The following is a 71,340-nucleotide window of genomic DNA, read 5'->3' on the forward strand; positions in this document are numbered from 1 at the left end:
TATTTATTTTTTCCTAACTTATTTTTGCAGAATTGTTTTATTTTGAGCACACTGTTGGGCTAGATGGCATCTGGGTCATCTAGCATATGTTTTTCCTGCAATACATGTTTTATTAGAGTGTTTACATGTTTTGCTATGAACATAATAAAAGAAAGGGATCAATGCTTCTTGTAAGCTCGCAGCAAGTGGGCAAGTATTTTATGATCTGCACCTAAAGATTGTCTGTTGAGCATCAAGAATTATATGTGCAGTTCACAAATACATACATGAATTTTTATTTTGTACAATCCTGTGGAGTAATTAAGTTTCATGTTTACAGTCACATAACTATATATATTGGTTGTTCCTTTACTAGTTAATAAATCTATACATAAGTGTTTTCTATTACCTTATACATAACCATATTGTTTATTATCTTATTGCTGAATTTTGTGCATATATACAGTCCAGGTATTTTGTATTCATCAGTTAAGTAAGCATTGGTAATTCAATATATGCAAGGATTAACTAGGTTATGTATTATATCCGCTGCAGAATTGTAATAAGTTTAACAATTCAAATTGAGAACATGATCTAGTAGATATGATCATAGTTTTCAAGGTGTCAGATAACACAAATCCTTCTGCATCTTGGGAGTTATGATCAATAAAGCATGTTCTCAGATCATAAGAAGGTAATTCTGCATTCTTTAGGTGGTTGTTGGTTCTCTTAAGAGAGGAAAAGCCATCTGAGCACTTAAAGTGCAGAATTGACATGTCACAGCCTGACTATGAGGCCAGTTTCTTCTTTTGGGTATAATTTCTACTAAACAAATTGCAGAAAGCATATTCAAAACAAGGGCACTCATAGCAGATTGGGGACATGATTCATTGCATTCATCTTTTCTACATGAACACAACAAATTCGATTCATGTAGAGAATATTCAGTTTTTGGTTTTTACTAAATAAGGGTTTTTCTCCCAAATCAGACCATTCGTTCTTTTCCATGTTACTTAAATTATGTATACATGTATATCTGCAAATTTTTTCATGAGGTTATGTGTTAATAAATTTTTCACTCCGCTGCATATATTATATATCTGATACGTAACCTTATTAGGTTGTTTACTTATTGAGTAAATCCTATATTGTACAAAATGGTAATTCAGAACATGCAATAATCAATAAGGTTATGTACTTACATATATATAATCCACTACAGAATTGACGTTAAACCTATGATAAGTTTCTTGGGTTTTGTTTATAGTTCTCATTATGTCAGAAATAACAAATCCTTCTGCATAATGAGTGTTGTAATCCAGCTAACAGTACTTGACATCATATAGATTGAAAGTCTGAAATTTTAGGTGTTTGTTAGCTCTCTTTAAAGGGATAATTAAAGCCGTCTGAATGCTTAAAATACAGAATTCACATATTGTTTCCTGCTTATAAAATCAGTTTTCCTATGTAGTTGGAAATTCTGCTGAACAAATTGCAGAAAGACCATCTAGAAGAAGGGATCTTATAATGGAATATGATACATAGTCTTAACTACATGAACAGAACAAATATGTTTCATGTGGTCAAGGACACCTGCAGATTGGGGTACATATGAATATATTTTCAATGCAGATATGAAAACATATTCTTTTAAGCATATTTAATCAAATTTAAGTGTTATTTGGTTCTAACTGCAGCATCCATGAGTTTTTATAATCCAACATTGAACCTCTTAATGGTCACAATTTCAAGAAGTGGAAGCAAGACGTTGAAATTGTGTTAGGCCTCAATTTAGCTTTAAGAGAGGATATTGAGGGATATTGAACAAAAGGGATTGAGACTTTTTCAGAATAAGGGTCTCAAATCCGATTTTGAAAACCAATCCTAATAGATGATTTTTTCAATCTGGGTTTTTGATATTTAACTTTGCTACAAATTGAGTTGATTGGGCTTTTTGGCTAAAGAGATCGATCTTGTTTTCATTTTGATTATAATGGTAGCCGTATGGAAACAAGTTTACTTGTATTTTTTAATTTTCAGCGTTGCATTGATATCTGCAATTAAATTTCAAACAGCTTTGTTCATTGAACCTATTTTTACTTATTTGTATTCTTTTAGCTGGCAATATATTTCATGTGCATTTTTGTACAATTTTTGTTTGAGCTTGTTATATTTCTTGCCCAAAGGAGTGATATAACAACGCATGAAGTAACAGTTTCAATAACAATATTCAGTCAAGTTTGTTCTTGTCTAATTATGTTAATTAAACTTATATGACTAATGAGTTTTTGTTTACATCATTAGTTGTTAAATTTATATGAATCTTTTTATAAGTGGATTATTTGATTCATGAATAACATCAAGTTTTAATAGATTCAATACAAGGTAAGGATTTTAGATTTTGGTTCCAATTCAGTTTTAGATTAATACTTTTAACTGTATGACAAATTCATTAAAGTTTTATTACATGGCTTGGTTGATTTGTCGTGCTCTATGTTTTAAATATCAATTATGACTTGTTTCTGTTATTGGTTTGGTTCTTACCACATAATAAATCAAACTAATTTAATGGATCAAATTCTTTAGTGCAAATCAAATATATATTAGAAAATTGGCAAACAAGAGTTTATGGCTATTTTGGTTTCGGCAGATTTATTTATTTAATTTCGATTTTTTTGATGGTTCATTGTTGTGTATAATATGTATAAGTTTTGTTATACATATATATTTATTTATTTTTCGGCTGTCACATAATACCTTTTGTGTCCAGTGGTTATGCATATGTGATTACTGCCAAGTCTTACCCTATATGACTTTCATGGCTATTGTTTTAGTTCTTAATTTGTGTCTCTTTTAAGTATGTTTAATGTTATTACTAGTTACATATTATATGGTACAGATAAAGTAATCATTTGGTGAATCCTTTTAATGCCATGAATTTTTCCATAATGTTAAAATCAGTGTCTTAGAAATACAATGGTCATGCTGTAGAATCCTTTTTGGTACTTCATATCTCTTTTTGCATGACTATTATGTTGTGTGATTTCTAAGTCACTGGGGGGAAGATTTAACAGTATTGAGTGCAGTTGTGACATTTTCAGTATACAATTTTTCAGTGTATCAGTCTAGAGATAGTAGCACTTTAAGAAGGTTTAATGTATGGTTTTCGGTTAATGGACAATTTTTTTGATTATGTGATAGTGTTCTAAAATTTTTGTTCACATAAGAAATTTAAAGTTTTTTCCCGGTAACTCACTTAAGTAATTTTTTGCTACATGGAGAAACATTCATGATCAGTTTCTTAGTTTTGCATATTTTAGGTGAATTCAAAATACTTTATTTACTATTTTGAGTATGCAATAAAGGACATTTAGTAGCATATTATGTTTCTTGTCCGAAAGTGTAACATAATCATGCATGTAGTCTCTTTGAACATAGAAATTGTGTTCGTTAAATTTCTACTTTATAAGTGGCTTTTATGAGACCCCTTTTTGATTAGTGGGAGCTAAAATATTTGTAAACTTAAGGGTTAATGCTCACTTATATGTGGATGCTTCACTTTTAGATGCTTCAGTTCAGTGGGAGCTTTAGAAATAGTGGGAGCTTCAGTTTTGTCAATACTATTGATTTTCTGCATTTTAGTTGTTAAGGCAGACAATAAGTGCCATACATTCAGTTTCGGTTATTTGAATTTTTTCAGTTATATTAAAATTGAACTAGACTTATCATGATTTCAGTTTGTCAACTCAATTCTAATATATATGGTTTTTCAGTTTAAATTTTAAAGTATATATATACATACATTGTGGTATTCACATGTGTACCTATATAGATTGTGACATTGTCATTAAGATAATGCAGACCGTAATTAAGGCATAATGTCTGTGCATGTGTATAGAGATCTTGCTAATAAGATTTGGTGATCTTGCATTTGGAGAAGGCAAAATCATTAAGAAGGACCGAGTTTACAAGTTTAATACTGTGTAAGACACAGCTACTTTGTAAACCAATTTTCATTTTCATGCCTTGTAAATGACTTATGTGGGATATGGTATTGGCATCAATGACTATGAGTGGGTTAAGCAGTTTAATAACTTAATTGCTTCTCATAATCTGGTGTTCAATATAATATCTAGACAAAGTTGAGCTAAGTCTTGTTAAATAATAAAACCAATGCAAATTTAGATTACTTGCAGTATTGTGTAAATGTGATGATTAAGAACAATGATTGTCCAAGTGGGAGAATGTAAGAATTAAATGGACTAATACATTGTTCTACTCGGAGTCAATATTACACTAATACTTAAGATACAAGTAATAGGTTTATTAATAAGACATAAATCAGCAAGTCCATCTTAAATAGATTACTTATCTGAGTTGGACTAGGAAGACTTAGTTACCTAAAGGCCTTATGTTATAAACAAGGCAATGATCCAGCAAAGTCTTTATAGAGTCCTATTAGGATTGGATTCTGGAGTCCTTGATGGGAGGAACTAGGAATCTATGAGTACTCTATATAAGCACAGGTCCCTGGTCACACAGCTAATACTTAGAACCAATAAGCTCTGCCCCATTGTATGAGAGGTTCATTCATTGCTGTAATGGCTAGAAGACTTGAGCATCTTGAGTGGAGGTATTTAATTGCCAGTAATATGTCTTCATCATGTTAGTAGTTAATTATATATTAAGGTTATATGCTTATCAATAGAATCATATTAATGTCGAGTTAAACTTGTGTCTATTGATTTGTGTATGCTACATAATTTATGTTTCAGTTCTTACACTTAATCCATGTGCAGGCCCCTTAGCATGGTGGTTGGTGCTTGGGGTGTAGAAAAATATGATAGTTGAGTATAAGGTAGGAGGAAGCAGTTGGTCCAAAAAAGAGAGGGTGAGAATTTTGTGCTGATGGGGAGTTGGAGATGCTGGTTTAATGACCTTTCTTGAAGTGATTTCTACGAGTGAATGGGGTACAGCTACTGAACCCATATTGTCTAATTGGATATATACTAGACTTCTGTACGTAGGTGCTTACAACTCTATGAAATTTTGAGGAAGCTTAAAACTGAAACTTCTGTAGGTTTTAGGGTTTAGGAGGAAGCAAAAATCATCATCACCATTTAAGGAAGTAGTAGGTCTGAGAAAAGGAGAGCTTAATTGGAGATTCATAGAAAAGCAGATCGAGATGGGGACGATGGTTTAATTAATAATGGTCTTTTGATCTTGTTTGATTTTGTCTTCTTTTTTTTTTTAAAGTGTCTAACTAGGGAAAGCCACAGTTGCATTTGCCTTTTTTTTTTTTTTTTAATAAATGATATTGGAGGAGGATTTCAATTCGGAATATTGGATGTAGTAGTGTAGTACTGACAAATGTTCTTAATTAATTACTTGAACTGATATCTGGCGTTTTTGTCTCATTCTTAATTAGACTAATCTTGCACGAAACATATTTGACCCAACTTAAATGATTTCGAGATGCACTCAACAATGATCAAAGTTTGTCAAAATAAACAGTTGGACGTGATGTTTCTCTCTCAACCTCTCATGATAATTGAATGACTTTTTTGGGTTAGAAATGATAGATAACATATTTGCTTACTTCTTAAATATTTATTTTGTATGATAAATACATATAAATATTCAAATTATAAAAAATTAGAGTTTTCTAACATTTCTTATTTAGAAAAAAATGTTATGGATTTTATTTTTTTTCAAATAAAGCTCTTTAACCATTGTCTTGTCAAATAAATATGTTATTATTTTTTACTTTTTAAGGGTATAAGGTATGAGTTCACATCATAACTTCTTAGGGTATAGAATGAGGTTTGTGGAGGCCTCTCAAAATGTCAGAGTTAAAATCTAATATAAAGTCGACAAACAGGAAAAAATAAAAATGCATTGCCAAACATTCGAAAAATAACCTCCGAACACTCGGCGCCTGGTATGTATAAAAAAAATATAAACTAATTGACCAATATTATAAAACATGGAATAGTTACAATATTATTAGACTTTAATTAGTTAGAATTTTAAAAGTTATAAGACTTTAGTTAGTAAATTGTAAAATTAAATGACCTAAATGGAAGTCTTCCTTTTATAGCTAATTACATTTAAATAAATAAAACATTTTAATATTACATAATGATCAATATATGTCGATTTTCTTGTCTTATATAGGTCAATGAATTTTTAAATTTTATCTCATTTTAGTTACTAAACTCAATCCACTTGTTAATGTCATATATATTGATGTGTTGAAAATTAAATACTTATAGGCGTTAGTATAGACATCGAATAAAAGCCAATGTCTATCAGATATATCAACATCAAAAATTACAAAATACTAATATCAAAGTTCTCAAACACATCAGTTTGCTACTATTTTCGATATCTCATACCATTTCATCTTATATTCTCTTTTAAACATCGTGTTTATTGTTTAACTAGATAAGTTTTTTCTTAATTTTTTCTAAATGCAATTATATAGAAGTATTATTACTACCATATTGCAGGGCTAGGTCCTACCTACTTACATGATGAGTGAAGGTAGAGATTACCCCAGGAAAGATCGACAGACTATGTTAATTATTAAAGATATTCGAATCCTCTGCTAGTTGTTTTTCTTGACTTTTAATTTTAGTCGTTTAATATAAATCCAAAAGTTGGTGAGAAAACTTGGTCTACTTTTCTATTAAACCTCCAGTTAAGCTCTTTTTTTCAACACCAAGTACTGCTTCTCCTCTAAGGCTCCAAAGAGTAGACCAAACAGTATGGTGAGGATTTTGCTCCCAAAGTTTCAGAGAGTTGCAAGCACCTACAGAAGTCTGTATCCAATTAGACAATATGGGTTCAGTAGTTGTATCCATTCACTTGTAGAAATCACCTCAAGAAAGGTCATTAAACCAGCATCTCCAACTCCTCATCACCAAAGAATTCTCACTCTCTCTCTTTTGGACCAACTGTTTCCTCCTACCTTATACTCTTCCATCCTATTTTTCTACACCCCAAGCTCCCACCACAATGCCACTACTGATTTTGCTTCCAAAGCTTCAGAGAGTTGCAAGCGCTTACAAGACTCTCTATCCAAAACTTTGGTCCACTTCTATCCATTGGCTGGCCGACTCAAAGGTCCTGCCTCCATTGACTGCAATGATGAAGGGGCTTATTTTGTCGAAGCCCGAGTTAACTGTCAGCTCTCGGACTTTCTCAAACAACCCCAACCCAACTTACTCAACCACTTTAACCCCCAATATGATCCGAAAACGGCCCAGTTAACCTTGGGTTCAGTTATTTTGCTTGTTCAAATCAGTGTTTTTAACTGTGGAGGAATTGGTATTGCGGTTTCCCCTTTACACAAGATTGCAGATGCAACCTCACTCTACACCTTTGTACGAACATGGGCAGCCATAAATCGTGATCAACATGATGGTTTTGAGCTACCGGAATTTAATGGAGCGTCTCTGTTGCCACCTAGAGAGTTGTCCATGCCCACCAATAACACCTCGGACATCAAGACTCAAAGTTTAACGACGAAAAGGTTCGTGTTTAACGTGTCAAATATGGCAAGTCTCAAGGCCAAGGTTGGGGGTATAGTCCAAGAGTTCAGTCCCACAAACATACAACTAGTTTTGGCGATCATCTTACGATGTGCTATTGCTGCTTCTGGTCATGATCATAAATCAAGGCCGACGGTACTATTCCAAATGGTGAACCTGCGCCGGAGAATGGTCCCGGAAATACCCGAAAATGCAGTGGGGAATTGGTTTTGGTCAGTTCCTTTGGTATTCAAAGAAACCCAGACAGAACTACACGAGTTGGTGTGTACTATGAGGAAAGGATTAAGAAGATTTTGTAGTGACAAGGCAAACAGGTTTAAAGGTGATGATGGATTCTTGGTGTTCTCTGAGTGTCAGAGAGAGAGAGGTGATCTCTTTAAGAACACCAAGGGCGGCATCAATCTTTATTGGACCACAAGTTTGTGCAAGCTCCCTATATATGAAATGGATTTTGGGTGGGGGAAACCTGTATGGGCCACTAGCCAGCGAAACGACTACAAGAACCTAATTTTGTTGGTGGATACAAAAAAAGGAGATGGTATTGAAGCTTGGGTTACGCTCGAAGAAAAAGAAATGGCCAAATTTGAGTGTGATGAGGAGCTACTTGCATTTGGTTCTGTCAACCCCAGCACAATTGGTAATGATCACTCTAACTTGGACCCCCATTCAAAGCAAGTTTGATATTTTATGTTTCTTAATAAAGTCAGATCGATCCAGGTGAAAGTTAAAGCCCAAATAATTTAAACAAAAGGGTATGCATAGCCTTGGTGTTTATGAGAGGTGCAATGGCCAATTCTCGTACCAGCTACTCTTGGACATTAAATTATTATACTAAATAATGCTCTATTTACAACCTTATGCCACAAGAATAATCAGCTGTGTCATTCAATTTAAATTATATATATATACAGATCATATGCATGCAAATTAACATGATATGATGATATCATACCAAAAAAAAAAACATCATGATATGATATATGATATCAATGGCACGCATATAAAATTTTAAACATAATTAGTATAATGCGTAGTTAAGAATGATTGTTGCATAACAGCTAAAAAAAAGAAGAAAAGAATGATTGTTGGATTGAATATTTGCCCATAAACTACAAGAAAATGGTCAATAAGAACGGTCATTCTTGAGACCAATACACCACCATCACAGTAAGCAACTCGAAGAATCACCAATAATAGAAAGGTTTTAACAAAATTTCGTTTAAATTTGCTAACAAAAAGGTTTTTTCCCAACCAAAAACAATTTAAACAAACTCTAAAGTTATAAATTTTGAACATTACCATGATTGAGAGCTCAATTGCTAGATCACTATATATAAGTCTGTAACACATTAATAATAACTTTACTTGAGGGATCATCGAGTAGCACCCTAGGAGACAATGAGCAAAATGCGATGGATACTCAATACGGGAAATGGAGCTCGAGCACTACTCGAGAGGATGGTTGATATTCACAAAATTCATGCCGGAAATCGACCCCAACTTCAATAGAACATGCAACCTCCACCAATACCAACTTTATCTACCATATATCAACCTCCTCACAAGCCACATACTATCTTCATTCAATTCAAACAATCAAGCTAGGAAAAAAAAACAAAAATCATCTCAACGCTAGAAATTTTTTTGAAAACTTTACAAGTGGTTCTATGCGCGTGACAAACTATACTCACAACTATGTGGATAGATCTGTGCACGCGAGATGGTAGGCATGTCCTCACGGTGACTTGGTGGTTTGACGGGCCTATGCTCACAACTTAGCTAGTGAGGTTGTTATGCTTGTAGTTAGTGAAGTGGCCGGGTCGTGGCGACCTGGTGGTTCGGCGAGTGGGATGTCATCGATAGTTTGAGTCGTAGCATATGTGACTCGATGAAATTGTGAGACAAGAAGTTGGAGGGGTTTGGTTGTTTGTAGAGGGGAGAGTCAAACAAGTTTGAAAAGTTTGAAAAAATTTGTTTTATTTAGAGACATTTAACTTTTTGTTTTAAAAAACAATAATTTTATAAATATAACCATGTCAAGCAATGCTTGAGGGGTATTTTAGCAGTACTCATGGTATGCTCGAGCAAGTACTCGAGGGCTATATTTCTAAAACTCTAAAAAAAAGGCTAAAATATCTTTGAATTTTGACTAGTTTTTCAAATTTCCCCTTCATTCAGTCTTATCAGGAGTTTTGAATTGTTGATTCACAAGGAGTGGACCTGCTCTATACATCATATGTTTAGAAAAGGAAGAGGACTTCTGATGGGCTTATCCTTGATTTGGGTTGTACGGAAGATCTCTGGGGGATCAATAGGCCCAGATTAGCCCCTGATAGTTTCTACTTTTTTTGGGTTTCGGCCCACCCCTAATACTGGAGCCCACACAGCAATCAACACCCGCCTTTCCGTTTGATTTGAAACACATTCTGATTTTTTAAAAAATAAAAAGGAAAAAATCCTGATTAGCAAAAGCCGTAACGCACCGATTCTCCTAAACCCACTCTCTCTGGATTCTGAACCCACCGCTTTCTTCACTTTGCTCAGCCCGAAAGATCCTAATTCTCTCCCTCACTCAAGCCTCTAAGCCATGGACGACAAAGACCCAGTAAGCCTCTTCCTGAGCCTCCAACAATGGCAACATCCCCCAACAATCGACCCAGATGACTTTCCTCTACCTTCCCAAGACTCACAGCCTGTATCTTCTTCCTCTGAGACATACATGCTCGGCTTCATAATCGCCAACATAGTCGGAATTCAATACTATTCGGGCACTATCAGTGGCCGAGAAATGGTGGGTCTTGTCCGCGAACCTCTCAATCCCTACGACTCCAACGCCATCAAAGTGCTCAATACCAGAACAATTCAAGTGGGTCACATCGAACGCTCCGTGGCTGCCGCTCTAGCCCCGTTGATTGATTCGAATTTGGTTACCGTGGAAGGCATTGTGCCCAATACGCGTGGTAAGGGCAATAGGTTCAAGATTCCTTGCCAAGTTCACATTTTTGCAGGAATTGATGCCTTCCCATATGTGAAAGCGGCGATTTCTCGAGCTGAGTTGCAGTTGATTTCGGATTCGGACGCCTCGTTCACGCTGTCGGAGGCAATGGTGGTCAAGGAGAAGAAGGCTGAGAGAGGGTACAAGAGCGTGGATGAGATCTTCAAGTTGGTGGATGAGAATACGAGCAAAAATGGTGCTTTGGAAGCATGGGAGCCTCCCAAGGAAGTGATCAAATCGGAGCTGTTTGTCCACCAAAAAGAAGGTTTGGGGTGGTTGGTGCATAGAGAGAATTCCGATGACTTGCCTCCGTTTTGGGAAGAGAAAGATGGGTCTTTTGTGAATGTGTTGACCAATTATCATACAGATAAGCGACCTGAGCCTCTACGAGGAGGCATTTTCGCTGACGATATGGGGTTGGGTAAAACTCTAACTTTGCTTTCTTTGATTGCTTTCGATAAATATGGTAGTGCTCTTCCTGCTTCAGTTGGTAGTGGTAGTGTGGATGTAAGCATACTAGATGATAATGAAATGGGTGAGGGTGAGGGTGAGGAGTTGTCTGTTTCAGTTAGTAAGAAGGGTAAGAGGGGTAGACCAAGTAAAAAGGACACGGGTTCACGAAAAAAACGCAAAACTGAGGATACCAATGTGGAAGGAAATTCTCTGAGTGTAAATGATAAGTCTTCTGCTGATTCCATTAGCAAGACAACGTTAATTGTGTGCCCTCCTTCTGTATTTTCAACTTGGGTAACACAGCTAGGAGAACACACTAGGCCAGGCAGATTGAAGGTGTATATGTATTATGGGGATCGGACTCGCAATGCTGAAGAGCTTAAGAACTATGATATAGTGTTGACTACATATAGTATTCTGGCTACTGAACATTCTTGGACAAGCTCCCCTGTTAAAGAGATTGAGTGGTGGCGGGTGATTTTGGATGAGGCACACATGATAAAGAATGTCAATGCTCAACAAAGTCAAGCTGTAACTAATTTGAAGGCTAAGCAAAGGTGGGTTGTTACAGGAACACCAATCCAGAATGGCTCATTTGATTTGTTTTCTTTGATGGCATTCTTGCGGTTTGAGCCTTTTTCAATTAAGAGCTACTGGCAAAGCTTGGTGCAGCGCCCGCTTGCTCAAGGTAACAAGAAGGGGCTCTCACGTCTGCAGGTAATAATGTGCTCCCATTTTTGTTTTTGTTTTCTTTCTTTTTTTTCAATTATTATTATTTTTTTGTATAAACAGATTTGGATCTATGCAACGGAAGTATGCATCACATGCAATTTTCTCCTCTTATACTCTGTTTATTTGCATGGTTAGGTGCTCTCATATCATTGTTTTTCTATATTACACAACAATTGCTTGTTTTGGAAAAAAATTCGAACATAATAGATTAGATTCTTTGACAATTTCGAAATCATTCTTATGCTGTTTATGTTGCCCTTTCCACTTGCAATAGATTAATCGACATGGATCGAAGTGAAGGAGTGTAACATGAAATCGTTCCTTTTGAGTCTTTGGCACATGATCTTTAGTATCTCAATTTCTCATGAAACCAAACTTTACTAGACCACTCAACCCCCCTTTCTTCCTTCACTCTAAATAGGGTCTGGAGGAGAGCAAATTGCTTTTCTCCGAAATAATTATTTAGATGACAGGTTAGAGATGATTGAAGACATGGTTGATTGATGACTTACAACCAGGACTGTCTTTTCCTTTTTTTTTTTTCTTTTTTTTTTGTATTTATAAGCGTAATCAAAGGCCTTAAAAGTCCTTGAATATTTTTTATGCATACTTTTTTGTGTTTTATTTCAATATTTTGTATTTCTGCTTTCTTTTCCAGTTATCCTAAAAATTAAGTATACAGAATCATGTCTATCTGTTTTCTTTTTCCAAAATTCAAGTTGTGCCTAATGCGTATTGCTAATGCTTCAGGTTCTAATGGCAACACTTTCTTTGCGAAGAACAAAAGACAAGGGACTGATTGGATTGCCACCTAAAACTCTAGAGACTTGTTATGTGGAACTCTCTGGTGAAGAACGTGAACTGTATGATCAGATGGAAGCTGAAGCAAAGAGTGTTGTGAGGAATTACATGGATTCTGGTAGTTTAATGCGCAACTATTCCACCATACTTAGCATAATCTTACGACTTCGCCAGATCTGTACTGATTTGGCGTTGTGCCCTTCTGATCTCAAATCACTTTTCCCTTCTAGCAATATTGAAGGTATTGGAAAGACTGTTATGTTGGTGCATCTTTTGTTTTTATTTCATGTAATTCAACTTCACTTTACGTGCATGCTAACTAGGTTCCATGAAACTGTTAAACTACTATTTTAGTATACAGTTCTCTCCGGTTTAAATTTTTATCTTTCATCAGTTAACTTAATTGGCCAAGCTTGTCTGGATTTTTGTTCTATTCAATTACGCTCTCAACTTCTCATGCTGTTCAGTGCTTATATACTCCGGCTGCCCCATATTGGTGGTCATGTCATTTGGGATGCTGCACAATGTTGTCCACTTTACAATTTTATTGACGGAAGATTTTCTTAATATGCTCACTAGTCACTACTTCATTTTAGTTAAAGAAAAGATTACAGCATGTCCTTGGTTTGGAAATCCCATCTGAATGGATCATGTCCTTGGTTTCATTACATGTTTTTTTAAGCCCCTTAGTGCGGGCCTTAATCCATGTGCATTGTGAATTCTGATCATCATGTTTCCAGAATTACTGTTCCTTTCACCTGCATCATAGGTTTGACTTAAGTCTTTCCTGTGTACTGATTGCATGGACATCTGAGACCTAACTATGGTCCTAAGTTTGATCACCTCATGTACTGTACCTGGCAGCATTATACATATGCACTTTGCTTATATGATATATATATATGTATATCAGAAATGTACTCGTCTGTCATTCTTACACTGTAACATGCTAGAATTTGGCAAGAGAACACCCTACATATATGTTTGTTGTGTGTGTATATCTGTATGTTTTCAGGTGATTTGCTATATCTCTAGGTTTTATACAGTGTAGATTTTTATATTATGGGTACTGTGATTATCTCACATAAATTGTAAAATGTTTTTTGCTACAATTGTTTTCGCATCGTAACTGTATTCTGTACTCATAAAGTTTATGCTAAGCAGATGTATCCAAGAACCCAGAGCTGCTGAAAAAGGTAGTTGAGGTGCTGCAAGATGGTGAAGATTTTGACTGTCCGATTTGCATTTCTCCACCAACTGATATTGTTATTACTTGTTGTGCTCACATCTTTTGCCAAGCTTGTATTCTGAAAACCCTTCAGCGCACAAAACCCTGCTGCCCCCTTTGCCGCCGTCCTTTATCACAATCTGATCTGTTCTCAGCACCTCAAATATCTTCTGACAATGACAACACAGTACCATCAAAAACAACTATGTCTTCAAAAGTATCTGCTCTCTTAAAACTTCTGGTTGCATCAAGGGATCAAAACCCACTTACGAACTCAGTAGTGTTTTCACAATTTAGAAAGATGCTGGTATATCTTGAAGAGCCACTGAAAGCAGCTGGTTTCAAGACTTTGCGCTTAGATGGGTCTATGAACGCAAATAAAAGGGCACAAGTAATCAAAGAATTTGGGGTCCCGGGACAAGATGGGCCCACGATTTTGCTTGCAAGTCTTAAGGCTTCAGGAACAGGTATAAACCTAACAGCTGCTAGTAGAGTCTACCTGTTGGAGCCATGGTGGAACCCAGCAGTTGAGGAACAGGCAATGGACCGTGTTCATCGGATTGGGCAGAAGAACAATGTGAAGATTGTCAGGTTGATCGCTCGAAATAGCATTGAAGAGAGGATATTAGAGTTGCAGGAGAAAAAGAAGAAACTTGCAAAGGAAGCTTTTGGAAAGAGGGTGACAAAGGATCGGAGGAGAGATGTGGGAGTAGATGATCTTCTTGGCCTCATGTGCTTGTAAATGCTACATCTTGTCATTGCACATATTTTGTCAATTGTCATTGGACATGTACATGTTTTTGTTTCATGAATGGTGTAGATGACCTCCATGCCCTCCTTTTAAGAAACTAGTGGCTTTTTTTTTGTGCACATAAAGACATGTCTTTTTTGCTATTGTTACGTAAATTATAGAGGTGAGATTGTTCTATAACTTATTAACATCATCCACCTATTTAAGTCAGTTGTAGAACTTTGCCTTGTTAGTGGCAACCTCCATTCTCTGGTTTTTCTTGAAACAAAGGCAGCAACATTGCTAACATTTTCATTTCCAATTATAAGCCTTAATTTTCAATTTTTCATATTACTTAATCCTCCATTTTGTGATTGTTTCATTTTCAACCAACCTTATAATATACAGTTCACATGTCTCTGTTTTCGTTGTCTATTCATATTTACTTTTCTAAAGCACAGTCAATTACCTGATAAATTTGGTCCTTTGCTTTTTACCAAGTAGTTTGATGCTCTGGTGGGCAAAATCCTCCTGTTTCAATAATGTATAAAATCGCTATTAAAAAAATGTATAAAATGGAAAAATCAAATTACATGAACCCATTAGAAATTGAAAATATTGACAAAAATTGGAAACACTCTAATAACAATTATTTTGTGTAATTTGTCTTAATTGTTAACAATCTGACGACTATTGACCAGGTAATCAATCTTCGAGATATTTGAGACTTGTTTTTTGTTTGTTTCTTTTAATTTTCACGGTAGATACTTTCTAGAAAAAATTACAGTTTAGTCCTTATAACATTTCTTATATGAAAAAAACCTTATGACTTTTTTTTTTTTTTTTTCAAATAAAGCCCTTATTTTTTTTAAATAAAGTCCTTTGATCATTACCTTGTCAAAGAAATATGTTATTATTTTTTTATTTTTTGAGGATATAGGATACAGGTTAACCTCATACCTTTCTAGGGTATAGAATGCGGTTTGTGAATGTTGCATATTAGGGTACGGGTTAACCTCATTTTTTTTTATTGATTTTGTATAAGGGCGAGTATGGGCTTATATAGGCATATGAGCATCACTAACAAATGAGGCAAATGAGTATGACAAAATTGTACTTTACTTACCTATGTGGCAATTTGACATACCATTTTGCTACTTCAAAAATTTGTCACTCTAATGGATTGAGGTAAATCATTTGAACTAAATATTATTTTATTATTTATCTTTTATTTTTATTACTTTTAAAAATTAAAAAATATAATAAACTTTTGAAATTACAAATAATGACTTTAAATCTTGGGGATTCATGTTGAAGTCCATTAAAAAAAATGAGAAGATAAAGATATGAAATTAGAACTTAAAAAATGGAGACAATAAAGTCAGATGAAGATGAAGATATAAAAAAAAAGAGTAGATGAAGATATGAAATTTAGAACTTTAAAAATAGAGAAGAGGAAGCTACTTACAAAAATTGAGGTGCAATACTGGTATATATAGGAAATTTAGAGGTATACATTGTATTTATTCAAATGCTATATTATTTTCAATTGAATGGTCCCCTGCTGTCAAGTGGAGTCATAAAAAGTGGGGTCAGAAGGCAGCTCATTCTTTTAAAAAGGTATGTGAAATATTATTAAAAAATGTATGGGGCCCAATTTGTTGTCTTAACATTGGGTTAAATTTGCCTTATTTTTCTCCCGGGTCAAATTTGACATTTGATTTGCCCCATTTATTTAGAGGGCTGCTATTTGCACACCCCTAATTACTTAATTAGTGATTTTACACATTTGTCCCATTGTAAAAATACCCTAAAGCCCTCATCCAACACACCTCATTTCTCTCCTCCCTCCCCTCCCAACCTGCCTTACCGAGCTCTCATCTCTCCGACTTCTTTCTCCCCTCTCCGGCTCCTCTCTCCTCCCAGCTTGTCATCTGCAGCACCACCCTCCCAGTTTGCCGTCCTCCTCGCAACACCACCCTCCCAGCTCGCCGACCTCCTCACAGCACCACCCTCTTCACACACCATCATCCCAGCTCATCGAGCTCCCCGCAGCACCACCCTCCCCACAACACCACCCTCCTAGCTTGCCAAGCTCCTCGCAGCACCACCCCCCCCCCCGCAACAACATCCTCTCAGCTCGCCGACCTCCCCGCAGGCCACAGCACCACCCTCCCAACGCAACACCGACCCTCATCTCTCTTTCTCTCTCTCTCTCTCTCTCTTCTCCCTGCAGCACCAATTTTTTTTTTTTTTAAAGTTACAGGTTCGGCGGATCAGTGCCGAACCTAGCTGTTTCGTTCGACAGACATCCACCGAATAGAAGAGGATTGTTCGGCGGGTATCTGCCGAACGAAACAGCCAGATTCGGCACTGGTTTGCCGAACTTGCATTTTTTTTTTTTTAAGTTGGTGTTGCAGGGAGAAGGTGGTGCTGCGAGGAGGAGAGAGAAAGAAGAGGGTCGGTGCTACGGGGAGGAGAAAGAGAGGGAGGTGGTCGGGTGAGGGAAGGAGAGTGGGAGAGAGGTGGTCGGTGAGGGAAGGGAAGGGAGGGAGAGAGGTTGTTGGGGTGAGGGAGGGGGAGGGGCTGGGATGGCAAAGGCTTGCGGGTGGTTGGTTTCAGCATTTTTTTTTTTGTTCTTTGTTTTTTTTTTAATTTAAAAATTCATATTTTGGGTGGGGTGTGTAGTGAAAAATTTGATGAGATTAATAAGGTTAGGGTATTTTAATAATGAGAAGAGTGTGTAAAAGAGAAATTTTAAATTTTAAATTTTAAAAAATAATAGGAGGTGTGTAGGAAAAAATGGTATGCAAAAAGAAAAAAAAAAGTGTGTGCAAATACCAACTCATCTTTATTTATTTGAGCTTCAAAATCTGACATGTCACCACAGATAAACTTTGCCCGCATCTGTTGTGATTCTCAAGTGAAGTAAGATATTTGAAACTGCAACAAAACCTTAATGGTGCATTTGGATGAAGTAGTTTGAAACTACTTAGGAATTCACAAATGACGGAATTTAAAATGACGTTATTTAAAATTCTAAAATTTGTAAATTCTCTTGTTTGGATAAATGTAATCATAATGAAATTTAAATACGGAATTTATAGTAGTTTTATAAAAGAGTGATGGTGATGCATGGTGGCAACAATAAAAATAATGCTTGTGGTCAGTTGACGATGGTAGTAGGGGTAATGGTCCACGAACGGTGGAAGAAATGGTGACGGCGAAAATTGGAGTATTCTAGGTGGCGGCAACAGCGGCATTGGCGGTGGTGGCGGTGGTGTTAGTGTCGGTAGTGGTGGTGGTGGTGGCGGTGTCAGTTGTGGTGATCGTGGCGGCGGCGGCGGTAGTGGCGGCATAGGTGGTGGCGGCAGAGGTGGTGTTGGTGGTTGTGGTGGTGGTAGCAGTGGTGGTGGCGGTGGTGATGGCGGTGGCGGTGGCGACTGCGGTGGTGGTTGTGGTAGTGGCGACAGTGGTGGTGGTAGTGGTGGCAGAGGTGGTGGTAGTGGCGGCAGAGGTGGTGGTGGCGACAGTGGTGGTGGCAGTAGAGGTGGTGGTAGCGGCGGCATGGTGGTAGTGGTGGTGGTATTGTGATTAATTGGCAAGGTGATGGGTGAACACGACTTTTTTTTTTTTATAAAAACTGGAATTTTGAAAATGACACCAATTTAGGTGGAATTTAAACTTGGAATTTACAGTCTTCAAATCCCAAGTTTTTTTCCACATAGAATTTGCAAAATTTTGTATTTATGTACCCAAACAAGAAAATTAGAGTATATAATTTTTTAAATGCTGAATTTTATTTAAATTCTAAGTTTTTTTTCTCCGTCCAAACACACCATTAAAAGAAGTGCAAACCCAACAGTCAACAACGCCATATTTCTTTTCTGCAGTGTTTTTGCCGATTCAAACAAACACAGAAGAACAATTGCCAAAAAAAGAAAAAAAAAAAACAGAGAAGAAGATCCTATGCTAAGACACCAGACGAGCGATAGAGAGAGAAAGAGAGAGAGAGAGAGCGAGAGACAGAGACAGAGACAGAGAGACAAGATAGAGAAGACTCAAATTCACAAAGCTCACAGCTGCTGATTGAAGGTTTCTGCTCAAGGTTTGGATGCCGAAACTCTCATAAATTGGTGCAATTTATAGAGAGTTTTAGTTTGGGGTTGAATGGTAGATGGGTATGGAAAATTAGGGTTTCTTTGGCTTAATTATCATCCTTCCAATTGTTGCTTCATTAGGGTTTCTTTGGCTTAACTATCGGTATCGACTAGTCTAAAATCCGACATTGCGGAATGTCGGCCGAATTTCCTCATCAGGTTTTTTCAAATTGAAAAAATGATATCCAGACCCACCTGATAGAAGCCCTTCCCAAACCCTAAATTTCCTCTTCTTCTTTTCTCTGTTGAATGCACCTCCCAGTTCGCCGCCATCACCAAGACAGCAGCTCTTCTTCTTAGCTCTTTGTTTTAATTTTGGTCTCTCTGTTTTAACTTGTCAGTAGCTCCCAGTATAATGTGTTTTAATTTTGAGCCTCCCAAAGTGTCTAATGATTGCTACCATGTCATCTAATCTTATATTTTTTAATTTCAATAATTTGAAAACATTGAACATTAGCTAAATAGGCATTGTTTGACTATTATTTTGAAATTTAATCTTCTGCAATAGTTGTCTATCGAAATGAGCCAAAGCACATTGTTTATTAAGAAAAAAAACTTTCTTTTGTATTTATTGGTCCATTAACGTCTTGGCTTTTTGAATTTCTTCTCTTGCTTGCTTGTTGATGCTTAGGTTTTGCTATTTGCTTTGTGTCCCCCTTATTTGTTCAACATTGTTAACTGGTTGCATACATATTTAATTTCTCTTATAGTGTGCAGGATGACCTTAATAGACGTTGTGGATTTATCTAGTGAGGATGAACTTGGAGAGATGGATGTGAAACCTGTTAAGTTGGAGCTGGATCTCGTTGGAAGACAACTGCAACAAAAAGAGAACATTAAAGCACAATTAGTGAAGCATCGAATATCAAAAACCCCTACAATACGAGATTCTGAAGAAAATAGGAGCTCAAATGCTTTAAGTACCGGTCACAGTAGCTCTAGTATATTAGACCAAGGGCAGTCTCCAGTGGATGATACAGGCCTCTCTTCTACGTCGCCTATTGTTCCAGCACCTCTTTGTCGGCAGTTTTGGAAAGCTGGGAGCTATGATGATGGCACTGCTTCTAAAGTCACATTTCAAAGTATTCTACTATCTACTGTTATATTTAGAACTTGAGGAGAGTGCATGTGGAATTTTACTAATATTGGTGGTTAAAATATATGTTGTCATATGATTAGTAGGCCCACTAATTCCATTGAAGTCCTTTCATGAGTTTTCTGGTTTTATTGTCTTCCCAACCCAGGCTTTCATGATTGTGATTCTTCAAGTGCAATACTTACAATCTCTTGCATGTTCTTGTACATGGTATGTTCTCTGATATTCCTCTTTCTGGATGACAGATGGCAAAAACTATCTACATGTCCACCCCATGTTCCTTCACTCGAATGCCACTTCACATAAATGGGCCTTTGGTGGTATGTTCAGTGTTACTTCATCTCTTTTTTTTCTGTGTATAATTAATGAATTCAAGTTACTGCATTTTAAATGTTCTGCCATTTTTCATTCTGAGATAGATACTACATTCTCCTTTTAATTCTTGTTTTCAGCAATAGCAGAACTACTTGACAATGCAGTTGATGAGGTAATTTCTGAATCTTATATTTTAGTTTTTTCTTTTTTTCTTTTTAATTTCCCTGTAGTGGTGGAGAGTAATAACTAAGCTGCTTGGTGTTGCAGTTGAACTGAATAAGAACTTCTGTGGAAAATGTGTTAGGATAGAGATTTATATTTCAGTAGGATATTTTTTAGTTCTGAAAGTTTCAGGAGTAGATAACAACTTCCTTTTTTCATGATATATTCACACCTTTGTTTCTGTTTATCTTTGTTGTAATAAAAGAAGAGCCAAGTTGGTAAGTCGCTGGAAACTAGTAATCTATTGAAGGCATTTTATATCCATTAAAGGCAGTGAATTTGAGGCTGTGGATAATTAAGAAAATTAACTAAGCTACTTGTAGAGATGTAAGAACCTGGATGCATATTGCGTTGGAGCCTTGGAGGCTGTTTGCCTGAGGTTTTCATTGGCCAAATAAATATATGTACATATATGTATATATATATGTATTTGAGTGGAAGAATATGTGTTATTTATGAACTTAAAAATAACTATTGTTTCATTCAGGAAAAAAGGTTATTGGATCTGTGTCTTTTCAGTAATTGCTTTCGTTATAGCATTTTCTCTGGCGTTGTCGTGTTTTTGCTTGGTTTTGACCTATCATATTATGTTTCGCATTTCACTTTCTTTTTCATTTTTAATTTGGATAGATCCAAAATGGGGCCACTTTTGTGATTGTAGATAAAATCTCAAATCCAAGGGATGGGAGTGCATCATTGTTAATTCAAGGTATGGTGTATCTGTTGCTTCATATGCCTTAAAAGTATGGATCTATGTTGATTTGGAAGTCCTCGTTGTAAGATATGTACATGATTTTTTTAAAATCTATTATGCAGGAATGTATTTACCTAACTTGTGTTTCCACAATTTGATACTTTGTATAAAAACTCTCTAATCTAGGATTGTCTTTACCTGACTTGCGTTTTCAAAATTTGATACTTTGTATCTAGATAATGGTGGTGGAATGGACCCTGACGCTATGCGGCGTTGTATGAGTTTCGGGTTTTCAGATAAGAAATCGAAATCAGCCATTGGACAATGTATGAATTTTAGCATTTGTTCTGAAATCTATTTTATATCTCCTTTGGTATTTATTGGTTGACTTGTAGCCTTCCAGATGGAAATGGCTTCAAGACCAGTACTATGAGACTTGGCGCTGATGTTATTGTCTTCAGTCGTCACCAGGATAAGAGGTTTGATTCCAATACTTACATTTATTGCGTTTTGAGTTTCTTTGTTCACTAGTTATTAATTGGGAGTTTTTTATAAAATCAATATGTGACTATTTTTAGTGTCTACGAACAAGATTTTTATTTGGATTTGGCAGTTTTTGGAAATTGTCTTATGTGTTATTCATTGTCTATTATAACATAGAATTGTTACTGGAAATTTGCACCACCATTGATTCTCTCTCTCTCTTTTTTTTTTTTTGGGGGGGGGGGGGATGAGAGAGCAAGGCATGGAGCATCGACAAACTGACTGATCTAGGAATGTTTCTAGTCCCTTGGGCTCCATTTGATTCTCTGAAGAATGCAAGAAATGAAAGGGAATTCTTGTGAAATTTTTCCTTGCCTAAGACCTTCTGTCCTCCTCCCTCTGCCCTCTCTCTCTTTCAATCTTTTCTTTTTTCTTTTTGCCCCCTTGAGAATTAATGGATCTTACATTTTGAGAGTTCTACAAATTAATGCCATCCTGCTTTAGTGTTGATACTTGGAATGTTCATTTATTTTTTCACCAGGACATTGACTCAATCCATTGGTCTTCTCTCTTATACATTCTTGGCACGAACAGGCCATGACAGAATAGTAGTACCAATGGTGAGCTTCGTTCCTCAAGCTCTTAGTTGTGTCATTTATGCTCCTATTAATTCCTGTTCCCTTATCTGTATGATAAAATTAATAGTGGGTAAGCAATATGTGGTAGTATATGTGTGACCAGGACATTTAATGTGCCATTGAAATGCTGTATTTATACTAGATTGAGGTTCTGGCCTTTAGGTTTAAATTTCAAGCTGATAAAATTATTGCAATATGTAATTGCAACATCAACCATGATATCAAGATGGACGGGAATATGAACCACTATGTTTGGCAGATCTCAATTGTCTTGTTGTCTTTGGTTGGGCTGTTGAAATGCTGCATATCATTTTACTCTCGTTCTCAATTGATTGAAGTTTACATTTAGTATCCAGTATTAACAGCTTATGTCAATTGCAGGTGGATTATGAATTCAACACCTCAACTGAGACATTAGAAATATTGCATGGCAGGGAACATTTTATGACTAATCTTTCCATGATGTTGCAATGGTCTCCATATTCAACAGAGGCTGAGCTTCTGAAGCAAGTAAGTTCCTACTCTCTTATTTGATAACCTTCTCTTTCATTCATTCATGAGAGACAGAGAGAGAACTATTTAGATTTTAATCATATATAGTTGATTTATTTGGTTAGTTCATCTACTTACTCTGGGACATGGTGAACTCTATACAACATGCACCAATGCCACACAATGCCACCTATTTCAATACCATACTTCACAATTTTTGGCAGGAATTTTTCCTTTTTATTTAAAACTATATATTTGATAGACGTTGTTGCATCATATCTCTTTAGTTTGAGAAGGGAAATATTACCTATTTTTGGGTCAAAAGAATGGAAATATCACCTGAAGAACATTATTTCCCTTGTCCATTAAATTTGGATAGGTATGGTCTGAATGTGTCAGCTTCTGTGAAGGTTAGTTTATGTATAAGTTTAGGTTACTCTATTTTTTGACAAATTGATCACTGAGCAATTTTATCTGCTCTAGGTGAGCATCTTGTAACACTAAGAAATTCAATTTATTTATCATGCTATATTGATGACTTTCATAGTTCTCATTTTCAAGCTTTGCTGATCTGTATGTTCAATCTGGTGATTGTTTGATTATTTCCCATTTTTGCTCCTGGGATGACAGTTTAACGACATCGGAGCTCATGGCACAAAAGTTATTATCTACAACTTATGGTTCAACGATGATGGGAACGCAGAGCTAGACTTTGATACAGATCCTGAGGTGAACAATTTCTTTCAATTTTGTTTTCTCTTCTATTTGAATTTCTTTTGAAATGTTATGTGCCATCATTCCAATGAGGCGGCTTCTTGTGACTTGGTGGTTGCAGGATATTCGTATTAATGGGGATACCAAAAAAATCGACAGTTGGTGGAAGGAAGTAAACAAACAGCAAATTGCCAACCGTTTTCATTATTCTCTCCGTGTGAGCCTAGTGTAGCATATGTATACTTGAATTACACATACAAGTGTTGAAATTCTCTAAGTGTAGTTTCTCTATGCTCCACAGGTATACTTGTCCATCTTGTACTTGCGGATACCAGAAACCTTTCAAATAATACTTCGTGGAAGAGTTGTTGAGCATCATAACATTGCCGATGATCTAAAATTTCCAGAATTTATCTTGTATAAACCTCAAACTGGAGGTTCTGTGGAGGTTCTACTGATTTCTAAGCATTTGTTCTAATTTTGGTTTATACTAAATGAATATTTTCCATCAGTCAAGATTAAGTTGTTATCATTTGAACTACTGCTCTCTGCTTTAACAATTTAGTGCCTTAACCATGCAGGGTCAAGCTGTTACGACTATTGGATTTCTTAAAGAAGCTCCACAAGTCAGTATCCACGGCTTCAATGTGTATCACAAGAATCGTCTAATATTGGTATCTTATCCTTGCTGAATTTGACTTTCTGCTGTGGTGTTGGCTATCAATGTAATTTGGAGATTTTATTATCAGTTACCCCATATTATGATCTTCACTCTACTTGTGATTGCCAGACAAGCACAAGTAACATTCCTAAAAGCACACGCACAAGACGCGTACATACACACACTGTAGGTCTGTGTGTATCACGAAAAATCATCTGATACTGATATCTTGTGGAATTTAACATTCTGCTGGCGATGTTGGCTCTCGATGTAATTTTGAGGCACTCTTTGCAGTTAAATTTCCCAAGATCTTTACTCTCTCTCTCTCTCTCTCTCTCTCTCTCTCTCTCTCTCCCTTTAAAAATTTCTAGTGAGTCATATGTAGGGCCATTATACTTGTAACTTACGGCTGGTGAATGAACAAATTTTTCTATGGCAAGATAAAGTCAGCCTTAAGAATATTGTCTGTGGCCCGAGGGGCTTGGTTTGTGTTTTAGTATAATTTTCTGTAATGGGAATGAGGTGTGGCATAGCAAATTATTGTCTGTTAATTGTTTGGAATGGCAAATTGGTCTGGTGCTGACATTTAAATTAGATATCAAGCGTAAAAGGCCTCTACTTTCTATTGAATAATTTCGTTTTCTATTTTTTCTTTTTCCTTAATGCAGAACAAAACATAATATTGCTTTGCATAATATCTGTTAAATTTGAAGTGGCAATGTCGCACTTTATAATATTTTTCTATTTTCTTCTCCTTTGCAGCCATATTGGCAGGTTGTGAGCTATTTGGACAGTAGGGGTCGGGGAGTTGTTGGTAAAAACCTGCTAAACACTCTTCTTATTGAGCTCTATTTTTCTTTTTGAGGGTGTTGTAATTATAGACCAATGTTTCATTGGCTATTTCTTTAGGTATTTTGGAAGCAAATTTTGTTGAGCCAAGTCATAACAAACAAGATTTCGAGAGAACTTCTCTCTTTCAGAAACTTGAAACTCGCTTGAAGGAGATGACATGGGAATACTGGTAATCTATTTGCTAACCCTAATGGTCTTGTACTTCTTTAATAATAGCAAAATTCTTTATTTTTCCTCCCTTCTCTCAATCTTGCAATGACTATCAAATTTGTTTTCTCTGTATACAAATGGGGAACGTTTGGAGAACCAATGAATTTAATTAATTTCATTTAATTTTATGAAGCATTTGGATGAACTTCGTATATTATTTCAATTGATTTATACTGTTGAAAAATTTGTTTGGCCATTTGTATTATTAATAGAAAAACCAAGTTGGGTCGCGTCACAACTCACATCGACCCTTCTATTTAGCCTGCTGAATCCATGTCATAGAACATGACACTGGTAATGGTATGGCCACACACTCCAAATACATGGAAAATGTCAACATAGCATCGACACTAGGACATTTATTTGCACCTAGCATTCATACCCAAGTCCGTTTCCCTACAAAGTGCCTTTTGGAAAAAGGAAAAATGGTGGTGACTATGTACCTGGTATGTTGTTTTGAACTTTGGCAGGGATTATCATTGTGGACTAATTGGGTATCAGGTAAAGAGAAAGCTTAAACCAGTGATCCCACAGGTCTCATCTGATCATACACCACGTAGTGGTGTTCAACAGCCTGTCACATTGGGTCAAAGTTCCCCTGCTGTTGGCAATAGAAAAGGAGCTCTTGGAAGATCTGAGCAACCAATAACCAACTCACAAAGCATATCTGAACAAGGTAGCTGCTCGAGTTAAGATCATTGTTTCTCATTATAATCTTACTGATTGGTAATGATGGCTTGTGTTGGTGTGGTAGGAAGGATGAAGAGGAAGAGACATGGTGATATTCTACCAGCCAAAAATGTGATCAGTACTGGAAAGAGTGTACAGGTTAGTAGGCAACTTGTTTGAATTACCAAATTTTCCATCCCTGTTACAAATAAATGCATTTCAGTGTATATAGGAGATGTCACCTTATGTAATTTGAGTTTCAATTGGCCATAGAAAAACTAGAAATAAATGTAAAATTCATCGAGACTACCATGTTGAGTTGATTGTGTATGTTTTACCCAGAGTTTTGCAATGTCGGGATAATGTACCCATACTGACATGAGGCAATCTAAGTCTGTTTTAGATATGTGTACGCACGTGTTATTTAAATTATGGACACTTCTTTTTGCTCTAACACCAGAAAGAATGTTTTAGAAGGAAATAACATGACTCTTGATATGTTTGTTCTTTTATGCATTTTATTTTGGTAGCTGGTGAATCCTACTGGAAATCAGCCGAAAGATCAAGAGGCTGTAAATTTGATGCAAGAGAACAACAAGCTCCGGGCTAAGTGAGTACATGATTACCTGCATATTTATTTGACCCCAATTCCATTGTGTGAAGAATCAGTTGATTGCATATTATGGAGATTTACTTTCTCAGTATTTAGGCCTTTAACTATTTGTTCTACATTGTCAGATGCTTGGAATATGAGAAGAGAGAGGAAGAACTAAATCTCAAGGTACTTCAAATGGCACAAAATAATTACTTTTACTAAAAAGATTTGGACGTTAACAGTTTTTTGTGAACCGTATAGTGAAAATTATTGTTGTTTGTGCAGGTGACGCAGCTTAGAAGTGAAATGAAAGGGGTTGATGACGAATACAACCGAATGTTGGCCGAACTAGAATCCTTAGAGACTGTCAAGAAAGAAAACGGCGTATAAATGTACATAGTGAGCTGTGTTGTATTAATAATTCTTTCATTTGTAAAACCATGTTGTATGCATAACTCGGTGTAGCCTTCAGTTTTAACTCCTTAGTCATAGTAGGCAGATGTGATCTTTGCAGCTGAAAGCTGGGGTCCTGAGCTCTTCCTCTATTTTTTGTTTTTGTTTTTTAATTTCCTTCCCCTCCTTTCCCTTGTCCTTTCCCTTTCACCAGCTGTTGTAAGTAAGTTTCATTAACAAATTCCCGCTAATTTCAAATTTTTAATGCAAGTAGCTTTTCTATAAAACAATATTTTCCAAGTTGCTCGACTGCCAAATGTCTTTGCATTTTGGGATGGTTCTCTTTTGTAGGATGATTATGCTCATTTATGGATTAATATACACTATTGAGGCGAAGCCTTCTCACCACAATTCCTCATTTGACAAAATAGGGGCTAACTTCAACAATTTATGATTGTGCCCCTGCAGGCCTACCTATTTTAATTTCTGACGATTCTTTCTCATTCTTTCATGCTTTCTCTCTATTTATCTTGTCAGATTCTTCTCTTTTTCTTACGTTTCCCTTCTATTTCTTCTCTCTTTATTTTGTCAGATTTATCTTTATTTCTTTACTTTCTCTGCATATGCAAGTGCAGCTGAAGATGAAGATGAAAGATGGAACTGCATCTAATTTCAAATCTGAAACATGATAATATGATATACATCTGTATTCCAAATTTAAGACATTTACAACTGCAGTTGCTTCTACAGATGTATTTATGCATATCTGCAACTGCATTTGATTCCAAATAAACATGTTCTCTTTTGCAGATGCAGAAAAGAAGAAGATGAAGAAACTTGTGTGGAATATCCACAAAAACAAAGATTTCAGCAACAAAAAATTTATATAAAAAAAAAAATCTGGAGCACGAAAAAACTAGATTTGGAGCTGCAAATCGAAATACAAAACACAAAAGAAAATCGACATCATGAACAAAATCTGGAGCACCATGGTTGTGGTTGCTCGATGTCGATGGAGAGAGAGAAGTTGACTAATCAATCCAATAAATAAATGGTGAGATGAATTTAATTGTTATCAACATTGTCTATTTATTTGTTAACGGGTAAATAACGAAACAATTTTAATTTGATTCATTTTTTATAGAGATAATCTTCAAATAGTACTCTACAAAATAATAGATTTCAATCATAAGACTACATTGCAACAAGAAAAACAAAACTCTTTCGATGGTAAGACTATATTTTTGTCAATTGTCACTGCACATGTACATATTGTTGTTGCATGAATCCAGTAGGTGATCTTCATGCCCTCGTAATAAACCAGTGCTGTTTGTTGTACAGATACAGACACGTCTGTTTTCTCACATCACATAATTGATAGAGGATTTAATTTTGTTGGGCTTCGACAAAACAAAGGCATCATTATGCAAATTAACATCTTCATTTTTCAATGGAAATAATGTTATTGGACAAAACAAAGGCATCATTATACTTTACCAATTTGGTCTCTAAATTTTTAATTTAGAAAATTAAAGACTATGATCTTTTTAATTTTGTCGTTATTCCGTTAATTTACACATTTTCATCTTAATTTTTGTTTGTATAGCCACCATGTGCCAACTACGTGGGGTCCTTTTTCATGGCAAAATGGTTCCTTCTATTTAGATCTTACTATTTTTCCTACTTCATTTTCTTCTAAATTTGGATAAAAAATATATAAATTGACGGAATAATTTTAATTGACAAAATTGAAAAATAAGTTCTTAATTTTTCAAATTAAAAATTTAAGGATCAAACTGATAAAATGTAATAGTTTAGAAAACAAAATGGCATTAATTCTTTTTTTCAATCATAGGCTTCCATTTTCCTCCATGCGATTGTTTCAATTATTATATGCAATTCACATGTCTCTGTTTCCCCTTGTCAATACGGTTTTACCAAACAAGTATTTTTGTTCTTTTTACCAAACAAGTATTTACCTTACCAAACCAGTTCAAACCGTTTTGCTTGAAAGTCAAAACTGATTCACGTTTTACTGCGACTTTGTGCTCTGTAGAAGTCAAAGCCCACATCAATAGTGAATCCAGGAAAGAAACAAAAGCCGAACAGAAATAAATAGAAAATTAGAAAGAATAAAAGTAACGTCACAGGCTGTGATATCTGTAACCTGCAAAGAAGCCTTATCCATTGGGTCCCACCTATGCCAACTTTGAATTTAATATATGTGCGCTCCCACTCACCCCCGATTAAAAAATAAAATAAAACAGGTAGCACCGATAATGCTAACGTGTCACGACAGGAATCAACCATTCTCGGGCTTGGGTGACAGACGGGTGAGAATAGTGTTCAAACGAGGCGCCGAGTTTTTTCTGAGGAAGCTAATAAATGAGTCATCATCCTCGTGGATCTCCCCAACTAGAAATCAGTGTTGTCTGAAATGTGAAAGGGCATGAGAGAAGTCGTGACCGAGTTCACATTCGAGTCGTAACCCAATTGACTCAGTTTAATACCGCTCCACATTTTAACCCCCAACAAAAATTATTTCAATTAATTATTTAAGAAAGATAAAAACCCACAACGAAAAGGCACTTTCTTTCTTTCATGGAGGGGTTAAATTAAAACTTAAAACAGTTAAAAATATAGAAATAAAAAAAGAAAAAAGAAACACCAACTCCAACTCCAACTCAGTTTCTAAAGTCCCAAGACTCCCAACAAGAGGAGTACAAATTATAAAATTAATTTTTTTATTAGCTTGCTCCTTTTTCAAGGAGTGGTTTTGCAAAACAAAAACTCTCTTCTGGCCTTTTTGGGGTCTGCAAGCACAGCACCTGGTATTTGTTTAGGGAGAAGAGAGAGAAACACACACAAACAAAACCCATCCAATACTTTTCATTCTGTATGTTTCCCCTGAATAGCGTTATTAAAACTTTTGCATTAACTTATTTTTTTCTGTAGAAAATTTGGGGATTTTCCGGGAAAGTTTAGCCTGATACAAGAACAAGAGCCCAAGTTTTGTTTTGGTCAGATATTGTTTGGGTTTTCCTTATCGGTGGCGATCTTTCCATTTGTGATCATATATATTACGTAACCCATTTTGGCCTTTCAGAATATTATGTGAGAATTCAACTAACGTTTGGTCCTAGATTCTCCATCATCACATCTCCTACCAAAATCGTACCAAAAAAATACAGATTATTATCCTTATCTGAGTCTCTCCTAAAAACCACGCAAACATAACCATCAATTTCGATTCTCCCCATATCAAAAATCCTCATGAAAATCGATTGTTTTCATTTCTGATAGTATCAGAATCACATGAGAATTGGTTTTGCTGGTTTTGCTCATCTGGGTTTGACCACAATCTTGTGAGTTTGGTTTATATCTGATCTTTCAAATTCAATCTTCTGTGTGCGTCTGAAATTTGATTTAGGAGTTGCGTTTTGGACCATGGCGACCAAGTCTGGTGGGTCACTGAATTACTGGAGGAATTACTTTCGAACTGCGAATTCGGACATTTTCAACATAATCGACCATGCGATCATGGTGGCGGCTTCGGATTGCCCCAAGGAGTTCAAATTGCGGAGGGATCGAATAGCTGAGCGCTTGTTTTCGTGCCGATTGACCCGGTGCTTGGGCTGCGACAAGGTCGAGTTGGCGGTGCCTGGTGCTGGTGGTGATGAAGAGGATGATGACGATGATGGAGGTTGCAAAAGTGGGTTTGAGAGAGATGGAGGTGAAGTTGAGGCTGGTGCTAGTAAAGAGAGCAAGGTCAATAGCAATAGAGATGAACAGGGAGAGATGAACATGAACCAGCAGGTTAGCAATTACAGCTATGGATTAGCTGAGGCTTTGACTGATGAGATTGAAGAAGAGTCTCAAATTGTTGGGGAGGTCTTGAGGATCAAAGAGATCGTTCAGAATAGTGAAGAAGAGGTATACCCTCTGAAATTCTCTGCTTATCAGTTTCTGTTTCGTATTTTGTGATTATTTAGTTATGTGGTTTTTTAGATTTTTGAAATTGGTTTTGAAGGGTGTTCGAGAATTTTTGCTTTGTTTGGCTGCTGAGAATACTTTAGTTGTTCTGGTTTCTGATTGAATTGTTAATTATTGTTGTGGCAGTCTGATGAGGTATTGTTTGATTCTTTGAGGAAGCTTCAGTTGTTGGCTCTGACTGTGGAGACTTTGAAGGTTGGATTCTAATCCAGTTTAGTTATTGAATTAGAATGCCTTCTGTGTAAGAGCAATATTAAATTCCTCAATCAGCTCTAGTTTTTTGCTGCTGTATGGACTGAATAGAGTTCTTTTCCAGGCAACTGAGATTGGAAAGGCGGTTAATGGTCTTCGAAAGCATGGATCAAAGCAGATTCGTCATCTTGCTCGAACACTTATCGAGTATGAATTTATAAACCCTAGTGCGGCAGTGGATTATTTGTACTATGTGTTTGTTGGGAGGAAATTGAGTGCTAAGCTGTAGCTGCATTATAATATCTTCTAAAGTTTGTTACTTCCATTCTCTAATTCTTCTACTATTTACTATCTTTCCTTGTCTGTTTCTATGCATTGCAGTATCAAGCAGTTTTCCTTTTTTATTTTCTTTGTAGTCATTTGGGTGCATTAATAACCCAGGTGTATATTCCGTATAAAAGCACAGCATAGGTTTTATAACCGCTAAAGCACTTAAGCTTCATGGATGCCAATTAGAGCTAGGTTCATTGTACATTACAATATTTTCCTCATCTGTAACCAAAATTGGCATCAGATAATTGCCAGTTGCAGAGTACTGTGCATTCATATTTGTTGTGTTTACGTATTCAGTATCTATTGTTGTGCTTACTGACAGAAATCAACAGTACTCTGGTATTTTCTCCTTTGCATATTTGTCAAGACATGGAATCCATTTCCTTCAACTGCACATCTGTTGGCTCTTCTTATCCCAATGCATTTTTTTCTTTAACTCTTTTAGTGTGCTTATTCGCCAACTGCTTGGTGAGAATCCTTGTATAATGGATGAGTCATAACTCAGTTCACCTTCTTTGATCTGAAATGATCTTTTAAAGACACCATATTTCATTTTTATATAGGACCATGACCTGTGTCATTAACATTTTGTTTGATATCTTAGATTATGGAACCACTGTGTTTTAACTTTATTTTTGTGGATTGCAGTGGGTGGAAAGACTTGGTAGATGAATGGGTGAATGCTACAGCAGCTATTGCAAGTAGGAATTGTCGATTTTATGTTATTAGAGATCATGTATGTACCATTCTTTTCATTACTCCACTGGAACATGGAAGCTAATTTTAATTTTAACTTGTAGACACAGAAGCTATGTCAGATTCTGTTAATCCATCTATTGATGACGAAGAAGGACTCCCATCTCCTCCACTGGATGAAGGAGCTTTCTTTGCTACTCAAACCACAGGAATAGAGCTCTCACAGGTATGAATCTTCTTCCCCTCTTTCTTTTCTTATTGAGGAAAATAATCTTCTTTTCATTATGATGGCTGTAAACTGACTGGATTTATTCACATGGATGTCCAATAACTGCACTATGTGAAGTTCTTTGATGGCATGGATGATGATGGAAGTAAGTTGAATTTTCAAGTTTTTATGCTTCTCTTTGATAGCTTTTGTGTTATTCGGTTCTTTATTAGAATTCCCCACTTATTGGATTCATGATTATGAACGGGGAATGTTGTTTCAGATCCTCGAAACAGTGGGGAATTCAAGTATCGTCAAAATGGAAGAAAACCATCACAGGAGAAACAAAATATGATGAGACTGAAACAACAGTCTTCAAATGAGGCAAGTGTGCTTACCAAGGAAAACAAGAATGAACAAGTGAAGAAACAAGAAATTGTTGTGAAGCCGAATAAGCCCTCAAACACCGACTCTGGGCCTGGCAGACCTCCCAGAATAAGTATGGAGCAAAAGGTCAATAATGAAACAAAGATCCAGCCAAAAACAGAAAAGGTTGCCATTCAAAAGAGGCAACTCACTGGTCAGCAGGATGTAAGTGCTTGTTACAATTACGTGTAGTTTTATATCTTTAGTTTCAATCTTTATCTGATTTATGTTATTGGTTTATAGAAATTCAAGTGTTCAGATGAATTTTCAGTCCAAGTGAAACTAGAAGCCACAAAAAGGAAACTCCAGGAGAGTTATCAACAAGCTGAGAACGGTATGTTCTGAAAAATATTTTGACTTTAACTTGATAAGGGTGGTAATTAATTTCTAGAGATATGTTTTCAATTAATACGTTGAAATGTCAATATTTGGTGGCTAGATGAATCAATGTTGGCCTAAGTTTGGGTGTTGAAGTGATGATCGATCTTTCTTTCAATAACATTTCAGTTGTAATTCAAGTTTTCAATCTCTCATGTATGCCTGTGTTCTCTTTTTGTTCAACAGCCAAGAGGCAACGGACAATACAGGTTATGGAGTTGCATGATCTCCCCAAGCAAGGGTTCAAGCAAGGGATTGGCCATAGGAATCCCCATGTGAAGCCTGGAAACCACAATCGGCATTGGGCACATGGACGGAGATAAGTTACTTTGTGAAGGAGACTGGTTTCAATGGCTTTTCCGAGGTTCTTCCATTTCAAATTTAGTGGAAGAACACACATACTCTCTGGCTTACTGTGGCTTGACCCACTTTTGCATCAAGAATAAGGAATTCAACCACCATTCTTGCCATAGAGGGGCTGTTTCTGATTTATAGGCAGGCAAACTTTTGAAACTTGCCCTAAACTAAATGCGTTGAGGTTTATAGAGGTCTTTTCTTTGAAATTAGGAGGCGGATTGTTGCTTATGAAGTCTCATTTGAACTTGGTTCTGAGCTGAATGTCTGTAGAGAACTCTGATATTTCACACCCATTTTAACTGACTATATACCCTCAACATTTTTTCTCACAGAATCAAAACTTCTACACCATGAGTTATATAAGTTACTTGGGACACAATAAAGTCCATTGTTATAACAATCATCTGTAAGCACCTTTATAAGAATGTATAAATTTAAATTTTCTAGTCTCTTTCTAAGGTCTGCACTAGTACTAGCTTTGCGGATGATATGATGGATATGATTCTCGTAAAGCTAGTCAATGTTCTAATTTTGGTCACGTGATTAGTTATTGGCAGATTGTTAAAATTTAGTTGTATCCAAGAATATCTAGGGAAATAGAATCATGTGAGTTTTTGGTGTGAATTCTAGTTAGTAGAGTAATAGGAGTGGGGCCATGTATCTATCATATGTATACAATATAAACTGTTTCTTTCAAATGGATAATAGATGGGGGTGGCTTACCTGGTAGTCTCAGTCCTGCACTTAAGCTAAACAATGAATATTGGAATGATATAATGTGATTCACGTGATGGGCATTTTCATTGTGTTTCTGAATTAAATATTTTGTAAAAGTCATTGTGGCATATTCCTATTTCACATGGAGGATGCTGCTTGGAAATTAATACCAAGTTACCAACTATAGAGGCGTGTGTGGTCGATTCTCCCCTACCACACTTTTGTGCCAACAACTACCAAATAAAAGATAAATCAGACCACATCTCCAACATTTTGGGGAACTTACAAAAACTTCCTTCAAATCATTTTCTCTTAAACAGTACATTTAAAGGTAAATTTAACCTATGGCCAAAAGAAAAAAAAAAGGCAAATTTAACCTATATGTGAACCAATAAGAGGTGTGTGTGGAGATTTTAGGACTTAGGAGTTAAAACCTTAATTTCTTAGAGAAGTGCGTAGCAAAAATAGAAAGGTGACTAAGAGCATCTCCAGTTTTTTTTTAAATCTTTCTTTAAATTCAAATTTTGGGAAAAAGACATAAAATGCAGATCCAACCCTATCCTAAAATTTTCCCAAATTTGAGATTTCATTAAAAAATTCTTCAAATCAAATTGAATGGATGAGGCTCTTCAAACTTTATCCAAATCTCCAATAATCAAATTTTAGACCAAAAACTCAAACAAAACAAAAAAAAAAAGGTTTAGAGAAAATTTCAACTTTAGCATTGGAGAACTCTTTCCCAAATCTAAATTTTTTCCCTAACTTATCATCAAATTGGAAAATAATATAGGAGATACTCTAAAAATCATAAGAATAAGCACACAATCCACAAGATTTACAATGTCCACTCGTAAGTGAGCTATATTCATGAGGTTAAGGATAAAATAAAGCATCCAAGTGTTTCCTCACTCACTCTTAGAATTTCATCCACATTGCTGGTCTCTAATCGTCTTATTTATAGTGTTCAATTTCAACTTATATAGTTATATTTCCACCCTCCTCCCCCCCAAAAAAAAAAAAGTATGATGTTCTAGTTCCGCTATCAAACACCTAAACTTAGAAACTACACAAACTTATCATATGTAGTGTCTTATAAAAGTCCATGGCAACACTAAATTGAGTTTTTTACTATTTATTATGAATTTTGAGACACGCTCGTTACATTATCATAAAACCAAAAGCTAGTTACTAATGGGGTTCAATTTCAGAATGTTACATGTAGTCACAACTTATTACTGAATTATAAATTCAGTCACAAATACATTTGTGTTGACTAACATTTCAGCAATTATGTTATACTATAACAAATTTGTCAGACTTGTGACTAAATATTCTGATAGTCATGTTGGCTATCATTCGAATAATAGCGTACTACATAAATAACAATATTTTTTTATAGAACATTTATGACCATATCTGGGTTAAAAAAGAAAAACATTTATGACAATATCTGAGTTGAAAAAGAAAAAACTATTATGACAATATCTGAGATAAAAAAAAATTAAAAAAAAAAGCAAAGCATCTAAGATAAAAAAACATTTATGACAATATCTGAGTTAAAAAAGAAAAAACTATTATGACAATATCTGAGATATAAAAAAAAAAAAAGTAGAGCATTTAAGATAAAAAAAACATTTATGAAAATATCTGGTTTTTGAAAATATGTTAGTTTGTGAAAAATTATAGTGGGATACCTCATTCATGACAATATCTGGTTTTTTTATATAACATTTATGACAATATCTGATTTAACACTTCTATAAAATTATCACAGATTGTGTAATTATCATAGTGGGATACCGCATTTATAGCAACATTTGTTTCTTATAGAACAATTATATATGACACTATTTGATTTAACATTTCTACAAGGATTATGTCATTTTATAAATTGATAATAAGTTAAAAATATATATATATGTGCATACTCTTTTTTTTTTTCTTTTCTTTTTTAGATTTAAGGGAAGGGGGAATCAAACTTAGATGTAGTGGGACAAACTCTACAACCCTTTCAACTAGACTACCCACCAACTCATATATGCATACCCTTTATATATGCATGCTAAAAACTTGTTTTCATATGCGGACCACTATTGCCTCCACTAGCGCTAGAGATAGGATTATAGGAACTTATACTTGTGGGACATGATGAATAATCTCTAAAATATTGAATAACAATATTTTCATTCATAAAAGAGAAAAATTATTGCAATATATAAATTTATATGTCAGATTTTCATATTTCGAAAATGTTGCAATATAAAATCATAAGCAATATAATTGGATAGAGCTTTTTCATTGAGGTATGACTGGTGGGATTTATTCTGCATTGTAGTTTAATGATCAAAGCCGTCTATTTTCCAAGTCTCAATCCAAGGATTATCTTTATAAAAAATTAGATAAATCGGAAATTATTTAAACGTTTGATTAAAGGGTTATCATTTCAAGTGTAAATTGAATTCACTATGTTCGTAGATTTATTCGATCATAATTGGATGTCTTATTGGTTTCCGATTTATCTAATTTTCTGCAAGGATGATCATTGAATTGAGACTTAAAAAATAGATGGCTTTTATCATCGAATTACAATGTGAAGTGGATCCCACAAAACATATCTCATTATGCTTAAGATGATGTATACCTCAATAGAGGAGCCCTCTAATTGAATATATAATTTTCAATATGCATACAACCAAATTTTTCAGTCACCCATTGATATCCCTTTATGTTACAGAGGAAATTCAATAATTAAAGAAATATTAATACTAACAATAACAATAAGACTAACACCAGCACTAACACTAACACTTATATTATAACATTAACACTAACATTAGTTTGTTTAGAGGGAGGGAGATCAAACTTGAGTACAGTGGGGCAAATTTTATAGCCCTTCCAACACGGCTACATTAACAACTAACACACTAACATTAGTTTAGCACATTACCTAACTCCTTTATGAATTCATCTCATAATTAATATAAATTAGTTAATAATTATATAAGGCTAAAATATTTTTAGTTTGATTTTTTTTATTCATAATAATTCATAAAAGTTAATTTTTATAGCCCAAAAAGAGAGAAAGTTGTAACAAAAATATAACAAACCTTAATTAATATATGAGAAATTAATTAATAATGCATTCAGATTTCAGTGTACTAATTAATTTCATTTCAGCTCCAACAAATTAAACCAATGCATAATGTATTCAAAGTTTACTTAATAATGTCATTCAAATAATGTAAATTTTAGTTAAAGCCCATTCCCTTCTATTTCAACTCTAACAAAACCAATGCAATAAATTTCAATCTAACAATTTAATTAAAAAAATTCTATAAACTCTTAATTTTCTTTAGTGGTCATTCATCAACATTCATGAATTCAATAACCAAATAAGTAACAAAATTGCATCCAATTTATACGAGTATTGAGAAATAATAATACCTAATTTATGGAATCGGGAGTCCAACAAGGAGTACGGCGGCGATTGTGTGCAGACGTGATGCTGATGGAATACAACTATGGAGATAATCGAATACAGCTATATCGACTAGTAGAATACAACCATTTCGACTAATAGAATACATCTGCAACGAAATCGGAACATCGTCGGTCGAAGAGGGGAGAGGAAAGTTTAGGGGTAAGAGAACTGAAAGAGATTTGAGGGAATAGGGCTGAGGTGTCCTTCTAACACTTTGTCAAGAAGTATATATATTTTTAACACGGCCTAAAATGACATTTACGGTAATGTCATTTTAAAAAATAAAAAAATAAAAATGATGTGTACACCTCAGTTACGTTTTGATAAAATCCCTCTAGAGACATTTATTCATGAAATGAGGAAAAAATTGTGGGGACGATACTAGTAAACCTTAAAATCATCCTATATATATTTAATGAAAATCTTTTTGTCACTGGCCTATACGACTCCGCCACTAACCTTCATAGGGAAAAAAAATCATTTTCATCATGTAAATTAATCCTTTTTTATAACCACTAACAAGAAACATTTATTTAAATTGATTTTACAACTACTAAAATTTGTACTTGAACATTTACCCAAAAAACATTTTTTTTTTACTATTCACTACTTTTCTTACAATTTTTTGTTTTATTTGTCATTTTATCATTTACTATTTTAAAACTTTATTGAAATTTCTAAGTATGTACTAATATACACCTTAGAAGGAGGATGGTGAATAGGTTATACTCAATTTTCAATCCTATCAAAACAACTACACTCAACTCACAAATAATGTACCTGCAAGAAGACAATAAACAACAATCCCATGATGCTCAATAGTTGTATTTTGAGATCTTCTAAAGCTCTAAGGATTATGGTCAAGCTACTATTCTTTATACAAGAAATATATTCTTCAATGTGACTGATCATTTTAGATAAGTATATATATATATATATATGTGTGTGTGTGTGTGTGTGTAAATCAATTCAACACATATGCAAAGTTTTATTCAATCAACCCAATTAGTTTGACAAGCACATTGCACAAGTCATTTAACGTGGAAACCCTCATCAAGGTGAAAACTATGAGACACTATTCCAAGCAACACAAACCACGATTAAAGAAAGAGTTACAAGACACAAAGACTTACAATGGACACACCACTGCTTTGCATAAGAAACCCCCCCAGCCCCCCGACTCAATCCTCAAGATTTAAGTTGTCGCCACTACAACGATCTTTAGTTGGTAGATCGGACTCACCAACACATGATCGTGTCCATGATGACCAACAATGACCCGTAGGATGACCAACACATACATGAACCAATGGTGACCAACAAATGAGCAATCATCAACCACTCCTATGAAACGATGAATGCATAAGATATGTCATGCGAGCATTCAAAAATTAGTTTTCTCCAGAACATAATTTCTAATACATATAGGTATATGCATAGATTAAGATAATGTGAACATACAAGGTATGAAAGCAAGCATCAACTAACAAAACCTAAAATCATTATAGAGATCGAATAAGTTTTTTCCAAAAACATAATCAATGGAGATTTACCCAAAACTTGATTTTTAGGGCATGAATCAAAGTATCAAGCGAAAAGGAAAGTAAGCATATTATTGATTCATGAACAACCTAACCATAATGTGTGTATGAAGATTCATACATGAACATATCATACAATCAAGTTTTTCCAAAAATTTGGAAAGGCTATGGCATGACAAACAATAATGAAGGATATTCTAAGATGAAAAAGCTATTGAATTATGAACAACTTAAAAACAATGTTGCAAGATATATTAGCTTCAAAATAACATTAATAGAGATTTTCTCAAATCCAAAAACTTAAGGGCTAAGTCAAAATTTAGAGCAACAACAAAAGAATAATATGTTAATGATTGATTTAACAACCTAGAAACATAAATGCAAACAAGTACAAGCTATAGCTAGAGTTGCATTTATAAAGATTAGGAGTGAAAGGATGAAGAAAAAAGACCTTGGATTGTAGCTCTCAAGTCTCTAAATGTTTCTCCAAAATCTTATGTAGATGACGAAAATTATATTCTCAAGCTTTGTCTACCAGTTGATTGGTTCTTATAACCACACAAATATGTATGACCTCTAATAAGTCTACACTATGAGGAGATGAAGAGATGGACTCACAATAGAAGGAATGTGCTAGCTTAACACTCTGGTGTTTTGGCCAGAGAGAAAATAAGAACATAGAATAAAATCTTGCAGTAACTCAAGTATTTGTGTGTTCTTGTGTACTTAAGGCTCTATTTATAGAGTTAGGGTTGTAACTAACACCCTAAGGGTGGCTGGCCAAGGGTGAAGCCAAATGGGTTTTAGGCTTCATCTTTTATTTAATTAACTTTTAATTAAACTATTTCAACTAAGAGAGAATTATAGCAATGACCCTCAAACTTTACATTGAGCATCACTTTGATCCACGAAAGTTTTTTTTGAATTTTATAGTCTACATACTTTTACATGTGTATTACTTTAGTCCATTATGTCAATTTCATCTATATTTTTTCGTCAATTTAATTTAGTCACGTATATCACATTGTGGAAAGAAAGAGGAGGTGAGTTATCATTTCTATCTTTCAAAAGTGGCTCAAATGCTTGACACATGACTAAAATTGACGGAGATAAAGTGGATGGAATTGACAGTTGACTTAAGTGATAAACAGGTGAAATTTCAAGGACTATAAAATTCAAAAAACAAGTTCGTGGACGAAACTGATACTAAGGGTAAAGTTTGAGGATCATTGTTGTCATTTTTTCTTCAATTAATTTAAATATGGCCATCATTCTACACTTCATCATTTATAAAATAGCCTAATTAATGAACTCTTTAATAATTATGTCTATGCTTGGTTTATAATCTTTTAGGTTCTAATTAAATCTGGTAGTGGGGTTATAACACCTTTCTAACTAAATCCAGCCTGGGCAAAACTCCTAGCAACATATCATGACTATCCGGATTAACCAAGAGTGATGCCTAGCAGCATAACATGGCTATCCAACTTAATCAGAAGCAAAAGAATCCTTATGCTTCGATTACAATATAATACAGTCTCTCTGTCATCCTATGTTCCGAATATAATAGTTGGGTATGGAAGTCCGTCAACCCTTATTATGATTCTTTCCATGCAGGCATACCTTATGTGAAGAATCCAATGGATCAAGGAAGCTTAGTCTTTGATCACTCACTCTGGCCAGAAATTCCTGAATCTAAACATTGGCTGCCTTTGAGAACACCTCCCCTATTACCAGAAGTGACAAATCCTAGCTTTATTGAACACGCACCTACTCCCACACACTAGTGTCGCTACACTGATCATTTGAGATCGATTCTCCTTTACTTTAACTAGAGATAGATCATGATAGTCGTACCAGATTTGATATTGCCCAAATATCAATCCTACGACCAGGAAAGTTTTAGGATTAAATACTAAAGGATATAAGTCTCTTGTTCCTAACTTTTTTAGGACATTATTTCCTTAACTTAAACACATTGAACTTTTTTTATGCTTATTTCACTTTATATAAGGATATATAATGGATATGCAAGATGTGACATAAAAGACAAGTTTGCCCTTGATTGATAAATACATTTTAAAAGTCTATCATATGGGCAGCCCAAGGATTCACCTTAGGGCATATATCTAAGAAATGGGTAACTAATAAACACCCTATGCATTTAGCATGTTTTTAAAATTTCACCTTTAGAATTCACATGAATACCCCCTCTGATTTCATATTCATGCTCATTAAAGTCAATTGAGAAGCTAACAAAGTAAATGAAAAGTCTAAAATATGCTTATAGTGTTAGTTTTGTAATAAAAAATAAAAAAGAAGGTAAATTGAAAATTGAAAAAGAATGAATTACGAGGACACCCCCTAAGGTTAAGAGTGTTTTTAGTATAAACCTTAAACTTCAAGAAATTACAAAATCACCCAAACATTCAAACACAATAAACTTAAATAATAAATTAACAAATTAAAACACTCCGAAAATTTCAAGATAAAGCTTTTTGAAAATTTAAAACATCTAATAACTAAAACATTTGTAAAATCTAAATTTAAAACATTAAAACCCAAAACATTTATAAGAGAAATTTTTTTTCTAGTTTATTAAAATGTTAAAACGCTAAAAAAATATACACCACAAAGTTTAAAACATTTAAAACTATTTTGAAATAAATTTTATTGGATCAGCATTAGGAATGGATTTGGAATTTTTTTTTAAAATAAGCGATCGGGTATGGGGTGGGAATGGTATTGCAATTCCCATCCCCAAACCCGAATTAAATATATTTTGTATTTTTATTATATTATTAATATAAAAATATACAACGTGCTCTAAAACTAACTAGTTAGCAAGTTAATACAAAGCTAACCACTCTGTTGGGCTCATCGCACAATATAATTTCAAAATCTGAACCATCCATTTTTTAGACCCTACTTCACAGATCATCTCTGTAAAAACTCTCCAAAATCGAAAGTCATTTAGCAATTTGATTATAATAACAACTATTCATATACTTTTATCGAAAACAGTGTTCGTCTATTTATTTGATCACAATTAGATGACTAAATGATTTTTGATTTAGTTAAGTTTTTACAATAATGATATATCTTTGAAGTAGGGTCTAAAAAATTAATGGTTCGGATTATAAAATTAGTTATGTAGTGGATCCAAAAGCATGGTTAGCTTTATATTAACTTACTAACCAGTTAGCTTTAGAGCACTCCTCTAAAAATATATATTATAATAATTTTATTTATATAATATTTTTAGGATATTTTATATTATTAATATAAAAGATATATAACTAGTTTTAGACTATCATTTCATTTTGGTCAAATATGAATTTTTTATCTTTAGTTTTATTTTGTACCTTTAAAGTAAAATTTATTTTTTTTAAAAAATAAAATGTATAACTAATTAGGTGGATTCTCATTCACGGTGCGTACGGGTATAAGAAATTCTTGAATTGAACACTCCGTAAATTGGGTGAATATGTGGGCCAAAAACAAATTTAGTTATGGGTATATATATATGAAGGTGGCATATATATTCATCCTCTTTTGTCCCCGTTACCATTCCTAATCAGCATGGCCAGATCAAGAGGGTGCATGTTAGGCCCCCATCACAAGTGAGGGAGGGGATGCTACAGCCCTTCCTGAAGGAGGGAGCCTTTTAAGGATATTAGGTTTTCCAACACCTCTACTCACTTATACTCTTTACTTTCTTGATATTCAAAAAGTTGGAAATTTTTTGTTTCTTATCCATAAGTGTGTAAAGCGTTTGTAAGGCCCCAATTTTAATCTTCGCTTAATTAAGTTAATTAACATAAGTGTGTCTGAGAGTTTGCATTCATTGTGATCGATCTTTACTAAGATATATCCAAATATCGCATTAGTTTGCTTAGGAATTAAAGAAAGTAACTTAATGGAGCCAGACAGCAAAGGAGGTAAAATCTCTTGTGAATCCCTTAGGCTCGGCGTGAATTGCATTTGACCAGCTTAAAGAATTAGTTTGGTGCGCGAAAGCTGACCCAGGACACTCTCGGTTATAAAAAAGAAAGTGACTTAATTAATGACCAAAACCCTCTTAATGGATGGTTAATCCCTAATTAATTATTGTATAATCTCATTTAGGATATGTACATTTTATACTCTAGCTTAACACCTTGCATTCAAGACATATATCTTGTGACTAGTAGATGATATGTATTCATGATTATAGTTTTTAGTTTAGCATTTTTCAGCTCTTTAAATCATCAATTTAATATTTAAATTTTTTATTTCATTTTGGAATTTTAGCTTTAAGACAACATTCTTTAAAAAAAATATTAATAATTTTGAAAACTTTGTGGTTTTGTAAACTTGTTTCTAAAACTTCAAACTTTTAATGTTTTTGCTTAAAGTTCGGGATGTTATATTTCTTAAAAAAGGAAGAATGACATCCTTTAATGTCCAGTTTGAAGCTTTTTTTTGTAACTAATCAATATGTCACTGTTATTCCACTGCTTGTCTATAATTACCTTCAGATATATCGAAAGACATTAAACAAAATACAGAAAGACTTGTTGCATAGAAAAGTCAAGGGGTCAAAATAAGCAAAGCATACAAAACCATAATTTCACATTAGACTGATGGAGGAGTTATTCTTGTGCAGTCTATCTTGACGAGTTTCAACAAATGCATGTTCCTAAAGCATGTTGCTTGTTCTACAATTATCAAAGCATGATAAACTAATAACAACTAATGAAATAAGCAATCAATGACCAAAAACAAAAAAAGATAAACTAATAACAAGTAATAGAATATGCAATCAATTGAGACAAAATAAATCAAATAAAGCTGCTAGAGCATGTGGGTGTTAGCTATACAATATTATCCTTATAAATATATATATATATGTGTGTGTGTATTTTATGTTTATCAAATTAAGATGGAAAAGCAAAAATAGAAGCAGTCAAGCAGACTCATAACTCATAAGTCGGTTGGATGGACCATACCTAATTGGCTTTTCAAAGACAAAACATTGTACGCGTACATTTTTCTACACTAATTCGATCGATCGGTCAAGTCTTTTCCATTATACAACTAATTCGGACAAGTCTGATCTTTCTATTACCACTTAAATCTTTTATCCTTCTTTTTTATGGCCCACTTAAATCTTTTTGTATATCAGAAGGATCATGGTCCACTCTATCACCGCCAATTCTTAATTTGTAGCTCTTGGAGGGGTGACGTGGGTAATATAGCATCCTCCCTAATCCAAACAAGTTGAACTCCCAGCCCGCCCGACCCGCATGATTTGGGTCGGATTGGGTCAGGTCCACTTCCTACAAGAAAGATGTGATTTTCCTTGTAGTGACTTCAAATAAGACAACACATTTACCGTCAATGGCCTAACCCGATTTTATGCGGATCGATTATAGCCTATAGGTTTGGGTATTGGTCTGCACGTTGTAACTGACCCGCTCGTATATAAGTTTTTATATTATATTTTATAATAAATTATTTTAAAGTCAATTTTATAATTTTTAATGATAAATAAACTCACATAAATAGTTGTAATGATAAATATATCCACTTTTTACAAATAAATTTCACGTTATAATTTCTCTGTATTCTTTGTGCCGAGCGCTCAGCAGCATTTTTTTTTTTTTTTAAACTAGGCAAATTGTCACTGTCCGACAGTGACAATTAGTAACAGTCATTTTACGTTATAACACGAGTAGATGTGACTTTTTAAGCTTGAATTGTGTGTTTTATATTGGTTTCATTTGGTATTTACATGTTTATGCAAGAAAAGACATAAGGTATATTTATATGTATTATTTTTATGCAGTTCAAATAACTACTGCTGCGCAGTAGCAATTGTCGAGCACTCGGTGAATAGTGTTGAGTGCTTGGTGGGTTATGTGTCGCGTGCATTTCATTAAAGTGAATCGGGCTGAAATTTACCGTAACATGTGGACTGTGTTATCAATATCAACCTTAATTTTCAAGTGGACTTAAAAAAAAAAAAAAAGCCCTATATTTTATGTACTTATCATTTTTTTAATAATCCCAAAACTGAAAACCAAATTTCCCAACTATATCTTGTTGTGCCCAAAGTCCAAACCCCAGCCACTGATCCACCTTCACTAGTGGGGACCACAACTCCCTTGCACATGCTTGTTATAATCCATCATAACTTCTCTTTCATATTAGCCTTACACAAGCGTCATAATTAACTTCTCCATTTATTTAAATCTATCATACACGTGTTTCTTTTTTCTCCATTTCTTTATTTGCACGATACACATGTTCAATTTTTTCATTTTCATTGTACTTGTTAATAGGCATGTTACTTTTCACAAGAAAAAAAATAGGCATATTACCTCATCATTGTAATCGACAAATAACAATCCACAAATTCTATCACGCCAAACACCCGTATGATGCAAATAAATTTAATAATGAAGAATTTAATCCTAGTAAAAAAAGATGAACTCATCAATATCTAATGGTAAAAAATTATTTGCATAACATGCGGTGTCTGTATTGTAGAAACTTTTCAAGCAATCATACAAAAGAATTACATATCTCTTATGGTATGTTTGGATGAGGTAGTTTAGTTTAAACATACTATGTAATTTTTAAATAACAAAATTTTAAAAGACAAGATTTAAAGTCATATATAGAATTTGTAAAATTTCTTATTTGGATGCACTATGAGCAATGCTAATGGTGGTGGAGGTGGCGACATCTACAATAGAAGCTTGAATGGTGCTAGTGACGATAGTGATGGTAGTGATGATGGTGATGGCAACAAGGGTAGCAACGGTGGCAACGGTGTTAAGATATATAAGTAGTGATAGAGGTGGTTGCAACAATGGTGGTGGTGGGGTGGTAGTGATGGTGGTAATGCCAATGGTGGCGGCGACAAGGGTCCAGTGGCGGTAGCGATTGGTGGTGGTGACAAGGGTCCAGTGGCAACAGTGATTGGTGGTGGCAATAGTGTTGAGATGTAGAGGTAGTAATAGAGGTACGTGGTGGCAACAACGGTAGTGGTGATGATGGTGATGGTTGTGATGGGTGTCAACGTGTGTTTTTTTTCTTTGAAATCTTATAGTCTTGAATTTTAGAAATTACACCAATTTAAGTGGAATTTAAAGTCAGAATTCATATCTTTCAAATTTTCGTAATTTTTTTAACACAAAATTTTAAAAACATTATGGCCACACGCCACACACTTGTGAGGCATTTAAGTTATTTTCTTATGATGAAATTACATATATATATATATCTTGTAATTTGGCCTAATTTTTATTAAAGTCATCGTAGTTATATGACTAAAATAACAGAAGTACACCTGTATGAGAGGTTTTTAGTAAGGCAGTCATGTTACATGTATCTTACAACCTCTAATTATACAATAATGTTATTTTTATTTTTAGTATAATTTATAGCATTTTAAAATAAATAAAACACATAACACCGTAATACAGAATTAATACTAGATGGTCTGGTATCATAAATATAGTCAAACTGCCTCATTAAAAAACTTTTTCTAAAAATACATTGACAATTATTTTGACCAAACAATTAGAGTTCATTTGACCATTGAATCTTTCGCGGGTCCAAACGAGATTAGGATTGATACAAAAATAAAAATAAAAAATAAAAAAAAATTGGTAGGTTGACCATGTACTCTGTGTGGAAAGTCCGGCTTGTAGGACCCACGCGCCTTGTAATCCACGTGTAGAAACTGTGAAGCAGACAAGCACATGCATGCAGCAGATAAATTCTTTTGCTTTCTTTGGTTGTTTGTTTGTTTTATGTTGTTTTATCTCGTTTGTTCTGATTGTGTGTACTCTCTAACTTTCTTTGGTTGCCGACCTTTCTTGACTGAATGGTTCGACCTGGGCTTTTACTTTCTCATTCCATTAACTTTATTGCTTTAAAACATTTATCAATTTCGGGTTTCCACTTGGCACCCCTTCCTTTTTAGATAAAAATACTTATTTAGATATCTTTCTGCACAAGTAATAATATTATTGCCATACTGATTACTGCATACATATACATATATATATATATATATATATATATATAAACCCACTGGGCCTTGTTAGGAAGTTGAAACGGGACAACATCGAGTCTTCACTTATGTTGGGCTTTGTATAGCACTATTTTTAAAAGACTTAAAAGTGTTTTTCTTAGGGTTTAACAGAGAGATGAAAATGTATATCAATTCAAAATAACTCGGTGTAATTGACTCAAGTTGAGACATGAATCACGATGAGATAAAACTCTCCACCGTCCAATTCCATCACCAAAACAATACGAGTCCATTGTATTTTCTGTATTTATACTATTATAGATATGATCGAATTATAAATGAGCGTTTGGAGATACAGATTTCACCAAAAATAAGATTACTTAAAATATCTTTTATTAAACAAATAATCATATAAAAACAGTTTAATAAATAATGGTATAGAGTTATGAAATAAAAACATATATTAAAATAAAAAATAAAAACCTCACAACCTTAAAATGTGGAAAGAGAGATGTTACAAGAGGCTAGTATGGAATATATGAAAGCAAAGCATCAATTGAGTGGAGTAGTGGGGAATTTTGGGTGCTAGTTGCATAGAGAAGTATAGATCAAGATGAATTGAAATTACTAGCTAGTTTGAGAGTTTGTGGTGGAGTAGTGTTGAGCAGAGCAGGACAGGCCTTGGTTTTATTGTAGCATCCATCAGTCGTCTCAGTAGAACTGAGAAGATAAGATTCATGTATCATGTTGTCCAACTACTAGTACTATATTTATCTAACAGACAACCAACATGCAACTAGTATTAGTAAGAGCCCACTTATAGATTATAGGCTTATTCACGCGAATATCCCCTGAAAGTAACTTCGATTTTCAATTTGTCTCTTGAAACTTCATTCTTCCCACTTTACCCCCCAAACTTTACAAAATATCATATTTCGTCAAGTCCATTACAAGCTCCGTCAAATAAACTGACATGCCAGTTTATTGCCCCTTCCACATAAGCGCCACGTAGGCGTTTTTGACGAACTCATAGACAAACTTAACGGAATATGGTATTTTGTAAAGTTTAAGGGGCAAAGTGGGAGGAATGAAGTTTCAGGGGCCAAATTGAAAATCGAAATTACTTTCATGAGGCATTGACGCGAATAAGCCTAGATTATATATACATTGCTTTCGGCTTAAGACTTGGTAGTAGTGTGAGAAAAAAAAAAAAAAAAAAGGCATAAGAGGCGTTTTTGACGAACTCATAGACAAACTTAACGGAATATGGTATTTTGTAAAGTTTAAGGGGCAAAGTGGGAGGAATGAAGTTTCAAGGGTCAAATTGAAAATCGAAGTTACTTTCAGAAGGCATTGACGCGAATAAGCCTAGATTATATATACATTGCTTTCGGCTTAAGACTTGGTAGTAGTGTGAGAAAAAAAAAAAAAAAAAAGGCATAAGTAGGGGCATTCCGAGAATTGAACTCGGGACCTCTCGCACCCTAAGCGAGAATCATACCACTAGACCAAATGCCCTTTCTTAATAAGTTTTGTTGCAACCAATTCTTATTGCAAACAACATCCTCGGGTTTTTTTTGGGTTTTATTTTTTTGTTTTTAATCAATGGATTTCTTTGGTTAGGTTGCTCCATTTCAACATGAACAACCAGAAATTCTGTTTAGCAGCCACGTACATACCATTTAGAAAAAAAATCAAGCCATGAAAGACAATGTGAATTAGAAACAAACATAATGTGTCATTGTCCCATCAGTTGAGAATAATTCAGTTTGGTGAACATGTTTTGTTGCTTGTATATGTGAACAAGTTTGGTGAGGAGATTTTGCATGTCTCAAATATCAATGTGTGGTGTTAGTATATCCTTTTGTGTGGTCACCTAACCTAAACGTTTGAAGTCCGAGAGGGGAACAAGTACATGGGTCTCACTACTCGATTGAATAAGCCTCATCGATCAGTATGAAAGCTTAATTCTCAACAAAAGTTCTCAATCTCATGTGACTTGTTTTTTTTATTTTTCCCCTTCAAATGAGGTCCTCTAAAATTCCATATAACATTACAACAGCTTATATTTTCAGAAATGTTGGTTACGGTCCGAAATTCATTTCCATGAAATTGATTTCTTGGAAAGGCATGAAGATTGTTGGCATAAATTAAGTGAATTTGCTGCCTTTGTCAATACTCTATACATGTCAATGATGTAATGTTTCCCTCCTCAATTTGCTGCGTATTTTAAGAGTCAAAGTTTTCTTGTACGTTTTTCTTTTCCTCTTGATCCTCTTTGTTTTTTTCCTTTTCTTTTTGCCACAGTCTTTGTTTGGTTTTCTTTGATATCATGGTCTACAAGTTGAAAAATGTAAGTGGCTCAATTTACTATTAGTTTTGTGCCAAACCCCCCCCCCCCCCCCCCATTGCAATTTGCAAAGACTAGATTGCTTATATAATAAGTAGTTTAGAATCTATGGACCACAGTATATGCTTCAAAAGTTGTCCATCATTATTTAGAATAAGGCATCAAAGCGTGGCAAAATCCCAAGATTTCCTCCCTAGCTTTGTCCACAGCAATATTGGATTCAGGCCACATACACATAATATTATACAATTAAGGCTAAGCATATATAGTATTTTCGGCTTTATATATACCTTTTATTTATCTTTGCTTTTCCAAGCTACTAAAGAAAAGGTCAAAAATAGAGTCGGAAATTCCATTCTTATCTCTCAAAAGAAAAGTCCCTTTCCAATCCATTTGAGACTGCAAAACTTTATAGGTGCCTTTATGTAATTTGCTTTGATTAATTTAATTTTATACAAGTTTGCAAAGGGTAAGGGACTCAACTGTTCTCATCCTTTGCCACCTCACAGATATTTATTATAGTGATATTAACATCCAACCAAATATTAGAGTTTTCAACCATGCAAACAATGCCAACTTGCTTGCTTGTCGAAAAAAGGCAATGACACAATGGGGCTTAAAAATTAGACATCTATGTTCTTGTCCATTAAACTCCAAGTTATTGGATGGGAGTTGGTGCTATGACTTTTCTTATATCTGGTTTAACACAATGTCATCACACAGTGCATCACATCCACTTAAAGTGGTAATGAACCTAAACAATTTACAATTAAGCTCAAAACTTAAGTTTGGCTGTTGTGGGCCAGTCACTCTTAGTGGATGTAATACCAATGACATATTGGGGCTCATGTTCTCGGCTTCCTGCCCGTTTTCAGATAAATGCTATTATATAATGAGAAGAGATTAAAGTGAACAGTAAACGATTCAGATCATTAAACTTAAATTACAACGCATCTTTTACATAATCTATTTAATAAATCCCTTAATGGAAGCTGACAAACTTCAACCTCAACCTATTTATCTTCTTGTATATACTTAGTATAATTGACTTGTAAAATTTACATGTAAATATATAATCAGTAACAAATATTAGTATAATTAGCCTGTAAAATCTGGTGTCCAAAGAGTGAATCTAAGGGCAATATCTAACCTACTTTCTGATGTAGCCCATTGGAGTGCCGGTTCCATTAATTTATATTATAATTTTGTCCAACAGTAAGCCAATAGAGTCATAAAAAAGAAATAAAAAGAAAAGAGAGGTCCCCATAATTCCCTTTTTGGACCCAAAACATCATACATTATAAATGAATGATGTGGCAATCAAATCGAACATTGTTGACTCAATTCTCTTTATATGAAGTGGATAGGGATAGGCCAAAGATGGAGGCATCACTGAATTTAAGTTATGCCGACATGAATTGGTAGTCATTTACTCATCAGATGTTGGTGGGGGCAATTGGGCAAAGCAATGCCCAACTATGCTGGTCGGTTATTGATTGATTGATTTGGTTCTTGCATCACATCACTCTCCTCTTTCGTCTATGCATACATATCATCAACACTTTGCACCAAATTGCCAACAACCTTAAATGCTAAATACTTAAAAAGTTAATGTCTTTCATTTTTCCTCCCAACTCTTTCTAAATTTTGACACTTAGTTTAGAATGCTCGATCTGTCCAGATGTGCATAGAATTATCCAAAAATTAACACAACTCAAGCCAAGCCATGTCATTCATCATGTGACATTGTGATCTAAGTTAAAACCCTTTTTTTTTTTTTGTTACCTTATAACGAATCATAAACCTATTCTAATCATAATACATTACCCTTTCTACCTTATTGACTTGTGCTTAAACAAAATTATAGTACAATTTTTACTATTGAATGGTGTAGAATCCCACATAAAAAATAAAAAAAAGAAGAGCACATCATTGGGCCTAACTTTGAGACTAGATGCAGTCCAGAAAAAAAAAAAATTAGGCTGTAAAGTTTGAAGCCCGTCCAAACAAGCAAAACAGAAAATGTGCAAGGGGTCTGCTTAGGGATCTCAATGGTTCTTGGTAATCTGGGCAGGGGTTAGATTCTTACTGTTGAGTTATGGGGCTTTATCATGGCCTAAACCTTGCTTGGTCCAAGGGGTTTAAGAAGTTGCTAGTGGAAGTGAATTCTAGCACTGTGATTACCCAGTTTAATCAAGAGAGCATCAGGCTTCACCCTCTGGTTACTCTCATTTCAGCTATTAATTAATGTTTGGTAATCCTTTTCTATGTATTTTCCTAGGGAAAGGAATGTAAGTTTATCATTCCTATAGTTGGTAATGCTAGGAAAGTAATAAGGAAATATTTTATTTTCATTCCAATGTTTTGTTTATGTAGAAATAGGAAATAGAGATTGTTCCATTTGCCAAGTATACCCTATTGTATATATAATCGACAAAAGTATGTGTAACATGTTGATGGGGGCAATTGGTCTTAAAAACTTGTAATTAATGCTTTCCCATGAAAAAGGAAATGCAAACCCAATCTAGTTAAGAAAAATTGTTATGTATAACCGTAACACCGATACATGATGTAACTAATTCATGTATTATAACATGAGTAGATGTTATTAATATTATACCTTATAAGTATAAACTCATCACTCATTCATATCATAACATGTGAATTGGTTACACAATATTGTAGCGGTGTTGCGGTTATATAGAATATTTTTTCTCTAGTTTGAAGGTTTTATTTTCTCCCTCGGGAAATCACTTTTCCATGGTTACACATAGAAAACATGATAATGAAATTATTTTCTCATTACCAAGCCTCCATTCCGCAAGCCTCGGGGATTAAGAGTTTATTTAGTGGAGAATGGGCCTGTGATGTTTCTCATATCTACTGAGAGAGAAACAGGGCTGCGGATGGGTTTAGCTAATTTGGGCTACTCTCTGAACGTGGGCCTAACCTTTATTGATACACCTCCCAAACCTGTGGGCACTTACTTTTTGAAAATTGTATTGGGCTAGCTAAAGGTTGGCTTGTTTTTTTAGGCCATCGGCCCCTATTTCACAAAGAAATATAAAAAATTTAAAAACAGTAAAAATTTAAAATTTACAGACTTCTGTTAAGAAAGAAATAAGGTCAAATTAACAACAACAAATAAACTCAAATTCCTTCGTTTACATCTTCTGGCCTTGGATAAGCTGAAAGGAAACCAGTTTAACAATTAATACAACGATGAAAAGACTAACAAAATTTCAAATAAAATCAACTGAATAAAAAAATTAACAATTAGATCAACAGATTCAGTTAATTCAACAAAAATAAAAAAACATTAAAATCAGACTAATTTAGAAAAGATGATCAGTGTTGATACAAATTCTCGTAAGGTAGATGCAACAACTTAGATAAGCTGATCTGGCTGATCAAGTGCTTTGCTGGATGATGAAGTGGATGCTGGTTGAGATCTTCCTGCAGACAAAAACAAGATCAAAGGAGATGGACCGGTGTGGTACCAGCCAAACACACTCCGATGATGAAATCAGTGGTGGTGTTTGATGGTGGATGAGGAAGAACAAATGAAGAACTTGGGAGAATGGGAAGAACAAGGCAAATGTTCTGGGTTATTCTCAGCAAGTTGGGTAGACTTTTTTTGTGGGTGGGAATGTAAGTGTTTTGCGTGTATATTGATAGATGCATAGATGCCTCATCTTGTGCATATGTGGTGCCTTATATAGGCAAAGGAAGACTTAATGAATAAGTTACCTGCATGTGAATGAATGGTTGCCAGAGATCCACGTACCTAGCCAGACCTAGTTGCATGTTCAGCTGCTTACTTCCTCAGCATTCAATGCTGCATTGAATGCCCCATTAAATGCAAGGTTGGAAGGATCAGGCAAACTGTCCCAGTAGTCATGAATGCAAGCCTGATATTCTATCTGTCAGAAGATTGTGTCAGGTGCATTCAAGTGTGGCGGTTCGTCCCAGCGTGATCTTCGTGGGAATGGCGGGGAGAGCCGAGCCGAGCCGATACGAACACATGTTCTCATGCGAAGACACGAAGTCCATGTGTGGTCGGATCGGACATGGGATTCCAGGCCTAGCCGGTCCCATAGATTGGGGTCTTTCCGAGCCCTAACTGGTCGACGCCAGAACTCGAAAGGAGACCATTTCCTGTGCCGAGCCGAGCCGAACCGGGATGATCGTGGGAAGATGGACACTCGATCCCTTAGAAGATCATCGGTTCGGCTCGGACCGAACAGGGAGGGCCCGGTGTGGAGACCCGGTCTGAGCTGGTAGAGGAAATGTTGATCAGTGATGACGTGGAGGTCAAAGTCTGACCAGCCACGTGTCGAGCCGCGATTGGCTGTTCGGATTGATGTGGATTTTCCCACAAACAGGAGTCCCCCAACTTCCGATCCGAGCGGGCAGTGGTGGATTGGAAGTTGAAGTGTAAGAACAATCCCAAAGATAGCACGTTGCTTGATCCGAGCCGAACCCTACGAGCCCACGTTCCCGAAGATCCGAACACAAGACGACTTGTGATTGGTCAAAATATCTCAGGGACAGATGAAGAGACGTTTGATTTCTGCATGGGGGAATGTAAGGGTCACCTCGTTATGGGTATTTTTGAATGCTTGACAGGTGTCAAGATCTGGCATATGAAGCGCCAGAAATGAAGGGCTGAGATCTGATTTGCATGGGGTATAAAAGGCAGTTTCTCTCTCTTCCCTCTCACATTTTTCAGAAGCCCTCTCTCTCTCCTGCAAAACTCTCTCTCTCACCGTGAAATCTTCTCTCTCACCGTCGTTCGAGTGGTAGTCCAATCCCAACATCGACCGGGTACGGCGATAGGCGAGGTGATTCCGAGGGTGTTTGGGGCGGAGGGATTTGGCCGGACAAAACCAGTAAGTGATTCTGTCCACTTTTGAGTTTTTGTGTTTTTCGGGTTTTCTGGGTGTGTTCTTGGTGTTCTTGAGAAAAAGAGCTTTTTGATCCAAAAAGTGAGAGAAAAAGTAGAAAAAAACTGTTAGTGATGTCAGAGACTGACTCGAGTGGCCGGTTCGGCTCGGGAGAAGCCTTTGAAGGAGATAGTGAGGCCGAGATGAGCCGAAGCCCATCAGCGGGTGAGGCCGAGCCGAGCCGAAGCCCACCTGCGGGTGAGGCGAGTTGGGACGGGTTGTCCGAAGAATTGGACGAGGCCGGCTCGGCACTGAATCGCAACCCAGGTGGAGAGCGCCGAGCCCGAGGGGACCAAGAAAATCCCGAGATACTGAGTTCCGATTGGGAACAAGGGACGGCCGAAGGAGGCGACGAAGAGCCTCTTGACGTCGAGCCGATCGCCACCATCCCGAGCAGACTCACCTCAGGCTCGGATGAAAGAGACAGGGGTCATGAGGCGTCGACCTCGGCTCAGGGGGTGACGGGGAGTCCGATCGACCCGGACTTCTACGAGGAATTGGCGTGGAAAGCCGATCAGATCCCCAATGAGATGACAGAATATCATCTCAGGGACTTGAGGGATAGGTACTCAGTTCCCGAGTCCGTACAGATGAGGTTGCCGAGCGGGGGAGAGAAGCCGAGCCGACCTCCAATTGGATGGGTGACAATGTACCCCGAGATGTTTGAGAATGGGGTCCGGCTTCCCCTGCATCCCTTCCTGCAGGATTGGCTCGCGACGATCGGCGCGGCGCCGCACCAACTAAACCCAAATGTATACATGATCATCCTGTCCATGCATATCTTGTGGCACAAAGTGCACAAGTGTGTGCCACACAAGGATGTCCTGTTCTGCTCCTATGCGCTGAGGTCGAAGAACACCGAGCTCGGCTTCTACAACCTGCAGGCCTACTCGGGGCCGTTGTTCTCGGGCAACCCCTCCTCTCAGAAGACTTGGAAGAGGAGATATTTCTTCGTCTCCGGGGATTGGGAATTCTCCGATCCGAGCAGACCCACCACGGCTCGGGTTCCGAGAGCTTTTAGGATCCCAGGTGGGCAATGGAAGACTGGGGCCGATCCGAGGGCAATTTGTACATATTTTGTAATGATTGTATGTATATTTTGTGGCTAACTCCTTTTGGTTTCATCCTTGCAGTCAGCTGGGGCAAATATAAACTCCGAGGCGAGCTGAAGGATCAGATCGCCGTGATCAGAGACTCACCGACCGAATACCTGTCCACCAAGTTCCTGCTCGGACCGACTCAGATCAGGTTGAGTGGGATCTCCTGGTTTGTACCCAGGTGGAATCCGAGAGCGGAGAGAGGTATGAGTTCGGCAGATCTTGAGGCTCGGCTCAGGAGGAAGGCGGCGAAGAGCGTCCAAAGAAGAGCTGGAGGTCGGGTGCCCGCCGAGCCGACCCCGGTACCAGCACCTACCGTCTCCGCAGCCCGACCCGGGCCTTCTGTGACGAGACCGGCTCGGCAGGAGGAGAAAAGGAAGGGCCCGGCGAACGAGCCTCGTCCTGAGAAGAGAACTCGGGCCGAACCTGGTGGTGGGGATGCCGAAGCCTCGGGCTCGGTGCCCCTGAAGACGGTGGAGGTCGACCCCTGCGTCGAGCCGTTCGTCTCGGGCCTTAAGCGCGTGATGACCGCGAAGGCGCAGGAGGGGCTGTGGACCGGTCATGGCGAGCCGAGCTTCAGCCACCAGGCTCTGATCACATCCCGCCAGGCTATGATGGTAAGTCTTTTTTACTTCGGATTTCGTCTATCCGCTCGGTTCAGATTAGTAATAAATGTGTTTCTTTTGCAGCTCGCCATGAGGCAGTTTGAAGCCGCCTATGCCGCCGTCGAGGCCGAGGCGACAATGGGGAGGCTTCGGGAGCGGATCCAGGAGCTTAAGGAGAAGCTGGCTGAGGCTGAGCGGGTGGTGAAGGCCGAGCGCGACCGGTCGGCGGGTCTTCGGTCCAAGTTGGCTGAGAGGGAGGTAGAGGTCGCTCGGCTCGGGAAGGAGCTTGCGTCCTCGGAGCAGAAGGTAGCCGACCTGGGGCAACTTGCTGATCAGCTCCAGCGAGATGTTGAGGAGGCCGAACGAAGGGCGGCTGAGTCTCGGCGTCGAGCTGGGATTCCAAGCGTCCAGGCACTGGCTGATGCCCATTTTGACGGGTATCAGGAGCTCTTGGAGGCGATCAAATCGAAGAGGCCGGACTGGGATGTCTCATTCCTTGGCGAGTCCGATGACGAGGGGGAGGATACCCAGGGGAGTCACCAGGACGAGCTTCCTCCTCCCGATCGCCAAGTCCCCGCCGAAGCCGAGCCGACTCCGGAGGATCCTCCGCTGCCTGACTGTGAGCCGATCCCGATCCCCCCAGTTCCCGAGTCCGATCCCAATGCTGAAACGCAGATCGGCGGGGTTGAGGTGGTGCAGCTCGGCGAGGAGACGCCCGAGGAGTCTACTGAGCCAATCCTGGAGGGACCTGCCGAGCGGTCGGGATGATAGCTGCATTTTATTTTTATGTTAAGTTTTTACTTTTCTCCCCGAGCCGAAGTGTGGCTCGGGTTTGATTAATTTTGGAACAGATTGTATTTGGGTTTTATGTTTGTTAATTTTATCAGTGATTTCTTTTTATGATACAAGTTGCTGTCAGTTCGGCTCGGAAATTAAGCTAAAGACATAACTAATAACACATGGATAAGAAAATGATAAAAGTGAAAAACATAATAAAAACCGAGTCATTTTGAGATCGGCTCGGCATGCCGATCGCAATGAAAATGAATGGTAATGATAAATTAGAACTTGTCTTCGGATCAGCTTGATAAGCATAACCAAGATAAGTAAAAATTTTAAAACCCAGTTGATCCCGGATGGGCTCGGCATACCCATTGAGATATTTAGGAATGCAGTTTTTTGAGAAAAATATTCAAACCTACTTTCAGATCGGCTCGGCATGCACGATGAAAGTTTCGGTTGGAGTGTATATTTTTCTTTTAGAAATATCCTGTTGAACGTTAGGACTGTAGGAAGTCACTTCGGCTCAGACAGGGATTTTTATAGACCTGATAAGTCTGTACCATGCCGAGCATTGGGCCGAAAGTGGCGCGCTAGCTCGGCACGGGAGTTTATTGACCTGATGAGTCTGTAATATGCCGAGCATCGGGCCGAAAATGGCGCGCCAGCTCGACACATGAGTTTATAGACCTGATGAGTCTGTAATATGCCGAGCATCGGGCCGGAAATGGCGCGCCAGCTCGACACATGAGTTTATAGACCTGATGAGTCTGTAATGTACCGAGCGTCGGGCCGAAAGTGGCACTTCGGCTCGGCACATGGGTTTACTATTTTTTCGAAGGAAACACTTAGCTCTTTCCTCTTTGTAGAAAGTGTATAGGAGTAGAGTCCCCAGTGTTTGTTTCGAAAAATAAGAAGAAAATGAGTAAAAATGTGTTCATCTTTTCATTGATTGGAACAAATGTTAGGTCGGACAGTCCCCGATCCTAACTACATTTTTACTGGTAATAAGTCTTCAAGTGTTCAGCGTTCCAGCTATGCTTGAGAGGCTTACCAGCCAGAGTGGCCAAGTTGTAAGTGCCGGGCTTGACTATGCCCGTGATTCTATATGGTCCGGTCCAGTTCGGATCGAATGAGCTCTCCTTGATGGCAAGGGGATTCTTTTTCATGACGAGGTTGCCCAATCCGAAGCTCCTGGGTCTGACTCTTTGATTGTAGTATTTGGCTACCCTCTGTTGGTAAGCGGCTCGGCAGAGATTGGCGTCGGTTCGCCTTTCCTCGATTATGTCCAGGCCGAGCCGAAGACCGGTGTCATTGGTCTCGGGATTGTACGTGCCGGTCCGGAATGAAGGAGTCCCCATTTCGATCGGGACGACGGCGTCAGTTCCGAACGCCAATGCATAGGGTGTTTCCTTCGTCGAGTTGCGATAGGAAGTTCGGTAAGACCAAAGCACCTCTGGCAAGAGTTCAGGCCAGTTCCCCTTAGCATTATCCAGTTTAGTCTTGAGGGTCTTCTTGATGATCTTGTTGATGGCCTCGACCTGTTCGTTTGACTGCGGATGGTAAGGCGCGGTGAAGCGCAAGTTGATGTTCAGACGTGAACAAAAATTCCTGAACTTTTTGCAGTCGAACTGTTTGCCATTGTCCGCAATGATGGTGTGCGGCATGCCGAACCGGCAAATGATGTTCTTCCAGACGAAGGTCTCCATCCGTTCGGCTGTGGTTGTGGCCAGGGGCTCGGCCTCGGCCCACTTGGTGAAGTAGTCGACTGCTACCACCGCCATGGTGACTTGCCCTTTCGCCTTCGGCATTGGGCCGATCAGATCGAGTCCCCACTGCGCGAACGGCCAGGGACTGGATATGGAGGTCAGCAACTGGGGAGGTTGATGGGGGACTGCGGCAAATTGCTGGCATTTGATGCAAGCGCGAGAGAGATGATCCGCGTCTTTGTTCAGCGTCGGCCAGAAGTAGCTCTGTCAGATCGTCTTGTAGGCGAGGGCTCTTCCTCCAGAGTGGTTTCCGCATATCCCCTCGTGGATTTCTTTCAGCACATCCTGACGTTCCTGGGGGGTGACACACCGCAAGTAGGGCAGGGAGAAACTCCTCTTGTAGAGCTGACCGTCGATCATGCTGAACCGAGCCGATCTCGTCTTGATGAGACGTGCCTTGTCCCTTTCTGGGGGAAGGATTTCGGAGACCAAGTAGGTGATAATCGGCGACATCCAGTTCGGCTCGGCCTCGGTTTTCATAACTGCGGCCTCGGTTTCGGCGGTGCTGGGTCTGTCCAGGATTTCGACTGGAACATGCCTGGCGGATCCGGTGTCCGTGGCCGAAGCCAGGCGTGCCAAGGCATCGGGCCTGCAGTTTTCTGCCCTCGGGATTTGGGATATTTTGTATTCGCGGAAGTTCCCGAGCAGCAAACGGGTCTTCTCGAGATAGGCCGTCATGCTAGGCTCCCGAGTCTCATACTCTCCCAAAATCTGATTGACGATTAGCTGGGAGTCGCTGAAGATGTTTAGTTTGGTCGCGCCGAGCTCCTTTGCCAATCTGAGCCCGGCGATGAGTGCCTCATACTCTGCTTCATTGTTTGATGCTTGAAATCTGAAGCGGAGAGCATACTCCATCACAACTTGTTCTGGGGAGATCAGAACAAGTCCGGCTCCGCTTCCCATGGTGTTGGAAGATCCGTCCACATAGAGGGTCCAGGTGAGGAGGTCAACCTGGCTGTGTTCGCCGATTGTGTTCGGATCGGACGCCGTTGGCATGGCGTCGGTGCGCGGTGGATCCTCCGTCGAGGTGGTCGACTCACAGATGAAGTCCGACATGGCTTGACCTTTGATGGCCGTCCTGGGACGGTATATGATGTCAAACTCGCCGAGCTCGATTGACCACTTGATGAGCCGACCCGAAGTCTCGGGTTTTGCTAGGATTTGTCTGAGCGGTTGATCCGTCAAGACAACGATTGAATGAGCCTGGAAGTAGGGTCTCAGTTTCCGAGCCGAGCTGACCAGGGCGAGAGCCATCTTCTCAAATTTTGGATATCTGGTCTCGGCATCGGCGAGGGCTCGGCTCGTATAGAAGACGGGGTGTTGTACACCGCCGACCTCTCTCACTAGAACTGAGCTGAGAGCCGAGTCAGAGACAGAGAGGTAGAGGAAAAGTTCTTCACCTTCCTCTGGTTTGGATAAGATGGGAGGTTCCCCCATGTGCCTTTTCAGATCTTGAAAGGCCTGCTCGCATTGGGGGGTCCATTCTATGCTCTTCCCTGCTCCCCTTAAGGCTTTGAAGAAAGGGAGGCACCGGTCGGTGGATTTCGAGATGAACCGGTTCAGGGCGGCAACTCTTCCAGTCAGACTCTGGATTTCCTTGCGTGTCCTTGGGGACCTCATGTCGATCAAAGCCTGGATCTTCTCCGGGTTGGCCTCAATCCCCCGTTGGCTGACCAGGTAGCCGAGGAACTTGCCAGACCGAACTCCAAAGACACATTTGGCTGGGTTCAGCCGCATCTGATACTTTTTTAGGACTCCGAACATGTCTGAGAGGTCCTTGACGTGATCGTCCGCCTTGATGCTTTTGACCAGCATGTCATCCACGTAAACCTCTACGGATTTGCCGATGGAAGATCTGAACATGTGGTTGACCAGCCTTTGATAGGTGGCTCCGGCGTTTTTGAGGCCGAAGGGCATGACCTTGTAACAGTACATGCCGCGATCCGTTATGAAAGATGTGCCTTCCTGGTCGGACTTATGCATGAGGATCTGGTTGTATCCAGAGTAGGCGTCCATGAAGCTGAGGAGCTGATGTCCTGCTGTTGCATCGACGAGCTGATCTATTCTGGGCAAGGGAAAGCTATCCTTGGGACAAGCCCTGTTCAGATCAGTGAAGTCCACGCACATCCTCCACTTCCCGTTGTTCTTTTTCACCATGACCACGTTGGCAAGCCAGTCGGGGTAGTTGACCTCCCGGATGAACCCGTTGTTTTGCAACTTGGTTACCTCTTCAGCCATGGCGGCGTATCGGACCGGATCGTATGACCTCCTCCTCTGACGGACCGGTTTGCATCCCGGGTCAGTGTTCAGCCTGTGGGTGATCACGTCAGACGATATGCCTGGCATGTCATCGTAAGACCAGGCGAACACTTCCGCATTAGCACGGAGGAAGTCAATTACGGCAGAACGTTGTTCGGGGCTGATCTGAGTCCCCACTCGGACGAGCCGATCCGGTGTCTCGGCCGAGATCGGCACTTCCTCCCAAGCCTCGGCGGGAAGGGGCCGAGAATCTGAGCTCGGCTCGGAAGTGAAGTCGAATGTCTCCGCCCTCGGCCACCTGCCCGAATCGGCGATGGAGTCAAGCTCCTGCGAGTTCGGCAGCTGACCCTTCTGCTTGATCGAAGCGGCGTAGCAAGACCGAGCCGAGCACTGGTCTCCCTGAATGACGATGCAGTCGTCGCCCACCGGACATTTGATGAGGAGGTTGGCGTAATGGACGATGCAGTCAAGGTCGACCAGAGCCGGTCTGCCCAGAATGATGTTGTAGGCTGACGGCCGCTTGACGACAATGAAGTACGTCATGCAGGTCTTCTTGATCGGCCCCTTCCCGAGCGAAAGGGGAAGGTAGATGTGTCCGAGGGGCTGAACCACTTCTCCCCCGAACCCGACCAGGGCAGGTGTATCGGTCTCCAGCTTATCCTCGCCGATGCCCATCTGCGCGAACGCAGAGTGGTAGAGGATGTTGACTGAGCTCCCTCCATCGACGAAGGAGCGCGCGATGGTTGTCCCGGCCACCTCAGCCACTATGACGACCGGATCATAGTGGGGGAAGATGATCTCGTTTGCCTCGTTCGGCCCAAAGGTGACCGGTGCCCAGTCCTTCCGCTGTCTTTTGGAAGTGCTGGGCTGACCTGCTTGGATCGACAGGGACTCGTGAGCTTGAGCCGCCTGTCTGACATACTCCTTCTGGGATCGGTTCGAGCTCCCCACGAAGGTTGGTCCCCCCCCGATCGATCCGATGGCAGCATCCCGGACGTCGATGGTATTGGTGGGCTTCTTCGGCGCGGCCTTGGGTACCCTAGGCCCACCGGCCAGGAATTGATTGATCTTACCCGCCCGGGCAAGAGTCTCAATCCCGTCGCGGAGGGCGTAGCAATCACCCGTGACGTGGCCGTGATTGGAGTGGTATTTGCAGAAGATGCCCTCCCTGATTTTGTCTGGGGAAGGTCCCTTGATCTCCCTGGCAGCCGGGAGTTGGTCTTTGACCTTGGAGTAGATTGCCTCCAGACCGGCGTTGAGGGGAGTGTACTCCGTGTACTGGACAAACTTGGGTCCCTTGCCCAGAAGTTGGCGTGGCTCCTCGGTCCTGGTCTTCTTGGATTGGACCTGGGGTTTGGAACTTGCAACCTCTCCCTCCTTTCTCTTGGTCGAGGTCGGCCTGGGATTCAGGGCCTCCACCTGAGCATCTCACTCCTCAGCCCGCGCCCACTTAGTGGCTTCGGCAGAAAGCTCATCGTAAGTGGAGGGAGGATTCCTCATTAGGTGGGAGCGGAGTCCCCCGGCGTGCAGACCTTGCATGAGGGCATTCTTTGCTGACCTGTCGTCGCAATCGTCGCACTTCGTATATTCGATGTTGAAGCGGATCAGATAGGCCTTGAGGCTCTCCCCTTCCTGCTGCTTAATGAGCGACATATCGTTCAAGTTGTAGAGTCGTTCGGATACAACCCGATATCTTGCCAGGAAGGCCCTCCGGAGGTCGGAGAAGGAGTCGATGGAGTTCGGTTGGAGGGTTCGGAACCAACCCCGAGCCGAGCCCTTCAAGGTCGAAGGGAAGATTCTGCACTTCGTGGCTTCAGATGCCTGGCGGGCCTCCATGGCGTATCTGAAGCTGTCAAGATGGTCGTAGGGATCCTTGGTCCCGTCGTACTGATCCATCTTGGGGGGCTTGGTGTCGTGTGAGACCTCAGCATCCATGATTCTGCTGGTGTACGGGAAGGGAAGTTCCTCCCCGTGGTCGGCCCTGCCGGTGTATCCCCTGGAGACCTCGACGTGGCCGAGCCGATCGTGGACGCTCCGGATTTGGTCCTGGACCAGAGTCCGGACAAGATTTTCCACGTCGGGCGGGGTCGGCTCGGCCGCATTTTCCCCCGAGCATTCGGCCCGGTTACCGAGTCTCTCACTCACCGGCTGGCGAGTGACCCTCTCGCTCACCGGTCGTCGATCCGACATGATCATAGTCGATCCTAGTCGGTCGCTCACCGATCGTCTCCCTGAGTGAGCTCCTGATGGGGGAGGATCCTGGCTGGTGATGGGGCCGAGCCTGTCCCCAATCGGGACCCTGGTTTCGGCCGAACCGGCTGGACTGTTGGCCCCCAACCTTGATTGGGCCGGGGGTCGTCGGTTTGTATTCGGGTCGGCACGGTCTCCGCTCGAATTCCTGGGGGCACGCTTCCCGAAAGCCGCCTGTTTTTGCTGGAGAAGACGGTGGGCGTTTAGGCATTCGGCCTGTTCGGCCGGGGGCATGTCCTCGAAGCCCGGGAAGACGTAATCAGGCTCCTGCCGATCGGTCTGGTCGTTCGGCTCGGCAGGAATGCTTTACCGAGAAGGAGACGGTGAAAAGACCTCCTGCTCGGTTCGGGTCCGGCGCGATCGAAAACCCGATCCCCCACTGTTCTCGAGCTGAGCACGATGGCGTGCAAGTTCCCCGGCCAGCTCGGCTTGTTTTGCGAGCAGCTCATTATTCTGCTTCAGGAGTGCATTCTCAGCGGCTAGATGTCGCTGGCTCTCCTTAAGGAGTTTATGAGCAGCTCGGATTTTCGAGGGACCTTTGGACTTTGATGTCCTGGGGAGTTGTGCTCCCCTTGTCTTTTCAGGTGTTTCAGGCTGATGTTGTTCATCATTCTGAGACGCCCCTGAAGAAGAACTGGTGTCCCGAAAGATGGTAGTCACCAGTGACGGATCCAGGAATTTGATTCCGGGGGGTCATAGTGTACACAATGCCATAAATTTTTTTTACGAAAATAACACTAAAAAATTAAATGATAGTTGTCTCATTTATAATTCATAATAAAAACATACAAGTTACAATTGTCCACGACGAGTTTTCATATTCTGAAAACGCGCCATTATAGCTTCATTATCAATACAATCAAAAACATCTCTCTCAATGTAAACAATTAAGCTATCGCTCAACCATTGATCTCCCATTTTGTTGCGGAGTGGACCCTTAATAATATTCATGGCGGAAAATGCCCTCTCCACTGAAGCAGTTGCAACCGGTAAAACCAAAGCCAATGTAATAAGCAAATACACATAAGTATATGTCCGATCCAACCCTTTCTCCACCAATTTTTTCGCAAGATCACCAATCCCTTTCAATTCTGAAAAATCACTACTTGAACGCATATGATGAATATAAATCCTAAGTTGATCTTCAAGTGCCAATAGATCTCGATCCGAAAAATCTTGAGGATAAAATTGAGCAAGACGAAGTAACTTTTGTATGTCAAAAGCGACGAAAGAATTATCCGGACTCAAACATGCCAAGCAAATAAGTAACTCACTATTTACCTCATTGAAGCGATCCTCCAATTCCACAAGTTGCTCATCAATGACATAAACAAAAAGCTCCACACGATAATGATGATGATATGTTTTTATTGGAGCATTGCGCCGTGATCTCCCTCGAGCTACATATGTCTCATCCATGTTAGGAACCTCAATATGATTTTTAGCACAAAAAGAAGCTACTTGATCAACCAAAAGATCAAACTCATTATTTCTCATATAGTGTAGTCTTTCCTTACATGCTTTGACTAAAGCCATTGCACTCACAATCTCTTGATCTTTCTTTTGTAATGCTTTTGACAAAGCATTTGTGATTCCCAATATAGATCTCATCAAAAATAGGTGAAACACAAACTGAAAAGATAACATTTCTCCCAATAATCTATTTGCTTCACCCACACTATCATTGTAGCGATCATCAACAATCAATTCAAGCACCTTCACAACCGATGCAAACATAGAAATCAAACTAATCAACGTACCATAATGGGAGTTCCAACGTGTATCACCGGCACGTTTGAGACTACATTCTTGATTTAAGCCTCGACCCGTTTGAAGACAATCATTTTCAAAGGCTTCCATAAGCTCTTTTTGGAGTTGTTCTCTCAATGCATCACGACGCTTACAAGATGCTCCAACAATATTAACCACACTATTACAAGATGTGAAAAAAGTGGCAATGTCGGCATTTTTCTTTGCAATGGCAACAAGAGCTAGTTGAAGTTGATGAGCAAAGCAATGAACATAAAATGCACAAGGTTGTTCTCTCAAAATCTTTGTTTTAAGGCCATTGAACTCACCTCTCATATTACTAGCTCCATCATAACCTTGCCCTCGTATCTTGGAAAAGCTCAATTTGTTGAAAGAAAAGAATGCATCAATGGCATCCTTTAGTGCACTAGAAGTGGTTTCGGCAACATGTTGGACCCCCACAAACCTTTCAATTACTTGCCCTTTGTCGTCCACATAACGCAACACCATAGCCATTTGCTCCTTTATTGAAATATCACGTGAATCATCCACCAATATAGAAAAAAGTCGATCTTTCATATCATTCATGATAACCCCAATGGTTTCCATGGCACATGCATTAACAAGATCTTTTTGAATTGAAGGAGCTACTAACTTGAGATTCCCCGGGGCATTCTCCAACACAACGGCCTTAACTTTCTCATCATGATCTGCAAGAAATTGCAAAAGCTCCAAATAATTCCCCCTATTGCTTGAAGTGGCACTTTCATCATTGCCACGAAAAGAAAGTCCTTGTCGCAACAAAAACTTTGTGCAATCAATTGATGCATTCAAGCAAGTGCGATAAGCAATACAAGCTTTGTCTGACTGTTTTTGCACAACTGTTTCAATATGTGAATTTTGGTTCATTAGATTCATAGCAGCTTCTCTAGATCGATTGTGAACACTGTCAACCGGCCCAACATGCGTGCTAAACTTTTCTCTCCCTTTCTTCCAATTCCTGAAGCCTACCCCAGTAAAGACGTCACTACCCGCTTGTTCAAAATTGGATTTAAATAGATAGCAATAAAGGCAAAATGCGGCATCCTTAGATTGACTATACTCCAACCAATCAAACTCATCAAACCATTGGGCAATGAAGCGTCGATCAATTCCCGATTGATTAATTTGTGGGAATATATGACCTCTAGGTTGACAAGGTCCCTTTTGTAGATATGCTCTTCGGATCTCATCTCGAATATTAGGGCTATAATCCGCCATTTGAGTTCTTAATCCAGGGTCTGCTTGAAGATTAGCCAAAATATCATCTAACCCACTTAAAGTCGAACCAAAACTTGAATTAACCGAATTATTTGAACTACCCGTTGGACATTTTCTCTTAAAAAATCGTTCCATAATTCTACACATGTAAACCAATTTTCAATAATCAATTAAAGTCCAATAATCAATTTATCAAATTTATCAAAGTAATAACAATAATTAGCCAAAATCCAATAATCAACTTAATATAATAAAAACTCATAATTAATTAATCAAATTATGAAAGTAATAACAATAATCAAAAACAAATCAACAATCCAACAATCCAATAAATCAATAATCATATTAATACAAATATACAATAAAAACCCATAATCAATTAATCAACCAATAATTAAATCAACATCAAGATTCAAGAAACCACTAATTAGTCTAATTTCATTACAATAATCTTATCAATTAATTAAAAAACAACATACATTATAAATTTAAAGTGAATTGAGAATTAGGAATTAGGGTTTGAAACTTTAAACTTACTTGAAAAAATAAAATTGGAACTTCAAACTTGAGTTTTGAGGGACACTGGGCAGCAGCCAGCAGGGGCGACGGCGGGCAACAGGGGCGACGGCGTCAAAGACTCACGGCTAGCTGGGTTGGGCACTTGGGCTCTGTCTGTGTGGGTTTGAATGAGGGGATTCGATTTGGGGAAGAAGCTGAAACAGGCAAACAGCAGACAATGACACAGCCACACACGGGTCACTGCCTGTCTGCCTGGGTAGTCTTTTGTTTTTTTAAACTCCTAGCTCAAAACGACGTCGTTTTGAGTAGGAACTTAAAAAAAAATTAAAAGCCCGCAGCCCACTAGCCCAGCTGCCCAGCCCCCTCTTCACTCTTCAAGTCTTCAGCCCGAAACTGTTTCTCTTCTCTCTCGACTCTCTCTGTTTCTCAGAATTTCAGGAACACCGAACCAGGGACGCAATCATGGCGAGTTGGCTTGGCGATGGCGACGATGGCTGCTGGAAGGCTGGAGGCTGGCGCCCTGGAGGTCGCCTTCTTCACGTCGAGCCGTCGGGGTCGGGGGGTCGCCTTCTTCGCGTCGGGGGGTCGCTGGCGTCGCCGTGGACGAGTCTAAGCTTGCGTGCTCCGCCGTTCGGGGGGTCGCCCGACCCCCCAACCTTGGCTGTGCGTCCGTCCCTGATGATGACTTGCGTGAAGGAAGAGCTTAGCGCTTGCGGTGATGAACACAACGGCTGAAGTCAGCTTCCCACAGACGGCGCCAATCTGTTGATGCAAATTCTCGTAAGGTAGATGCAACAACTTAGATAAGCTGATCTGGCTGATCAAGTGCTTTGCTGGATGATGAAGTGGATGCTGGTTGAGATCTTCCTGCAGACAAAAACAAGATCAAAGGAGATGGACCGGTGTGGTACCAGCCAAACACACTCCGATGATGAAATCAGTGGTGGTGTTTGATGGTGGATGAGGAAGAACAAATGAAGAACTTGGGAGAATGGGAAGAACAAGGCAAATGTTCTGGGTTATTCTCAGCAAGTTGGGTAGACTTTTTTTGTGGGTGGGAATGTAAGTGTTTTGCGTGTATATTGATAGATGCATAGATGCCTCATCTTGTGCATATGTGGTGCCTTATATAGGCAAAGGAAGACTTAATGAATAAGTTACCTGCATGTGAATGAATGGTTGCCAGAGATCCACGTACCTGGCCAGACCTAGTTGCATGTTCAGCTGCTTACTTCCTCAGCATTCAATGCTGCATTGAATGCCCCATTAAATGCAAGGTTGGAAGGATCAGGCAAACTGTCCCAGTAGTCATGAATGCAAGCCTGATATTCTATCTGTCAGAAGATTGTGTCAGGTGCATTCAAGTGTGGCGGTTCGTCCCAGCGTGATCTTCGTGGGAATGGCGGCGGAGAGCCGAGCCGAGCCGATACGAACACATGTTCTCATGCGAAGACACGAAGTCCATGTGTGGTCGAATCGGACATGGGATTCCAGGCCGAGCCGGTCCCATAGATTGGGGTCTTTCCGAGCCCTAACTGGTCGACGCCAGAACTCGAAAGGAGACCATTTCCTGTACCGAGCCGAGCCGAACCGGGATGATCGTGGGAAGATGGACACTCGATCCCTTAGAAGATCATCGGTTCGGCTCGGACCGAACAGGGAGGGCCCGGTGTGGAGACCCGGTCTGAGCTGGTAGAGGAAATGTTGATCAGTGATGACGTGGAGGTCAAAGTCTGACCAGCCACGTGTCGAGCCGCGATTGGCTGTTCGGATTGATGTGGATTTTCCCACAAACAATCAGTATGCAGAAGACAAAGTGAACCCAAGCAAAATTTAATGAGCATATTGAATGTGCAAGTGTACAACCAAAGAATAATTTTCAAGACGAACGAAATAAAAAGTAACAATCAAACAGAAGTAAAAAAAAGTATCAAACTATCCAAAAATTTAACAAACATGAAAGCTTGCATGTCAATAGAAAAAACATTAAAGAATCCACAAAAGTTTAACTTTGAAAAGGAATGGGTGACAACGAAAACACAGATTGCACCACTTCTCACAAACCAATTTAAAAAACAAACAAGTTCCTCACCATTGAAGGATGTAGATTCAGTCTCTAAAAGTTTCCTAGTAGCCTCATACATTCAGGACTATAAAAGATTGTTCTTCTATAAAAGATTGCTCCGCCCAAAATCTCAGAGATAAACCATAACATAAGCGCCATTGAACCAGCACCGAGCATTTTGCAGCTACCGAACGCTCGGCTGAATGGGCCTATACATATACATGATTTGTAAGTAGACCTAGTGGTAGTAGTACACAAATATTATACCAATGTTAATTAGAAGCTGCTAGGGTTAGGTTTGTTATCCAGAAAATTGGACAGCAAAATGAGGTCAATTAATTGTCTTCATAAGCTTCAAACGCAATCACAACCAACAGATTAATTTTGGATGCTCTCTAGGTTACCAAATGCCAATTTCGACTTCATTAGTCATAATGCCTACAATGGCAAAACCTACCACAATTTTTACTCAACACTTCTAATGCCCATTTGCATCATTAAGACATAGAGCATGCATAATCAAGAGATGCAAAATTGTGTAACACATGAGCTTACAAGTCCAATCAAGGCTGTTGATGAAAGTTAAAGATGTATACTCAAATAACTTGTCTGTAAAAATTTGTTTATTTCACAGCCATTTTCTCTTTTTCAGATTTAAAAAATATAGATACTTTTACCAGGAGAATAAGATGTTTATAAAAAGGGAGAGGTCCTGAACTTACCCTTAATTTGGGCATAAAAAAAAAATTCAAAATAAAAAAGAGAGACTGGTATTCTTTGTATCTATCATGTCCTCAGTCAGACAAATATATCACAGAGTTCAAAAAGGAAATCTCTTAATGCTGCTTGACAAGCCACCAGAAATTTCAAAAGCAGTATGCTGGATACAGAAATTGTTACACACTCAATGGAGATATAAACTTCATAAATAGCTCTCAATTCATATACCCTCAGAATGAAAATGATAGCAATTCTTACCTTTACACCAACTGTACACCCTACCGTCTGAGGAGGTCGAGCAATGGAAGAACCTTTAACAATAGATCAAAATCTAAAGATGAAGTTTGATCGATATTCATAACCGAAGTTATGAGATGTAATTGACAAGAAGGCAGAGATCAGAGGAATACCATCCTCCTTTCTACGAGCATTAATTATACAATTGCATTTAAGCACATATTATTCACAAGTTTTTCTTTCTGTTCACAAACCAGTCATTAAATGGAAAACACTACTCTGGAACATGTTCACAAACTAAAATGTCTTTGCCCAATTGTCCTCTGACAAACTGATGACCTGAGCTTCAATGTGGGCATGGCATACATATCCAACCATGGTGTTTGACCCAGAACAGAATAGAACAGATCATGAGCCACAGCATAAACAATTATCATGAAGGAAGAGGAATCACATGTTGTAGAGGTCAAACCTGAAGGCATATTTGGCATATTGGCAAGTGCTAATGGAACTCACCAATTGCAATCAAGGTAAGATTAGTATACTTGTTACCAGAAGCATAGAAATGAGTATGCATGGTGCAGCAATCCCATACAGTCATGATAAATATTGCAACAAAATTCCCCAATGAAATTGGTCAATTGCAACCAAATTCACATCCACCAAGAAAGAAAACCACTGAAAAGTTCAAGGCAGCAACTAATGGGTCTGTTTCATGCATTGAATCTGGTTTGAGTTTGTACCTAAAGTAAAGAAAAAGAAATAGCAGATTCTGCACCATTTTTATCTTGAAAATCTTTACTTGTGGGGGCCTTTTATTGAAACCACTAATATAGATCGCCAATCAAGAAATAATATTAATTGTATATACAAGAAGAAAAAGAAAACAAAAGGAAAAAAGAAAGAAAGAAACAAGCCAGTTCGATACATTAAAGAAATTTAAGTGGACTAGCCAGTCTAGCCCTCCGGAAACATTGGACTCAATCATAGAGAAGACAAGTACTGAGTCCTTTTAAGATTCTATCTAAATTAAAGTTTCTCCCTTTAACACATTATATGTCATTTGGATTTTGAAGTGATAACCTTATAAATTTATAATACATTCTAATGCTATGCAAAACAGAATGGTTTCCACTTGACAAGGTACCACAATTTCCATAAGCAGTATGCTGAATACAGAAAATGTTACACACTAATAGAGACATGAACATTCTGAAGAGGCCAAGCAATGGAAGAACATTTGACAATCATATGAACAACAAAAGTTCTTCCAACCCCTAACAATGGATCAAAATCTAAAGAAAGTTCGATACGAGATGTAATTGACAAGATGGCAGAGATCAGAGGAACACTATCCTTTCTACATGCATTATAAAATTGCATTCAAGCACATATATTATTCACAAACCAGTCATTAAATGGAAAACAATACTCGAACATGTTCACAAACTAAAATGTGGTGTCTAATAGTCCTCTGACAAACATATATCCCAATTGCCAACCATGGTGTTTGACCCAGAACAGATCATGTTACGTGCTGGGTCGTGATGAGTAGTTGAATGAGTCAAATAGCTAGTTTAATTCATGTTTTAGTTGTTGAGTAATTGTAGGAGTCAGCATATGGTTAGTTGAGAGTTAGTAGGAGTTATGTTGGTCCACTTGCTGTTGCAGAGTGGGGTGTTACGCTAAGAGTCGTGGGATTGTGTTCCTACTTT

At 38.2% G+C, this 71,340-nt stretch overlaps 5 protein-coding genes and 1 non-coding gene across 7 annotated transcripts; 4 read left to right on the forward strand and 2 right to left on the reverse strand.

Annotated features, from left to right (window-relative positions):
• The first annotated feature begins 6,749 nt into the window (after nt 1–6,749).
• Nucleotides 6,750–7,834, forward strand: LOC147282717 (cocaine synthase-like). The gene is made up of 2 exons (XM_086248265.1): nt 6,750–7,559; nt 7,664–7,834. The coding sequence occupies exons 1-2, from the start codon at nt 6,750–6,752 to the stop codon at nt 7,832–7,834; spliced, it is 981 nt and encodes a 326-aa protein (XP_086104391.1).
• Nucleotides 7,835–10,042: 2,208 nt separating this feature from the next.
• Nucleotides 10,043–14,652, forward strand: LOC147282718 (DNA/RNA helicase protein). Its single transcript, XM_086248088.1, has 3 exons — nt 10,043–11,700; nt 12,466–12,757; nt 13,681–14,652. Exons 1-3 carry the CDS (start codon nt 10,123–10,125, stop codon nt 14,484–14,486), a joined length of 2,676 nt encoding a protein of 891 aa, XP_086104214.1. The 5' UTR covers nt 10,043–10,122; the 3' UTR covers nt 14,487–14,652.
• A 3,728-nt stretch (nt 14,653–18,380) lies between these two features.
• On the forward strand, nt 18,381–26,968 carry DMS11 (Histidine kinase-, DNA gyrase B-, and HSP90-like ATPase family protein). The gene is made up of 20 exons (XM_086246230.1): nt 18,381–18,582; nt 19,352–19,716; nt 19,976–20,050; nt 20,183–20,217; nt 20,898–20,976; nt 21,198–21,287; nt 21,365–21,440; nt 21,986–22,064; nt 22,464–22,592; nt 23,205–23,303; nt 23,410–23,505; nt 23,590–23,736; nt 23,870–23,962; nt 24,712–24,763; nt 24,859–24,970; nt 25,482–25,687; nt 25,766–25,839; nt 26,211–26,290; nt 26,419–26,461; nt 26,561–26,968. The coding sequence occupies exons 2-20, from the start codon at nt 19,353–19,355 to the stop codon at nt 26,663–26,665; spliced, it is 2,034 nt and encodes a 677-aa protein (XP_086102356.1). The 5' UTR covers nt 18,381–18,582; nt 19,352; the 3' UTR covers nt 26,666–26,968.
• A 2,225-nt stretch (nt 26,969–29,193) lies between these two features.
• Nucleotides 29,194–33,695, forward strand: LOC147282720 (Transcription elongation factor (TFIIS) family protein). The gene is made up of 9 exons (XM_086246231.1): nt 29,194–30,601; nt 30,788–30,856; nt 30,978–31,060; nt 31,835–31,887; nt 31,987–32,108; nt 32,229–32,256; nt 32,374–32,681; nt 32,760–32,850; nt 33,081–33,695. Exons 1-9 carry the CDS (start codon nt 30,116–30,118, stop codon nt 33,215–33,217), a joined length of 1,377 nt encoding a protein of 458 aa, XP_086102357.1. The 5' UTR covers nt 29,194–30,115; the 3' UTR covers nt 33,218–33,695.
• Nucleotides 33,696–48,465: 14,770 nt separating this feature from the next.
• On the reverse strand, nt 48,466–48,537 carry TRNAP-AGG (transfer RNA proline (anticodon AGG)). Its single transcript has one exon. It is a non-coding gene; the product is annotated as a tRNA-Pro (tRNA).
• Nucleotides 48,538–63,867: 15,330 nt separating this feature from the next.
• On the reverse strand, nt 63,868–66,219 carry LOC147282722 (uncharacterized). Of its 2 annotated transcripts, none has more exons than XM_086249116.1 (2): nt 64,836–66,219; nt 63,868–64,646 (listed from the first exon to the last, which is right to left on the reverse strand). In XM_086249116.1, the coding sequence occupies exons 1-2, from the start codon at nt 66,217–66,219 to the stop codon at nt 63,868–63,870; spliced, it is 2,163 nt and encodes a 720-aa protein (XP_086105242.1). The 2 variants fall into 2 exon arrangements, with proteins under 2 accessions (XP_086105242.1, XP_086105241.1); XM_086249115.1 differs by having other exon boundaries at nt 63,868–64,753; nt 64,832–66,219.
• Between the last annotated feature and the right edge of the window lie 5,121 nt (nt 66,220–71,340).

The sequence above is a fragment of the Dryas octopetala genome, chromosome 6 (assembly GCF_963921425.1).
Source record: "Dryas octopetala chromosome 6, drDryOcto1.1, whole genome shotgun sequence".
Classification (NCBI taxonomy): domain Eukaryota; kingdom Viridiplantae; phylum Streptophyta; class Magnoliopsida; order Rosales; family Rosaceae; genus Dryas; species Dryas octopetala.

Bases quoted from the DNA above. Each gene is read 5' to 3' on its own strand.
- LOC147282717 (XM_086248265.1), top strand. From the start codon at position 6,750: ATGGTGAGGATTTTGCTCCCAAAGTTTCAGAGAGTTGCAAGCACCTAC. The intron at 7,560-7,663 runs GTTGGGGGTATA...TCATAAATCAAG, and splicing joins TGGCAAGTCTCAAGGCCAAG to GCCGACGGTACTATTCCAAA.
- LOC147282718 (XM_086248088.1), top strand. From the start codon at position 10,123: ATGGACGACAAAGACCCAGTAAGCCTCTTCCTGAGCCTCCAACAATGG. The intron at 11,701-12,465 runs GTAATAATGTGC...CTAATGCTTCAG, and splicing joins AGGGGCTCTCACGTCTGCAG to GTTCTAATGGCAACACTTTC. The intron at 12,758-13,680 runs GTATTGGAAAGA...TATGCTAAGCAG, and splicing joins CCCTTCTAGCAATATTGAAG to ATGTATCCAAGAACCCAGAG.
- DMS11 (XM_086246230.1), top strand. From the start codon at position 19,353: ATGACCTTAATAGACGTTGTGGATTTATCTAGTGAGGATGAACTTGGA. The intron at 21,441-21,985 runs GTTTGATTCCAA...TTTTTTCACCAG, and splicing joins AGTCGTCACCAGGATAAGAG to GACATTGACTCAATCCATTG. The intron at 26,291-26,418 runs GTGAGTACATGA...CTACATTGTCAG, and splicing joins AACAACAAGCTCCGGGCTAA to ATGCTTGGAATATGAGAAGA.
- LOC147282720 (XM_086246231.1), top strand. From the start codon at position 30,116: ATGGCGACCAAGTCTGGTGGGTCACTGAATTACTGGAGGAATTACTTT. The intron at 31,888-31,986 runs GTAGGAATTGTC...TTTAACTTGTAG, and splicing joins TGCTACAGCAGCTATTGCAA to ACACAGAAGCTATGTCAGAT. The intron at 32,682-32,759 runs GTAAGTGCTTGT...ATTGGTTTATAG, and splicing joins AACTCACTGGTCAGCAGGAT to AAATTCAAGTGTTCAGATGA.
- LOC147282722 (XM_086249115.1), bottom strand. From the start codon at position 66,219: ATGGAACGATTTTTTAAGAGAAAATGTCCAACGGGTAGTTCAAATAAT. The intron at 64,754-64,831 runs GTTGATTAGTTT...CTACAATGATAG, and splicing joins TGGAACTCCCATTATGGTAC to TGTGGGTGAAGCAAATAGAT.